Genomic DNA, 71,571 nt, shown 5'->3' with positions numbered 1-71,571 from the left:
TCACTCCGAAAGATTCTCAATCCAAAAGATAGTCATGATTCACTGGAAATATATTTACTATATGAATTGTTGGTGGCTACATCATCCACTCACTCCGAAAGATTCTCAATCCAAAAGATAGTCATGAAGACATCAGGGGGAGATATTAATCAGGGGGAGCATCCAGAAGTATGCTATACAGATTGTTGTACTCTTCTTTCCATCAGTTTTCTACCTTACTAGGTTTTCTCCAAGCAAGTCTTTAATGATACAACCGACATATCATTAGTGGTCTCCAAGGGGGAGTGTTGTAAAAGAATAAACATGTGGAGCCCACTAACTATTCATTACTGTTCATTACTGTTCATTTGGCGGCTTGATAGAGTTTTCATTACTGTTCATTACTGTTCATTTGGCGGCTTTGATAGAGTTTGTCTGTCACGGGTGAACAATGATGAATAGTGATGAATAGTGATTATTTCTGATTATTTCAGCCTATAAATAAGAAGAGAAACGGAAAGAAGAAGAGGAGAAAAAAGAGAAAGGAAGAGAAGCAGAGAGAAATTCTCCTAGAGAGAAAATTCAGTGAGCCACATATATTGTAAACACTAAACTTGTAGTCCTATTATTTTACATAGTGGAAAAGTTACTACTGCTGCTCTCCGAGGACGTAGGCATAGCCGAACCTCGTTAAATGCTGTGTCTCATCTACTTTACGTGCAGCTCTGAATTATCGCACATATTCTAGGTTATTTTATAACAAAAAGAATAATATTAAGTTTACTTGTAAATGATTTACTAGTGTAATGATTTGGAATAATTGCTTCCGCAGAATATTAATTCCATAGCAACCCTAACTAAGTCACCAAATGGAAAAACACTTGCTGGAGAAGAGTAAAAAAGTTCCGGCCGTAGAGATAAGGAAGCATGAGCAATCGTGTTTCCCAAGTGGCAAAGTTAGCTGGGAAGTTTCCGGATTGCGGCTGGAAAAAGTAACCACTTTAATTAACGTTCAAAACATGTGGGTTTAGTCACCATATAATCTATGTTCATATAATCCTAGTTTAACAAAAACAATTCATCTATATATATAAAGCAAAAGGCAGAGAATGGTGAAACATTCAAAATACCAGAAAATACCCTTTGTTAATTCAAACATTAAGAATTGAAATTATTAATTAAATGAGGATAATATCATAAATTCACATTTTTTAATATTAAAAAAATTAAAATTAAAAACAAAATAAGATAATAGGTCCTACTTTTATGGAACATAACTACCCTGTTATTTTTTCTTAATTCTAAAAATAAAAAAATAAAAAAAAAGAAAACCAATTGGCACATGCGTGAGCATGTGTCAAGGGGCTAGTATATTAGTATGAGAAAAGAAAGTGCGAAATGAAATAATTGAATTAAACTAATGATAACCAAAGTTAGCGTCTGAACAATGCATATTTATTTAATTAAGTATCAAGAATATTCTGCATGCTACGCTGATTTTGAGGTAAAACCTCAACTTTCTTCATAGTATCGAAGCGGGTTAGTTCATGTGTGCAAGCCCAACAACCACATGTACTGTATATCATCCAATATGTGTTGTCTATGTGTTAGACTTAAAAATTCGTCATATATGCAGAGTCGTGTACAGTGCCGACTCTGAGCATGGGTGCGGAGTGCGACGACTAGGGCCGCAGTTCAAAGGGGCCCCAAATTCTATATATATATATATATCCTGTACATACCTATAATTTATATATTTTATTGAGAGTTCCAAAGCTTTTTATTTTTAAAGGATCGATGAGTTCCAAAACTTGAGGCCTCAAACTTCTTGAACGGAAGGCCACATTCAAAATTAAAGGAGACAATTTTAAAAAAAAAATTACGGAAGAGATAAAAGTTGTCCCCTGTGTCTCCTCTCGTGGCTCCTCCTCTTCATTTTCTGATGTTCTATGTAGGCCTCATCATTTGGCCCGCAGGTTCATGGGCCGATGGGAGCCCGTTCGGTCCATTGAAAAAAAAGCCCGGCTTGACCCGTTATGGGCTTTGAGATGGCTTGGGCCGCCTTGGACTGGGCTAGGCTTGGACTTGAGTGTCTGAAGCCTGGGCCGGGCCTGCCCAAGAAAGCCCGGCCTGGCCCGCCCACAAAATCCCGGCCCGTTAGGCCCGCATACATATATAATTATGTATAAATAAGAGTTTAGGTTTAGGATTATATCACTTAAATCACATATATAATTTGTTTCATTTCATTTACTTTTCTTTACTCATTCCTAGTTTATAATTGGATGATTAGCACATTAATTTGTGTCAATTATTAATTCAATAACTATATATATATATATATATATATATATATAAGATGAACAACATATCACATCACCAAATATAATCATATCACGAAACATAATCGTACCACCAAATATAATCATGCTTTTCTTGAATACATCACCAAAAATTTGCATATTTATTCATACCATCCTTTAAAAAAAAAAATTTGATACTTATTATTTTTTAAAATGTATTAAGGTTTAATTATGTAATAACCTCAAAAATAATACTTGGTTTTATTATTTTTGTGAAAAATCTTATTAAGTTGTGTGATTTTATTGGGTATTTTATGAATTTGGTTTGATGTGAAAATATTGGAATTAAGTGAGTTTAATATCAAATTTGGACTAAAATGCCCTTATGATTAAGTTTATGATTGTTTTTGAATGAAGTAGGCCCATCTAAGCCTGGCCCGATTGGCATTCTAGTTGGGCTTGGGCTTTGAATTTTAAAAAAAAATCCGTCCCGGCTCGGCCCGATATTTTATCTCTCCTCTTTAAAGCTCAGCCCGACCCAGTCTAAGCCCATTAAATTTTGGCCAGGCTAGCCCAGCCTGGCCCATTGACGAGCCCTAGTTCTATGTCTCCTCCTCTTTTTTCTAAGTCTTCGTTGTTATTTTTTCTTCTTCTTCTTTTCTTGAACATCTCTCAGTATTTCTTCTTCTCTTTTGTGCTTCAATCTCTCACTAAAAAACTCATTTTTTTTTCTCTTCTAAAACTTCTCTTCTTCCGTCAATTAAAAAATGTATCTTCTTCAGAAATTACTCAAACCCTTTTGAAAAACCAATTTTTTTTTTTCAGTTCTTTTACATGGAACAAACCATTGATTTCTCAGTTCTTGTTCCCTCCAATCTATTAAAATGAACAAACCCTATCTATTTCTCCAGGATCTCTCCAAGGTGGAGAGTGTAGTTCCTTCCTATAAGTAAATCAGGTTTTATTCCTCTTTGTTTGCTATTTAAATTTAATTTTTATCTTTGTGGTACTTTTGGTTTATTTATTATCGATTGTGTTTTAAAAAAAAATTATGACAAAAAAATCAGATAAAAAAGCCTCATTTAATATATGGTAGTGGGCCACTAAAACCTCAAGGCCGACCCTAATCATGTGAGAATGTGAAGGTGAAAATGTCACACATTGGAAAGTTGAGAAAGCTAACAAGGGCTTATGGGATACACCAACCATCCGCTCCGAGCTGTGTACCTCCGTCTTGAGTTGCTTTGCCGAAGACTCCTCGCGTTTCTTAGTTAGAGAGTAAAGGGCGGTGTAAGTGGTTCCCCGTTTGCACCCCTCTTTCTCAGTTTGAGCTGATAGACTTCTTCTCCTATTCGCGAGAGTTTCACTTGCTTAGGCTTCCTCTTGGCTTTGCTTCATCCTCTCCATTTCTAGCCCTTGTAAGTTGAGTTGATCCAGAAAGGTATATATTTAAGGCACCTCTAGGAGGGGAAAACGCAGCTCCAACAGACTTGCTATATGGCACTCCAAATCATGTGGATCAAACATCAAACATAATTCTCACATATTATTGAATAAAAATGATATATACTATAAATAAATAAATAAAATAGTATAACCGCCCAGCAATACTCAGTTTTCCAATTAATTGCTTTTAAAAATCGTATAGCCGTGCAGCTATACTGTTTAAAAAAAAAAAAAACAGTTCTACTCGTTCGAAGCGTGGCGCGTAAGCGCTGGCTGGGTCCGTATACATACATATACAGTATAGCCACGCGGCTGTACTCATCTTCCTTTTTTTTGGGCCAAAAATAGTATAGCTTTACGCATTTGACACGTGGCACCTGGGCCCTGGGCGCTGTATAGCCGTGCGTCTATACTTTTAAAAATTAAAATTTAATCTGGGAAATTTTTTTTTGAAAAAAAAAAATAAAAATATAAAAATAGTTTCTTAACTTTTGTTTTTTGGCCCACTTCTTTAATTTAATATATGTAATTAAGTAATATGTTAGCCTTTTCTTATTACTTTCATTAGTAATTATATTTTAAACAGCAAATAGAAGAATGAAATTCAAAACATTATTTAAAAATAATTGATTAACAAATTGGGTTTAATTTAAATCACAGATCCCAAGAGCCCAAATGCCCAAGGCCAACCTTTTGATTAATTGAATATGTATTAATTAACCATTGAACACATAATTCTCACATATTATTGAATAAAAAATGATATATACTAAAAACAAAATAGTATAGCCGATCGGCTATATCCAGTTTTCCCCTTAATTGATTTTCAAAATCGTATAGCCGCGCGGCTATACGTTTTTAAAACCAAAAACCGGCTCTACTCCTTTCACACGTGGCGCATCAGCACTGGGCGGGTCTGTGTGCATGCATATACAGTATAGCCGCCCGGCTATACCAGATTCTGTTTGAAATTTTTTCAGAAATAGTACAGCCGCACGGCTGTACTCATCTTCCTTTTTTTTTTGGGCCAAAAATAGTATAGCTTTACGCATTTGACACGTGGCACCTGGGCCCTGGGCGCTGTATAGCCGTGCGGCTATACTTTTAAAAATTAAAATTTAATCTTTGAAATTTTTTTAAAAAAAACAAATTAAAAAAGATAAAATTAGTGCCTTAACTTTTGTTTTTTGGCCCACTTATTTAATTTAATATATGTAATTAAGTAGCATGTTAGCCTTTTCTTATTACTTTCATTAGTAATTATATTTTAAACAACAAATAGAAGGATGAAATTCAAAACATTATTTGAAAATAATTAATTAACTAATCGGGTTTAATTTAAATCACCGACCCCAAAAGCCCAAAGGCCCAAGGCCAACCTTTTGATTAATTGAATATGTATTAATTAACCATTGAACACATAATTCTCACATATTATTGAATAAAAAAAAATGATATACACTAAAAACAAAATAGTATAGCCGTCCGGCTATACCCAGTTTTCCCCTGAATTGATTTTCAAAATAGTATAGCCGCGCGGCTATACGTTTTTAAAACCAAAAACCGGCTCTACTCCTTTGACGCGTGGCGCATCAGCACTGGGCGGGTCTGTGTGCATGCATGTACAGTATAGCCGCCCGGCTATACCAGATTCTTTTTGAAATTTTTTCAGAAATAGTACAGCCGCGCGGCTGTACTCATCTTCCTTTTTTTTGCCAAAAATAGTATAGCCGCTCGGCTTTACTCATTGACACGTGGCACTGGGCCCTGGGCGTGTATAGCCGGGCGGCTATACTTTTAAAAATTAAAATTTAATCTTGAAATTTTTTTTAAAAAAACAAATTAAAAAAGATAAAATTAGTGTCTTAACTTTTGTTTTTTGGCCCACTTCTTTAATTTAATATATGTAATTAAGTAGTATGTTAGCCTTTTCTTGTTACTTTCATTAGTAATTATATTTTACACAACAAATAAAATGATGAAATTCAAAACATTATTTGAAAATAATTAATTAACTAATCGGGTTTAATTTAAATCACCGACCCCAAGAGCCCAAAGGCCCAAGGCCAACCTTTTGATTAATTGAATATGTATTAATTAACCATTGAACACTTAATTCTCACATATTATTGAATAAAAAAAAATGATATACACTAAAAACAAAATAGTATAGCCGTTCGGCTATACCCAGTTTTCCCCTGAATTGATTTTCAAAATAGTATAGCCGCGCGGCTATACTTTTTTCAAACCAAAAACCGGCTCTACTCCTTTGACGCGTGGCGCATCAGCACTGGGCGGGTCTGTGTGCATGCATATACAGTATAGCCGCCCGGCTATACCAGATTCTTTTTGAAATTTTTTCAGAAATAGTACAGCCGCGCGGCTGTACTCATCTTCCTTTTTTTGCCAAAAATAGTATAGCCGCTCGGCTTTACGCATTTGACACGTGGCACCTGGGCCCTGGGCGTTTTATAGCCGTGCGGCTATACTTTTAAAAATTAAAATTTAATCTTTGAAATTTTTTTTAAAAAAACAAATTAAAAAAGATAAAATTAGTGTCTTAACTTTTGTTTTTTGGCCCACTTCTTTAATTTAATATATGTAATTAAGTAGTATGTTAGCCTTTTCTTATTACTTTCATTAGTAATTATATTTTAAACAACAAATAGAAGGATGAAATTCAAAACATTATTTGAAAATAATTAATTAACTAATCGGGTTTAATTTAAATCACCGACCCCAAGAGCCCAAAGGCCCAAGGCCAACCTTTTGATTAATTGAATATGTATTAATTAACCATTGAACACATAATTCTCACATATTATTGAATAAAAAAAAAAATGATATACACTAAAAACAAAATAGTATAGCCGTTCGGCTATACCCAGTTTTCCCCTGAATTGATTTTCAAAATAGTATAGCCGCGCGGCTATACTTTTCTAAAACCAAAAACCGGCTCTACTCCTTTGACGCGTGGCGCATCAGCACTGGGCGGGTCTGTGTGCATGCATATACAGTATAGCCGCCCGGCTATACCAGATTCTTTTTGAAATTTTTTCAGAAATAGTACAGCCGCGCGGCTGTACTCATCTTCCTTTTTTTGCCAAAAATAGTATAGCCGCTCGGCTTTACTCATTTGACACGTGGCACCTGGGCCCTGGGCGTTTTATAGCCGTGCGGCTATACTTTTAAAAATTAAAATTTAATCTTTGAAATTTTTTTTAAAAAAACAAATTAAAAAAGATAAAATTAGTGTCTTAACTTTTGTTTTTTGGCCCACTTCTTTAATTTAATATATGTAATTAAGTAGTATGTTAGCCTTTTCTTATTACTTTCATTAGTAATTATATTTTAAACAACAAATAGAAGGATGAAATTCAAAACATTATTTGAAAATAATTAATTAACTAATCGGGTTTAATTTAAATCACCGACCCCAAGAGCCCAAAGGCCCAAGGCCAACCTTTTGATTAATTGAATATGTATTAATTAACCATTGAACACATAATTCTCACATATTATTGAATAAAAAAAAAATGATATACACTAAAAACAAAATAGTATAGCCGTTCGGCTATACCCAGTTTTCCCCTGAATTGATTTTCAAAATAGTATAGCCGCGCGGCTATACTTTTCTAAAAACCAAAAAACCGGCTCTACTCCTTTGACGCGTGGCGCATCAGCACTGGGCGGGTCTGTGTGCATGCATATACAGTATAGCCGCCCGGCTATACCAGATTCTTTTTGAAATTTTTTCAGAAATAGTACAGCCGCGCGGCTGTACTCATCTTCCTTTTTTTGCCAAAAATAGTATAGCCGCTCGGCTTTACGCATTTGACACGTGGCACCTGGGCCCTGGGCGTTGTATAGCCGTGCGGCTATACTTTTAAAAATTAAAATTTAATCTTTGAAATTTTTTTTAAAAAAACAAATTAAAAAAGATAAAATTAGTGTCTTAACTTTTGTTTTTTGGCCCACTTCTTCAATTTAATATATGTAATTAAGTAGTATGTTAGCCTTTTCTTATTACTTTCATTAGTAATTATATTTTAAACAACAAATAGAAGGATGAAATTCAAAACATTATTTGAAAATAATTAATTAACTAATCGGGTTTAATTTAAATCACCGACCCCAAGAGCCCAAAGGCCCAAGGCCAACCTTTTGATTAATTGAATATGTATTAATTAACCATTGAACACATAATTCTCACATATTATTGAATAAAAAAAAAATGATATACACTAAAAACAAAATAGTATAGCCGTTCGGCTATACCCAGTTTTCCCCTGAATTGATTTTCAAAATAGTATAGCCGCGCGGCTATACTTTTCTAAAACCAAAAACCGGCTCTACTCCTTTGACGCGTGGCGCATCAGCACTGGGCGGGTCTGTGTGCATGCATATACAGTATAGCCGCCCGGCTATACCAGATTCTTTTTGAAATTTTTTCAGAAATAGTACAGCCGCGCGGCTGTACTTATCTTCCTTTTTTTGCCAAAAATAGTATAGCCGCTCGGCTTTACTCATTTGACACGTGGCACCTGGGCCCTGGGCGTTGTATAGCCGTGCGGCTATACTTTTAAAAATTAAAATTTAATCTTTGAAATTTTTTTTAAAAAAACAAATTAAAAAAGATAAAATTAGTGTCTTAACTTTTGTTTTTTGGCCCACTTCTTTAATTTAATATATGTAATTAAGTAGTATGTTAGCCTTTTCTTATTACTTTCATTAGTAATTATATTTTAAACAACAAATAGAAGGATGAAATTCAAAACATTATTTGAAAATAATTAATTAACTAATCGGGTTTAATTTAAATCACCGACCCCAAGAGCCCAAAGGCCCAAGGCCAACCTTTTGATTAATTGAATATGTATTAATTAACCATTGAACACATAATTCTCACATATTATTGAATAAAAAAAAAATGATATACACTAAAAACAAAATAGTATAGCCGTTCGGCTATACCCAGTTTTCCCCTGAATTGATTTTCAAAATAGTATAGCCGCGCGGCTATACTTTTCTAAAACCAAAAACCGGCTCTACTCCTTTGACGCGTGGCGCATCAGCACTGGGCGGGTCTGTGTGCATGCATATACAGTATAGCCGCCCGGCTATACCAGATTCTTTTTGAAATTTTTTCAGAAATAGTACAGCCGCGCGGCTGTACTCATCTTCCTTTTTTTGCCAAAAATAGTATAGCCGCTCGGCTTTACTCATTTGACACGTGGCACCTGGGCCCTGGGCGTTGTATAGCCGTGCGGCTATACTTTTAAAAATTAAAATTTAATCTTTGAAATTTTTTTTAAAAAAACAAATTAAAAAAGATAAAATTAGTGTCTTAACTTTTGTTTTTTGGCCCACTTCTTTAATTTAATATATGTAATTAAGTAGTATGTTAGCCTTTTCTTATTACTTTCATTAGTAATTATATTTTAAACAACAAATAGAAGGATGAAATTCAAAACATTATTTGAAAATAATTAATTAACTAATCGGGTTTAATTTAAATCACCGACCCCAAGAGCCCAAAGGCCCAAGGCCAACCTTTTGATTAATTGAATATGTATTAATTAACCATTGAACACATAATTCTCACATATTATTGAATAAAAAAAAAATGATATACACTAAAAACAAAATAGTATAGCCGTTCGGCTATACCCAGTTTTCCCCTGAATTGATTTTCAAAATAGTATAGCCGCGCGGCTATACTTTTTTAAAACCAAAAACCGGCTCTACTCCTTGACGCGTGGTGTATAAACACTGGGCGGGTCTGTGTGCATGCATATACAGTATAGCCGCCCGGCTATACCAGATTCTTTTTGAAATTTTTTCAGAAATAGTACAGCCGCGCGGCTGTACTCATCTTCCTTTTTTTGCCAAAAATAGTATAGCCGCTCGGCTTTACTCATTTGACACGTGGCACCTGGGCCCTGGGCGTTTTATAGCCGTGCGGCTATACTTTTAAAAATTAAAATTTAATCTTTGAAATTTTTTTTAAAAAAACAAATTAAAAAAGATAAAATTAGTGTCTTAACTTTTGTTTTTTGGCCCACTTCTTTAATTTAATATATGTAATTAAGTAGTATGTTAGCCTTTTCTTATTACTTTCATTAGTAATTATATTTTAAACAACAAATAGAAGGATGAAATTCAAACATTATTTGAAATATTAATTACCTAATCGGGTTTAATTAAATCACCGACCCCAAGAGCCCAAAGGCCCAAGGCCAACCTTTTGATTAATTGAATATGTATTAATTAACCATTGAACACATAATTCTCACATATTATTGAATAAAAAAAAAATGATATACACTAAAAACAAAATAGTATAGCCGTTCGGCTATACCCAGTTTTCCCCTGAATTGATTTTCAAAATAGTATAGCCGCGCGGCTATACTTTTCTAAAACCAAAAACCGGCTCTACTCCTTTGACGCGTGGCGCATCAGCACTGGGCGGGTCTGTGTGCATGCATATACAGTATAGCCGCCCGGCTATACCAGATTCTTTTTGAAATTTTTTCAGAAATAGTACAGCCGCGCGGCTGTACTCATCTTCCTTTTTTTGCCAAAAATAGTATAGCCGCTCGGCTTTACTCATTTGACACGTGGCACCTGGGCCCTGGGCGTTGTATAGCCGTGCGGCTATACTTTTAAAAATTAAAATTTAATCTTTGAAATTTTTTTTAAAAAAACAAATTAAAAAAGATAAAATTAGTGTCTTAACTTTTGTTTTTTGGCCCACTTCTTTAATTTAATATATGTAATTAAGTAGTATGTTAGCCTTTTCTTATTACTTTCATTAGTAATTATATTTTAAACAACAAATAGAAGGATGAAATTCAAAACATTATTTGAAAATAATTAATTAACTAATCGGGTTTAATTTAAATCACCGACCCCAAGAGCCCAAAGGCCCAAGGCCAACCTTTTGATTAATTGAATATGTATTAATTAACCATTGAACACATAATTCTCACATATTATTGAATAAAAAAAAAATGATATACACTAAAAACAAAATAGTATAGCCGTTCGGCTATACCCAGTTTTCCCCTGAATTGATTTTCAAAATAGTATAGCCGCGCGGCTATACTTTTCTAAAACCAAAAACCGGCTCTACTCCTTTGACGCGTGGCGCATCAGCACTGGGCGGGTCTGTGTGCATGCATATACAGTATAGCCGCCCGGCTATACCAGATTCTTTTTGAAATTTTTTCAGAAATAGTACAGCCGCGCGGCTGTACTCATCTTCCTTTTTTTGCCAAAAATAGTATAGCCGCTCGGCTTTACTCATTTGACACGTGGCACCTGGGCCCTGGGCGTTGTATAGCCGTGCGGCTATACTTTTAAAAATTAAAATTTAATCTTTGAAATTTTTTTTAAAAAAACAAATTAAAAAAGATAAAATTAGTGTCTTAACTTTTGTTTTTTGGCCCACTTCTTTAATTTAATATATGTAATTAAGTAGTATGTTAGCCTTTTCTTATTACTTTCATTAGTAATTATATTTTAAACAACAAATAGAAGGATGAAATTCAAAACATTATTTGAAAATAATTAATTAACTAATCGGGTTTAATTTAAATCACCGACCCCAAGAGCCCCAAGGCCCAAGGCCAATCTTTTGATTAATTAAATATATTAATTAACCATTGGCCTAAAGGTCATATGACCACAGGCCACTCAATTGGGCCACTTGCCTGACCGGGCTGAACTACTCTGTTTGCAAGAGTAAGTCTTATAAAGACCTCCAAGGAATTCTAGTGTTCCAATGTGGGACTAATTTCAACTCAAACATGCGAGATTGTTGATAAGAGTTCACCGTACGAACGTGGTTTCTCTAATTGGGTATTGCGTTGATGGTTGCTGTGGCACTTGTTTATGGGTAAGTGGCAAATGGAAATTCGCAACACCATATATTAGCTGCAGGTACAATACTCTTATATATTAATATTAATATATTTTGGACTTAATTGTTGCAATGGTCTCTAAACTAGTACAGCCGAGTTGTATTTTCGTCCATGACATCCAAACCATAGACATAGACAAAACGTAGATAATCAGGAGAAATATATATTTCATCAGTCCTTAGTTATTAGTTAATCTATCGATCATGAACAGGGAGATTTTGCACTCACCTATGTAGTGTATAATTAAGTGCTGTTGGACCAGTGTGATACCGCACGGCAAGTGCCAAGGTATCTGTCGGCATTTGTGTTCCATAAGAAGCATTAGGCAAAGGCCTGAGGAGATGTTAGCTAAAAAGGAGTACAAGATAATTTATTAGTTTCACACCTTGTGCAGCATCTGTAGCTATTTGAAGTCTACCTTCCCAAGTGAAGACAACTGGAGTGCTGTCTGCACTGCATCCACAGAAAATAAAAAATAATGTGGAGATTAAGGAATGTTTCTGCAGAAGTTAGATTTCTAGTGCTAAAAAAAATCCAAGCCTCTGGTAATTTAACAAACGTGCCTCAGAATGAAATTGTTGAAGCCCTTGAACTGAAGACGGTGAAAGCATCTTGACAGCTACTTGAGTTTTGTCTATGCATCCATGATAAACTGTTCCAAATCCACCTTCGCCAAGAATCCTCTTTAAATTGTTGGTGATCTGGAGGATCTCACACTATGTAAACTGTCATTTTGTTGCCTCCACTGGTGCAATGATAGGATTTGCATCTGTGACACAAGTTTAATGAGCATATATTTATGAAGAACGTGCTTAGACTACTACCCCCATTGCCAATTGGTTTTGGGGTGAAACCTCAACTTCCTTCATGTTATAATTATTATTAGAAAATTAGATTCTCATTTTTTAATGATATCTAATTTTCATTAAGCACAATTATTTGACTGAATTGATTTTCTTCCTTCATGTTGGCATATTATTAATAGGGTATGAACATGTACATATGTACATTATTGGTTGTGGGCATATAAAGATTAAATTATGTAGCTCAAAAATTGTACTAACGTTATTCTTACTTTAATAATAATAATAGTAATGTACCTACGGATGCATCAATTTTACAGATGCTAAGCATAAAAATATAATCACATAATTCATTTGTTTTCTTCTTAAGATACAAATAGAAAATTAAACACTAATTAAAATTTAACTGAGCAAAATTTTGAAACAAATGCTCTCCTCACGAAAGGTTCTGGGCTCGAGTCCTAACATCTATGTAGTTTGTGACTGTTATCATCCTTATCAATAAGAGAGGTCCTAAAAAAAAACACTAAGCGAATACTGCTTAATATATTTTAAACCACCGCCGTCCAATTTTGAAACTTTTCCAAGTTGAGCTTTTGTGACAAAGTGAACGCCTGCATAGGATTCATAGGACACATAATTTCAAACTTAATTATAGTCCAAGGAGGATACACTACCAATTGCGAAGGACGCATCTCTTTGCTCTTTCAGTCTTTTGTTCTCTTCATTCTACCAACTGGCATCACGTCAAGGAGGATAACCGCGCGACTATACTATTTATAATATACTAAATGCAAAAAAATACATACTGTTTTATTCAGAAATTTTTTGGCAAATTACAACTTAAAAGTTCGGTCACTATATAATATTTTAATATAATTTATTTAAAATTTTAAGATATATTAATAAAACCGCCCGGCTATACTATTTTTTAAGGAACATTATAAAACTGAGTATTGCCATGCGGCTAAACTATTTATTAAATACTATACGGGAAAAAATATGTACGTGTTTTATTCGGAATTTTTTTACCAAATTAGAACTTAAAAGTTCGGCCACTATATACTTTACTTAAAATTTTAAAATATATTATATGTGAGAATTATTTGTATAATATATGAATTTTATGTATCGTATTGAAATTTTTTTAAAAAAATGTGTATTAAACATGAAAAATACATACGTACATATACAATACAAGTATTGTATGTTTGTTTTTAAAAAGCTTGAAATTTATCAAGTCTTGAAGATGTGTATAGAACACTGATGTATTATTGAAAAATACATACATATGTGTATAATAGACTATTTAATGTGAAAGTGATAAATTCTTTATATGGGTAATAACTTTGAAAAAGTAAAAAATAAAAAGGGGACAATAGAGACTCAGGTATTGACAAAATAGTAATGGATAATGCTCTAAACTACTCTTATCGATAAACGAAAATCAGGAAAAAATTTTAAGGAAAAAAAGGATCCTAAAAAATAAATATAAAGAGTATAACCGCTCGGCTATACTATTTTAAAAAATTTATAAAGAAATATAGTATAGCCGGGTGGCTATACTATTTATAAAAATACTAAACATGAAAAAATATGTATGTGTTTTATTCGAAATTTTTTTGGCAAATTACAACTTAAAAGTGAGAATTATTTGTATAATATGTTTTACAACTATATAATATTTTAGTATAATATATTTAAAATTTTAAGATATATTATGTTTTTTCAATAATATGTGAGAATTATTTGTATAATATGTGAATTTTGGGTATCTTATTAAAATATGTGTATTAAATATGAAAAATACATACATATATGTACAATACAAGTATTATACATTTGCTTTTTTAAAAGCTTGAATTTTTAACGAAGCTTTAAAACGTGTACAGAACACATGTATAATAGATTATTAAACGTGAAAGCGGTAAATTCTTTATACGAGTATTAACTCTGAAAAAGTAAAAAATGAAAATGGGATAATAGAGACTCGGGTACTGGCAAAATAGTAATGGATAATGCTATAAACTACTCTTATTGATAAATGAAAATTGGGGAAAAAATTGAAAAGAAAAAAAAGGATCCTCAAAAAATATATAACGCATATAGCCGATCGGCTATACTATTAAAAAACATTAGAAAATAATTGAGTATAGGCGCGCGGCGATACTGTTTTTAAGAAACATTAGTACAACCACGTATAGCCGACCGGCTATACTATTTTTAAGAAATATTAATAAAACCGAGTATAGCCTGGCAGCTATACTATTTTAAAGAAAAATAAAGAAGAGAAACCGCCTAGTGAATAGGCTGCCACATGTCAAACAAAAGTATAGCGGCGCGGCTATACTATTTTTATAATAATAAATAAAATTGAGTATAGCCTTTTGACTATACCATTTTTTAAAAAAATAAGGAAAAATCCGAGTATAGGCGCGGCTATACTATTTATATATAAAAAAGTCACCTTCCCTCGATTAGGTGGGCACGTGTCAAATTAAGTATAGCCGCGTGGCTATACTACCAGCTATACCTTTTTTTTGGTTGATCAAGAAGCAACCGGCCACGTGGCAAAAACTTTGTCACTCCCCAAGTACAAGCGCAAGATCCTGACCGTAGAAAACGGAATCTGAGGCGTAGAGTTCAAACAGTGAAATAAGGGTTAATATATTCCAACGGTCGAATTGGATTGACTGCATTTTAATAAGATACGCCTGAAAAGAGAGATGGAAGAAGCAGAAATCCCAGAAATCCTAATCACGGAGGAGGAAGATGCAGAAGAAGGACGATTCTTCGCATGCTGTTGAGCTCTCGCAGCCCCCGCTACAAAGGCCACACCTATATTTGGTACCTTCCATCTTCCCCTAATTCTTTTTATTTTATTTTTTCAAATTCCCAATCTGTTGAGAATAATAAGATCAATCTTGATTTGAACATTTTCGATCTGAACTTCTTTAAAGTTTGAGACTTTCTTGTAGAGCTTGGAGTAATAAGAGAGCCCACTTGAACTCTGTGCCTTTGTTTGTGCTTATTTGGGTGATTCTGATACAGATTCACAGTGAACCCACGGCGTCGTATAAGACAGCAAAATGGTGCAATAGCGCAAGGTGCTTGGAGATGGTCTTGTGCATCTATGTTTACCAGGTCTCTTAATTTCTTTCTTTTGTTCTCTTTACAATTAACTTGTCTATTGATTGCTCTGTATGATCTGTTTGTGTTTTTAATTTGATTGATTGGGACAAATTTCTTGAGAATTATATTCCGATAATTATTTGTCATTTGAGGATATTTCCAGCTTGATTGGGACCCGTCTTGAGTAGGCACCAATTCTAGGATCAATTTGGGCCTGATTAAGATTTGACTAAGTGGGATTGAAGGTTTTTTATTATTATTTTAGGATGTATATTAATTGGCCATTTGGGACCTTCTTTCTAATGTTCCCTTGGGAACTTTGCAGTTTGAATGGGCCTGGCAGCACCCAACTGTATCGAAGGCAGTTAGGCAGGCTGCTGCAAGCTTTAAATCACTGGGAGGGGTTGTCAGTAAGATCAAACTTGCATACACCATGCTCACTCTCCCTCCTTGGCAGAGGTATCATCTTATCTTGTCTTATTATCTTCCTTGTGAGTTGTCAATGGATGAATATACATATGCTTGAACATAACTGTAGACTTCTTTTCAAAGAAACATTAATAAAACCGAGTATAGCCATTCAACGATATTATTTTTTAAAAGTATCAGGAAAAACCGAATATAGCCGAGCTGCTATACTATTTATAAAATACTAGACATAAAAAAAATATATATATATACATGTTTTATTCGGCAAAATTTTGGCAAATTACAACTTAAAAAGTTCGGCCACTATATAATATTTTAAAATATATATTATTTTTATTCAATAATATGTGAGAATTATTTGTATAATATGTGAATTTTGTGTCTTATTGAAAATTTTGTAAAAAGTACGTGTATTCATAAAAAAATATGTACGAGTATTGTACGTTTGCTTTTTAAAAACCATGAATTTTACTGAGCATTTAAGCCTTGTATAGAACACGGATGTATTATTGAAAAATAGGTACGTACATGTATAATAGATTATTGAACGTGAAAGTGGTAAATTCTTTATACGGGTAATAACTCTGGAAAAGTAAAAAAATAAAAAAGCAAAATAGTAATGGATAATGCTCTAAACTACTCTTATCAAAAAAATTGAAAAGAAAAAAAGGATCCTCAAAATATATACAGTGGTGGATCCATGAAGTTTTCAAGGGAGGGGCAATAAGATTTTGATAGGACAGAATTAAGAAAAAATTAAAGAACATATTAAAATGATTATTATAATGAAATATATATTACAATAGCTATAATCAAGTAATTGAAGCTAAATAATCAATCTTAAAACTATTTTTATCTAGGCTGACTTGCTAAAGAAATAGGAATAAGCTAGGGAAGGTTTGTAGAAAAGCTGTGACAGGTTTTAATAGATTGGTCAAGACTCAACATTTCAGTTTTAACTAGTTGGGCAACATCCACAATGGACTTCCTAAATCACCTCCTTAGCTAAAATTTAGGGAGGAATACCCATCTTCAACCATACTCTCTATCCAGCTCCTAAAATAAGGAGACTTCTAGGAGCTCCTAAAATAAGGAGACTTCTAGGAGCTCCTAAATTTGAGGAGAGAGAAAGGACTCCTAGTGACTCCTTATAATTAAATACTTCTATATTTAATATTATTTTGAGGATTTATTTAATGCCAACTATTTTTATTATTACTTTGGTGTCTACACTTTATTTAAAAATTGAATTAAAAATTATTAAAAACATTTATGACTCTTTAAACTAGGGAGTATGGTTGGAGTTGAAATTTTATAGAGAGCTCCTAAAATAGCTTTCTAGTGTTTTTAGCTAAATTTTATTGTTTATTTATTAATTTTGTCAAAGTTGGGTAGGAAAAGGAATTTTATTTCACCAAAACGGTAGAGTTTGACTTTTAAAAAAACTTTCATTGAAACCTGCGTTTCATTAAACAAAACTAAAGGACGACGTCGTTTGTGAAAAAGAAAATTAGGGTATAGAGTTATCTTCTTCCTTCGTCAACCATCGCCTCAGCTTCCATCAGAGGCACCTCTGCAACACATCGTGCACCTTGCATTGCCTTGAACCATGCTAGTTTGTGTAACTTGCCAAATGATTGGCTCCTTGAGGTGATTTCCAGACCCCTTACATAACGCTTTAAAACCTTGGGCGCTAGCGCAGAGAGGCAAATATAGCACCTCCATGGCTTTTTTCCGACGAGAAGAGGTGCAGGTGCACCTCCTTGCGCCTCTGTAAGTCTACACTAAATATATATATATAGCCGCCTGACTATACTATTTTTAAGAAACATTAATAGAACCCAATATAGCAGTGGGGCTGTACTATTTTTTAAAAAAAATTCAGAAAAAAACTAAGTATAGCCGCGCGGCTATTCTATATATATTTTTTAAAGACAACCCGCCTAGCGAATAGGCAGCCACATGTCAAAATAAGTATAGCCGCGCGGCTTTTTAAAAAGCTAAAGTTTTACCGAGCCTTTAAGTCGTGTACAGAACACAGATGTATTATTAAAAAATAAGTACATACATGTATAATAGATTATTGAACGAGAAAGTGTTAAATTCTTTATACAAGTAATGACTCTAGAAAAGTGAAAAATAAAAAGGGGATAATAGAGACTGGGGCACTAACAAAATAGTAATGGATAATGCTATAAATTACTCTTATCGATAAACGAAAATCGGGGAAAATATTTAAAAGAAAAAAAGGATCCTATATATATATATATATAGGTATACTATTTTCACTACCTCTCAAATATTCAATCTCAAAATAAAAAACACTCAGAATGGCTTGCCATAGTGCAAAAATCTGTTTACTAGCTATATTTTTAACATCTTTTTCTAAAACATGCTTTGCAGATTTGCAATCAACTCTAACTAAAAAAATTTGATTTAAAAGATCATCTTGAAATTTACTGATGTATAATACTATAGATAAAATTTCTTTTTTAATAGTACTATAATTAATTTGAGATTGACTCCAAACTCCGGAACGAAATCGGACAATTTGCTCTGGTGACCCAAGGGAAACTCTTTGCTTTAGGATACCACCATAACCAGACTCAGAAGCATCTGTCTCGACAATTTTCAAAGAATTGGCTGAAGGAATACCAAGGCATGGAAGAGACTTGACATGAACTTTAATTTGTTTAACTATTTCTGTATGACCAGGAGTCCAAGCAGGAAGATTGCTCTGGAGACAATCAAACAGGGGCTTGCATAATTTTCTTAAATTTTTATAAAAATCAGAAATATAATTCAATGATCCTAAAAATCTCTGTAATTGATTCTTATCTAAAATTTGATCTGGGAACTTATCAGCAAAGTGGATAACTCGATCAATTGGGCTTATCTGAGATTGATTAATATTAAATCCTAAAAATCTAACATTGGTTTGAAATAACTTAATTTTCTTAGCTGAAAGAACTAAACCGTTTTGCTTGATTATCTGAAGGAATTTATTTAAATGCTTCCAATGTTGCTCAATTGACTCTGAAAAAATTAAGACATCATCAATGTAAACTATGGAAAATTGACTATATTGATTAAAAATTTCACTAGGAGCATTTTTTAATCCAAAGGGCATGACATTCCATTCATAATAACCAAAAGGGGTTACGAAGGCAGTCTTATATCTATCTGATTCTTTAATTTGAATTTGCCAGAAACCACTTTTCATATCGAATTTGCTAAAAATAACCGCTTTCTCTAACTAATTGACTAAATCTCTTTTATTTGGGATTGGATACCTAATCCATTCAAGTACTGCATTAAGGGGCTTATAATTGATTACTAAACGAGGGGCTCCTCTTTCTAACTCTGCATTTTTCTGAACATAAAAAGCTGGACATGACCAGGGTGATTTACTTTTTCTAACTATTCTTTTCTGGACTAACTCGGTGACTTCCTGTTTACATAATTCCATTAACTCTTGACTCATCTGGATTGGACGGGCTTTAGTGGGAATATTCTTTTCACTAAAAGTTTTAACGTAAGGTAAAGTAACGACATGTTGCTTTCAGTGCCAAAAAGCATTAGGTAAATCAGAACAAACTTCATTTTTTAATTTTTCTTCAAATTCAATTATTTGAGACTGTAAAGATTGATCTACTAACTGTTGTTCTACACGTTTAAACTTAATTTCTTGCTTGAGAAAATTAACTTGTTTTGTCTTATTTTGAATTAATCTAACTGATTTGGAAACTACTGACTTCTGTAAAAACCTAAGATTGTGTAATTCTGGTTTGGTTAAAAACTCAAATTTAACTCTTTCACCTAGGTGACTGGAAGTAACGCCATCATATTCTACTTGGAAAGGGTAAAGTAAAGAGATAAAGGGTAAACCTAAAATGACTTCATCCGTGATATTTTGAATTAAAACAAAAGACGTTTTAAAACATATGTTATTTTGGCATACATGGGCTTTGGGTAATTCATAATTTAATTTTAATGCTTTACCAGACGTTGTTCCTAAAACTTCTCTTGATTTCTTATAAAATTGGGTTGGAACTAGGCCTTCCTGAATACAATTTAAATCGGCTCCTGAATGTCGAAACGGTTTCCGATTTGTCTAATTTTTTGTAAGGATGATCTATAAATGAAGACCTAAAAAATAGATGGTTTGGATCATTGAGAAAAAAATGGTAGGGTGCCCTAAAGGGCGCCCCTCAAATAAAATTATTTGAGGGATCCCTCAATAGAAGGGGACTGTGTATATATATATATACACACATCGCTCGGCTATACCATTTTTTTTTTTTTTAAAAATTGAATATAGCTGCATAGCTATACTATTTTTAAGAAACATTAATAAAACCGGGCTATATTTGAATAGCTACAGTTGGACAAGAGCGGAGGTGCCTAAGGAGTACAGAGGTCATGTTGAGTCAGGCTGTTATTTGGAGATACAAATTCTGCACTTAGTGTTTAGTAAAACAACTTTTTTTTTAAAAAATTTATAAATCGATAATGAGAGGAGGGAATCGAAAACAATACATCGGTAGATGAATAAATGCGCTTAACCATTTGACATTATCACACGAAAAAAGCATTCAGCTTCATTTTTAAACTAATAACCTTTCAATCAATCAAAAACGTTTCCTACACTTCGTCAAGAAAATCTCAAACTTGGCATCTATAATATCATTTGGCCGGAGCAACATAATTCCCATACTCACAGCACCCTCTAAATTTGAGAAGAAATAAAAGAATGAGAATGTCTCAAATGAGAGACGTTATTTGGGTCTCATGCACTTGAGAAGAACGTCTACAAATCTCTTGTACATGTGGCGCTTTAAGTACATCCTCTCTACTTTCTCTCTTCCTTTCAATCCCATTTGCTTCCTTGCATTTGGGCTTTTAAGCAAAAACCGGATATTTTCAGCAAGGACACGAGTTCCGGGATGCCCAACAGGATGCAGCAGACCTGTTACATTGTGTTCAACAATCTCTGTTGTACCTCCAGCTTCTGTTCCAAGCACCTGCTCCATAAAATGACATCATTCATTTGATTCTATTCAAGGTCCGGTGCACAAAAAGATCTAAAGCAGCATGGAAATGAAGTTGCATTTGAGAGTCAAACTCGTAGAAAATAGGAATGATATTGTACGGACGACAGATAGTAATGCCATTTTGTTTCAAGCAGGTTTTAATTCTGTACTTCTACATGGTTCATGTTGTTTTAAGAGGAAAAAAACAGGGAAAGGCGTTACAATGCTAATCTGCACAAACAATCACTGGTTTTTCATCATTGCAGCCAATTCAAATTCTATTTCTAATGAAGGATACTTTCACTTAATCCTGATAACCATGTTTATGAAGATGAGCTCCCATCTCCCTATAAATACAGGTTTACTGATCTCAATAGGAGACTTGTTATGCGGTGTCTGTCTGACAGGCCATAACAATTTATACTGTTTGATGGGCCCTATTTCTTGGCTGCAGAAACTCCCCAGAATATACCTAAGGTCCAACTGGTTATCAACTAATTTAATTAAGCCTTATGTTCCCGTTTTTTTATTATAGTTTTTTTGGAGTTTGATCAACATTGTTGTTGATTGTAATGACTCATGCTACCGCAGAAGGTGGACAGAAATGAAAGATTATGCCACACAACAGTCATATAGCATGTCTTTGCATATGTAGGTTCAGTTAGCGAGACTAAATGTCATCAGTATAACTATCATCCTAGCGGGCCTTAAGATGAGGAATAAAATCAAGTCAGATGTCATACCGGAAGACCGAATGCCATGGCTTCAATTGTAACTCTCCCAAAAGTTTCTCCCAGTCCCTGTACACCATTTTACATATAGTGTTATTTCCAAATAAAATAGGATAATGAGTTAAATGAGTACAAGCATAAATCAAGATTATAAATTCAACTGAAATGAGAAGTGGGGTTACAAACACAAAATTAGATTTCCAAGAACGGAATCCATGCTTTAAACAGAACAATAGCATTTGGTGGTATGCATACATGCATTATACCAGATGAAATCTACTAGGGGGTTGAACCAATGATTTTGCAGTTGGATTACAAGAGCCTGGTATTATTATTATTATTATTATTATTTGTGTATTTTTTTTTCTTGACAAGATCATTGGATTGATATCTACAATAGAATTCATGAATTTGCGATACAGAAGAAAAGTCTGAATACTTGAGAGCAGTCCTCGCTAATACTACAAGGCATATCAAACTTGTGCACACAGTGGAGTGCACACAAGCTGCTCCCTGTTCAATATTTTTCTTTTTGCAATGACCTTATATTAAAAAAAAACAAAATCAATCTTCAGAGAGATCGGAAAATCAACCTTATTCTATCAACAATTGTTCGACATGATTCATGATCACCTGATTTGTTCTCAATTAATACTGCCAAAGATACCATCTTCTCATGTGGAAAAGGAAGTTCCACGTGTCTGTCCTCAGTCGTGGTACATCTTAAAAAATTAGACTGACAAAAGATTTTTATTCAAACAAGCAATACTACCATACACATTGTGCTTCTGTTATGACATGGGACTCCACCATTTAAATGCGTAAAATCACAGTTGAATTTTTTTCTTTCCCCTATTTGAGCATTATATATAATTAATTTAAAAAGCAAAAAACCATAGCTTTTCTCTATGCACTCATCATAAATAAGAGCACTTAAGACTAAGAAGATGGATCACCTGAGAGTTCATGACATAAACATCAGCTGCAGAGTATAATGCAGCTACACGTGTGGTTGCGGGAGTCCACAACACTGACTTTGACATGTTTGAATGCTGAGATAGGAATCCTAAAAGTTCTTTGACATAAAGCACCTTATTGCTCTTAGATCCAACAGAACCAATAAGAAATTTAACAGACTGTTCCAGTGTTCCTCCATTATCCGACAACACTTTCCTCTTATGAGTGACATTGAAGGTCAAATCACCTGTATCATCAAAAGAGGTATAGAGACTACGTAACCGCAATTTTTTTTTCTGGGGTTCATTCAACTGGACATCAGATTCGTTGGACAGTGGTAATTCATTTGATGATACACCATCATCATTCAACTCTTGAAACAAAGCTCTCAAGTGATGTTTTCTAGCCAAGGTAGAGCGGGCTTGGCGTTTACGTACTGGGTTTTTTATCTTAGAATTATATTTCAGAGGTTCTTCGATCACCAAGCGTGCTGATTCAAGAAGCAAGAGCTGCCCCTTTCCAGGGTTTATACTGCTCAGAGACATCACAAGCATATCATTGTCTGTTAACCCCATTTCCTTTCTGACTGAATCTCGCAATAACTGCCTTTTCTCGAGCATCTTCTCAGTACTAGAAGATGGAGTATTAAGTGAACAACCTATGCCAGCTACAAAGGCCAGCTCATCATTAATAGAGAGTGGTACAACTGCAGGCTGAGACCTCAGCTTAATCTTTTCTTCTTCGCACCAATCTAGCCATTGTTTAGACTGTGATTCTGATAGAAAAGCCAGCATTTTCACTCGGTTAAGCACAACCTTCGCCCGATCAAAGTATTCTCTCCGGTTTTCCATGATCCACCAAGCAATTTGACTTGCACCAGCTGGAAAATGATCCATGTATTGATCTGAAATAAAATGTTGATTGTCTATTAGTATTGTAGTATACCACATGATACATGCAAATGAAGCAAAGCAAATCAACTTCACACTTAAGAATGGCACTTTCTGTCAATTAATAAAATAGCTAAGATGATTGTCACTTAGTTTAACAGAAATTTTAATGACAAGAAAAAACCAACAGAAAATAAAGTGTTAAAAGAAGGAAACCATGTAGATACAAATTAGAAATTACAAATGGAATACTGACTGGAAATTTATATCTGATGCATCCCAGAGAAAAATGGAGGTAGAGTTGATTAGTTAATATTATGCACTTTAAACTTTTTGAGATCAGCAAATGCACTGAATTTAAATTTTATTAATTACATTAACGGATTTTTGGAAAATAGTTCTCACCAATCCATGATGCACACACTGCTGACCCGGCAATGACTAGATCTGCCTTCATGGCAGTTTTGAAGCTTTGTTCTACTTTGTCCTCAAGCACCTTGATTCTTCTCCTTGCTAGCTCTGGCATCAAGCCACCCTTCTTGCTAAGAACTACAGCAGAAACCGTGGCTCCACAGCTCAAAAGCTCTGTTGCCAGCTCCATCATAGAAAGTGGAGCCCCAGTCATCGAAAGTTCATGGAATATTAATAGAAATCTCCTAGACCAAACAAGACGTGCAAAGTCCCCCTTCCTGTCACAGGTTCCAGACCGCGTTTTAGGACTCCATTCCAACGTTCTATCTTCTACAAAGCCAAATGGACCAACAAGCATCCCATAAGAAGTATTTGTCTTAGGAATGTCCAGTTCCTGCTCCTCAGTCTCATGGCCTTCAACCTCCACTGTTTTCTTCTGCTTACCATGCACTTTACCACGTAGACTACGAGCTGATTTTTTACTCCTCTTCTTTGAACTTGCGCTTCGACGAGATGAAACTCCATTCTCCTTTTTCGTCAAAACCACATCTATGCTTTTACCAGCTTTTACTTGATTTTGGTTGGTCTCATTCTTAACTGCCATAGAACTGTCACTGGCAAGCAAATCTCTCCTCGCATTCTGTTCAGTGTCTGAGTTTCCATTGCTTGCTTTATTTCCAAACCCCAAGAAGTTCTCCTTGTTGTTATGAGCCCAACTGGACTGAAAATAAAATCCAAGATAAGCCCAAAGGGTAATCAATAACAACCAAAACAATAATCGATTGCTCCGAAACCACTGCACACCTCCGCTGCTTCTAGCTTCTCTCCGTGGAGTTCGGCTTGAATTCAATCTCCGAAATGAAGGAGAATTTCGCGGACTTGATCTTCCTGACAATGTAGACTTAAAACTTCCACTTCCCCTCGATGACTTATAATCTCCCCTACTGCTTTCCTCCATTGGTTTGTTTGACTATTCTATGTCACCAAAAAGCTCAAACCACATTGTTTGAAGAACATCTATCACTTAATTTGGTAGCAAGGCCTCTAAGAACACTGCAACTGGTTAACCTCTTACAGTGCTTTGAGTTGCTGCAAGAATTAAGAATAAATAAAATTCATTATCCATAAATAGAAGCAGAAAACCCTTGTTCAATCATTGAGAATACTTTTTTTTCTCTTTTCTTAAAATAGATTCCCGAGTCAAATCAGTTGTTGGAATCTTTCTTTATGATCTTAAATAGCTCAAAGATTCAACTTTTAATTTGTCTGAGCGTAATTTGGAGTTCTGAGCAATCAAACAGAATAACTGCATTCAGCATTCCATGTTACACCAAAATATAAAAACCACACAGATTCATCCATCGTTATTTTAGCATCCATAGCTATCTATGAAGATTGAACCATTGAAAAACTTGGTTTTCCCTACTAACAAATAACAAAGGAAAGAAAAAAAAAATCAAGACCCAAAATTTCATTTTTAATTTTTTTGTATTTTACCTTTCCAGCATTGTATTCGCAATGAAACACAGCCAAACAAAGAAAGAAACTACTCGGGCTTAAAACTTATTGAGAAAGATCAACTAACTTGGACTTCATTCATTTTCTTTCCCTCCATTTTCTCGGAAGCGACTCCAAGAACTGAACCAAACCACCCAAAGACTCGCAGATCAACACTTAACCAAGATATAATGCAATTTTTTTCAAAGCTCATTCATCATCAAACCTCACAAAGAAAATATCTCCAATAAAAGAAAATTAAAAAGATTTCAATCTTTTGCTGTTTTCTGTTGTTCTACAAGATTCACTGATTCAGTTATCAACTATGAACTTCATGGCTGAGAGATAACTTACATGGATTTATCGCATGCTCTGCCCTCTGAAGCTGAGACTTCAAGATCTCCAAGTTCTTGAGTGAAAAATATAGAAGTTGCAGAGAGAGAGCGAGAGAGAGAGAGAGTGACTGAGTGTAAATAGAGAGAGAGAGAGAGAGAGAGAGAGCGTTATTATGTCTGAACTCTAAATTTCAACAGATTTTGATGGCACGTGCGAGTCAACCCTTGTAAATGGATTCAGAAGCAAGTCTGGTGTGATTCCCTGCGGCAACAACTATTCTATAAACATGCGTTCGTGTTCAACAACTGCAAGATCGATCGCTTCGGGCCACGTGGACCAGCCTGCTTAGATAGATGTTCCGAGATTATTGCAGTTGACCTGCTTTGAAGAAAATTTGTAGGCTGGAGGTCCCATGGTGGCGTCGGTGGGTCTCACAACCAATCCTGGCCCTGCGATTTATATTGTCATTTCTGATTATTTAATTTCCTTTTGGACCCAACGCTCACCCCACAGGACTTAATTTTTTATTTTATCTTAGGGGTTAACAGTTTTATTAGTCCTTAAAATTTAATTCGATTTGCATTTGAGTACCTCAATTTTCAAAATGGTTCCTGTGGTCCTTCGACTTTAGTTTCATTTGGACAAATAGTCCTACCGTCAATTTTGTTAACTTTTCCTGTTAAATGCATGGACAAAATGGTAATTTTATGTTAAAACAAAATAAATAAATAATTATATCTTTAAAATAACAATAACAGAAAATCAAATAAAAAACCAACAAAAAACAGAAAAATCAAGTTTAAGGGGAGTAGAAATCGAGATAGAGGGGGAGGGAGAGAGTTTAATTTTGTTTTTTTTCATATTTTAATCAATTTTATACAAAAATACTATTTTACCCCTGCACTTAACAGAAAAGTTAACAAAATTGACGGTATGACTATTTGTCTTAACGAAACTAAAGTTAAAGAACCACAAAACCATTTTGGAAATTGAAATACTCAAATACAAATCGAGTCTAAATTCAAAAACTAATAAAACAGTTCACCCTTATCTTAGTGTTGTATTATTCTTTTTTCTTATTTTTAATAAATAAAATCTTGCGCGTGGCTAGCCTTCATGTTTTTGGCCTATGCAAGTTGTGTTTGATCCCAAACAATCCCGCAAATTTCTGTAGGTATTAGGGGTGGGCGCGGTCCGGTTCGGTCCGGTTCTCACCTCAAACCGGAACCGAAACCGGTATTATTTAACCGGTCCGATTTGGTCCGGTTTAGGCAAAAAAAATTTCAAAAACCGGCCGGTTCGGTTCTAACCGGTTCCAGTCCGGTTTTGAACCGGATTATTAATTTTTTAATTTTTTAATTTTTTTTAAAAAAAAAATTTTTTAAATTTTTTTTTATAAAAAAATTATAATAAATAACTTATTTTTTTAGCTTAAAAATGAACAAATAATCCAATTCATACATTTAGAAATTTTTTGAAGTTGAACTTGGAAAATTAGTGATTATAAAAGTTAAAATATGGCATTAGATTTTAAAATTTTGTAAAAATATAAATATAAAATATATGACCGGTCCGGTTTGGTCCGGTCCGGTGCGGAGAGATGTAAAACCGGAACCGGTTGGAACCGGTTCGGTCCGGTTCCGGTCCGGTTTGTTGACTTTTTTGGTCAACCGGTTTTTTTTCCGGTTTTTTTTCACCGGTTCGGTTCGGTGTTCCGGTTTTCCGGTCCCGATGCCCACCCCTAGTAGGTATATTGAACTTAGAATCTCGGATGCAGTTGGAAAATTCAACGTTAGATACAAATACCCATCAATTCGAAATTATTATCACTCCCCAGCATGCAAATTATGCTGTGCTGCATTGAACATCCTTTAACATGCAAAACAGAACTTCAAATTTCAAACTTCAGGTAAAAAACACAATACAATAAGAAGAAAAAAATACAAAGAAAACTGATTAATTAAACATATGATTAATTCACCCATCATAGCAACACTGAATACAGCATTGGTAGTTCAATGATCAAGAGAAAACTCTAGCTTTCAATATTCATGCAGGTTGCAATTCCTCAACTAAACAAAGGAAAGCCCAATACAAGAGGAAAGTACCCCTCAAAGCCAGGAAAAACTACCAAGGTCAACTTAACAATGTAAATATAAAAAATCCCATGTATAGCAATAAAAGAACACTTCTAAAAACCCCACCGAGAAACACTGCCGCTGCACAATAAGTCTTGTACTTTTTTTTTTTCAATTTTCTTTATCTAGTAGTTTATGAGGAAGCCCGTCTACGTTTCTCACAAGCTTTTCAATGAAGAAGCAAACCACAAGAAAACCTGAAAACAGCAAAGTTGCTACAACCGTCAATGCCAATTCGCAGGACAAAAAGATGTTAAAGTTTCTTTCTCTAAAACAAATTCCTACCGAACATTTAAACAAGGAACTGCCACCCGTCAAGCCACAATATTGATCTTAAAGTGAGTGCAGCATGAGCAGGTGTTTGTCATTCATAACTGCAAGAACAAAGAGAGGGGGAAAGGGAAACAGTGTAGAGAGAGAGATAAGCGTACAACTGAATTAATATTTGCAGTAAAAAATGACTAAAAGAAAAATAGGAATTTCAGTTTTCAGATTGTCCAAGTACAGATAAAAAAAAACACAATGGTGGTTGGATTGTCTGATTCTTCAACACTACACATACATAAAATCTAATTCTTCTTCTGCAGATGCAAATGATCACCTCAAAAATTGCCCAGATGAAAGGAAGGAGACAATCCGTTATGAAATCTCACATTTTTTTAAATAAATAAAATGTCATTATTTATGGAAGAAATTTGGGCATAATATACAGTTTGCTCATTTCAGATGCGAACACCGGTCAAAAAAATCAAGCATGGCAAACTCCTCTCCATATAAAATTATCAGTTTGATGTGCCAAACAGTAAAAACCATAGAAACCAAATTAACCAAATACCAAGACTGAGTACCTAAGATATCTTTGAACACATCGGCCCAAAGTGCTCCATAACATAGGCTGAAGATCACAAAGGGCTTAGACAAAGGCCTGCAGCACCATATGATCACAACTTATAACTCTGTCACACCCGAAATAGCAGAAAAGTTAAATTAGGGCAAAGATAGAACCTTTATCAACTTATTCAAACAAGCTCAGTATTATTTTGAAGTACTTCACTGGCCACGTTCATCTGTGAATACCTGCACGTATCGAAAGAAAAAAAATTCAAATCACAACAAAAGGCAGAAATACATAGCATGAACCCCACCACTCTAACCCAACCCTGGATCAGGAGGGAGCAATTCTGGAAAGGAAATAAATTTGTGCTTGATAACATCATAGTGACTTGCCTACGAGGCTTATTTTGTCGCTGCCCATACTCATCGCCCACAATTTCTGTAAAGGAAAAACCTTATGTTAGTCTACCACACTGTAAAAATAAATAGAGTGTTTAACAGCCAACCCAAGGGGCCAGGAGTAATAACAAAGGTGAGAAGCAAAACTAAAGATAAGGTAATGTCATACCAGGCTTTTGTGAAGGCTTCCATTCGTTATTGGTTTTAGTTGCGTTATTCTCTTTGCTGAAAAACAACACACAAAAATTTAGAAAGGTACGTAAGGATATTTTCTTTAAGAAATTTAAAAAAAAAAAAAGATCTCCCTCCCATGTGGAAGTAAAAAGAACCCCTTAAACAATTATTTCAACTTGAACAAGGGAAGTTTAAATGAATGAATAAATATATAAATACAAAAAAGACAATTCTTAAACAAAGCAAGAAAAAAGACAACACGTCATATTGAAAGAGAAAATTTTAACAAGCTAAGCTTAACGCTACAATAAGCAGGTTATGATACAGGATAGAACATTATCTCAGAATCATAAATAGTCAAAGAGACGACCATACTACCAACCTTAAGGAACCCACAGAAGACGTTTGTCCCGATGGGCGAGAATGATAAGAACCATCAACAGAGATATAGGGTGGACAATATGTTGCCCCCAATGCTCCTGCAGCACCCGCCAACACAGGCAACCTAAAAAGATCCAAGTAATTACCACCACAGTAATAGAAAGAATAAAAAAGAATCATTCCATTAGAAGAGAAAAGACATGGCATGGAACTCCATCCTCCTAACATTTTGGTAATAAAGAGCATGCAGATATTTTAGCAGGACGGATATGAGTAGTTCCTTTAAACAATGCAAATCCTTGCAGGATGAAATACAACAGGAAAGATATTTAATCTAATTCCCTTTACAGTAGACAATAATTCCTCATGAAAAGTTTCCAACCACCATGTGAGCTAGACATAGACTTCCCATAAACAACAAGATCTAATAGAAGACGATGCCAAATAAAGAACCTATAATGGCATATTAAAATAATTACCATACCATGTCATTTCAGGATTTCCTAAACCAAGTTGTGGCTGAGCAACGTATCCAGGGAATGCCATGCCAACAGCAGGAACTCCCATACCCCCAGGATGCTGGCCCCCAAATTGCATAACTGCACAATCATCCAACCAGATGCAATCTCAAATTATATTCTACTCAAAGCTTAAATATTAGAAAAAGAACCAAGCTAATATGCAATATCATGTAGTCTGCATATTCTAGCTAATGACAGTCCCCATCAATAAACAGTTCAGAGAAGCAGTGGTTGTCAAAACCTATAATTGCGGTGTAATACACCACGGGGAATAGATTAATGATTAGCTTAGCAATATGTTTTCCCCCCTAAAATTTACACTTACATTTCAACAATTAAGGGTCCATAAATATATGATTTCATAGAAATTGAGAACAGAAAAGGCAATGCAATAAAAATACCAGGCAAAAAGGCTGGAGTTGCAGGAAAATTCTGATCTCCATGAGTGGATCCCATAACCTGAGCTCCACCATAAGTAAGAGTGCCCCTTCCACTACCTTGAACACTGCCTTTTCCCTTTGCAATCAGGGCACCTTTAGATTTACTTGAATCTGAAGGTGATTCAACTTCTCCAGATTCAAAGGAGTTTGGTGACATAGTTGTTTTGGGTGGAGAGGAAGTTCCAGATCCACTTCCAGGACGCTGTCCCAACTGCTGAGCAGAAGCTTGTACAGCCAATTGAGATCGACTTTGAACAGGATTGTGATGAACTGCATGGTGATGCGTTGTTGACTGAGAAGCTCTAGTCATTTGATTTTGAGACATGGCAGGTTGATAGCTCATCTGTCCTGGAATAACACTCCTTCCTTGAACCCTGGACTGAGGAGCTTGAGTAGTATTGGCAAATGATGACCCAGAAGATGGCATTTGTAAGTTGGTCAACGTCTTCCCAGATGGATTGACGGAGTCATCAATATAAAGCTTGTCCACACCAACAGATTCAGCTATATTCTTCCCTCGCAGCAGCGGATTGGTTTGCGGAACATGGAAACTGTCCTGCACTACAGATGACCGAACATTCCTCTTACCACTCCCAGCCTGTACATCCCGTTTTTGGGTCAGAGTGATGTCTTTATTGGAACTGGAAGAGCCTGATGGGTAAAAAGGAGGAGAAAAGTAATTCAAGCTTGATGCAAAGACATTTTTCCTAGCAGGAACCGGGGCAGATTCTGCATTTGATGTGGAAGTAAATGTTCGTTCTGAATTTGTTTGCATGTTTTTCTCAACAGGCTTTCCAGATCTGACAATAAAAACAATGTGACAGATGATTACAAACAAATCATGAATTGGATGCAGACATGATTAGTGCCATGAAAACAACTTGTACTCACTGTTTGCTTTGTGTTGGGGGTGTCTGTCTGTTATTCTTCCTGAAAGTAGGTACATACCTTCTGGGCCCTCTCCCTCTCACACCCTCGGGTACCTGTCTCTGATTATTATTGTCAAATTCTTTAGACCTGTTGCCTCTGGTAAACCCACGATCAACACCTCGGTTTCTTCCACGACCTACATGAGGACCCTTAGAAGGTTTCTTTCCCTGAGGTGTACATCAGAAAGTCAGGTCAAAGATGGATAAAGATATTTCGTACAGAATATTATGCAGAATGACCATCTATACAACCATTACCTCTTCGTTGTGCCTTTCATGCAAAGTTATCTCCTCAAACTTATCATGCCCCCATTTCCTTTCATCTTTGGACTCCCACAACTTCCTTCCACCATGTGTTCGTCTATTAAGAGAAAAAAATATCAAATTATTGCATTGATACACACCATAACTAGACCCAAAAAAACAAAACAAAAAAGAATGGCAGGCAACTCAAAACTGGAAAATTTTAATTATAAAGGTTAAAACTAAAATACTATAGTTGGCATAGGTAGCTCGATGGGATACCACAAGGAAAAAGCAATTCTGTCCATCCAGATTTTCATTTCATTTTAATCTTACACAGATTAGAAACTAATGCACAAAAACTTCTTCAATTTTAATAATAATAGTATGTACAGTATGAAGTAAAAATGATAAACCAGTGTATGACAAAGCAGTGGTGGTGAGAAATTGCGGTATTTTTCTCTTTTGGTTATCCCAGTCTACGACCCGACTAATCTGGAGGGGCAAGTGTAGACAATCCAATTGCAATGGCTGGGCCAAACAAAGGGAGGTGGCCCCAAACAAGACCTACGCTTCTAGTGGCACTCATCTCGGCCGGTCCAACAGCAGGACTAACCACTCTAAGTTGTGAGCAATTGTGGAGTTAATATAATGTTGCCACGTGAGACAATATAACTAGGCATATCATGCATAGTAAAAGAATGGATAGACCAAGAGCAGATTCAAAGTGATTAACGCTAACTTGCAACAGACCAGCCACTGATTTTGAGCATCATATCTTATTGAAATGGGACAAAAACATTTTCTAGTTACAAAATTTACAGCCCAACAAGAGTAGGGATGAAACTCTGTTGCCCACATCCATCGAATGCAAGCACAGATGAAGTTTAAGGACAACTAAATCTGAGCAAATATTCTGCTAACCCGTCCCATAGTTCAATTTTTATATTAAGAAAAAAAAAACCAAAAATCATCAGAGTTAAAAACACACAACATATATGTGCGTAACTATCACTTTGGCCTGTCCAATACTACAGCTCGAATAAACTAACATTAATTAACATAAAACAATTCATATGAGCATAAGAAAAAGTAGCCAAACGGGTAAGTGGCATATAATGAATCCTGAGGGAAACCACTAGCACAGCTGCACAAGTTTACTTCCATATATTCCTACAACTCCCATCTGCCAAACTACACCTACATTCATATGGGCGGAAAATACGACCAAAAAACATAAACCATACCTGTGCCGACCAACAGCATTGTCCCTGAAGCGGTCATCATGCATATAAAAAGCCCCAGCTGTGGGCACTGCAAATGGCTCGTTCTCCTTCTTCTCCTCCTCTTCTGCCGCTTGATTTTCTGCATTCTCATCGATGGACTCTTCCACAGACCTCCGCCCATCACCGTCCGATTCCTTCACCGCCAAAACCTCAATCCTTCCACCCGTCTCACCTTCACGGCCTCTCTCCTGATCGCCTTCCAAGTCCTCCCGTTCCAAAACTTCATCTTCACCCTCTTCTTCTTCATCAATCTCTTCTTCCTCTTCTAGGCCTAATTCTTCTTCGTCATCATCGTACTCAGCAGCCCCACCCTGGTCGTCCGATTCATCGGAGTGAATCCCAGCCCTCGGATCCTCCCCCGGCTTCTCTCTCACCTCTCCTTCACCTTCCTCATCATCGCTCGCCGCTGCTCTCCTCCGCATCGCCAGAGATCGCTTTGCTTCCTCTGGATCACTCTCATAGTCCACATCTTCCTCACCCACCGAAGCCATCAATTCAACTCCAACACAACAAAAACCCTAAATCCCCAAGCTCCTGCAATCCAATAAAATCTCAAAAAGCCCTTAAAAAAAAAATTCAAACTTCACTCAGATAAAACCCAAACTTCCTCCAAAGCTAAACACGAATTCGACCAAATAAAGACAAAAGCCCTCAATCGAAACCCGTAAAACCCAAAAATTCGCGGGAATCAAACGCCAAATATGTACATTCTGGCAAAGCTGAAACCCTAGGAGCTCAAATTGAACATAAACTAGGGGCTTTTATTCGGGATAGGGATATTACTCGTGAAAACCCTAGAGAGAGATTTTGGGGATTTTGGATGATGCCGTCAGAAATTGAAAGAGGAAAGACTTGGGGAGGAGTTAAAGATTTCGATAAGCAAAATAATTACGGAAATATCTGAGACAATGAATTAGTTGCTCAGGGGTATTTTGGGAAATTCGAGAGTTTTCAAGAAGAGAAGTGAGAGGTCAGAGACTCAGACGTGAGGGGCAATTCCGAAACTAAACAGATTAGTGTGTAGTTAGATTCTGACACGTGAGATGCTTATTGTCACATGTGGATTCACTTACGTTTGGTAGGTACTCTCCACCAATCAGCTTCTGCCATTTTCATATCTGGATCCAAATTACACACATATATATTTTCTCTTTTAATTTTTTTAAACATTATATATATTTATATTTATATTTTAAATTAAATGATAATTTAAATTATTCTAGTATAGATAAAGAAAAACAAGACTGTGTAAACGGAAGTAATATCACTCTCGCCAACTGTGCTAACTCATATAAGAGCATCTATAATGGGCTCTTTAAACCACCTTCTTCTTAGTGGCTTCTTATATTTTTAAGGGAGCTTTAGTGATATACCCAAAATAGAGGCTGAAATTATAAAAAAACCCTACATGAAATACACTTTAGAAACATACCCAAAAATCATTTACTACATACAAAATGAGTGTTGAATTTCCTATAAATTACATGACTGCCACTAACTAACTTAAAAAAAGCCCAATACAAAAAACCCATAAAAACCCAAAACAAGCCCAACCTAGATTTTTTTTAAAATAAAAAATAAAATAAAAACAAAAACCAAGGGCATGCCCCTACGACCCTTCCTTCTCCATCGAACCTCTGGAAACCATGTCATAGAAGTACATTGTTAATACCATTTCATAGGAAAACATTGTTAATACCATTTCATACAAAAACATTGTTAATACAATTTCATACCCAAAAAAAAAAAAAAAATTTTAATACCATTTCTTACAAAAAGATATTGTTAATACCATTTCATACAAATAGAACATTGTTAATACCATTTCATACAAAAATATTTTTAATACCATTTCTTACAAAAAGATATTGTTAATACCATTTCATACAAATAGATTGTTAATACAATTTCATAAAAAACATTTTTACTACCATTTTATAGAAAACATTGTTAATACAATTTCATAAAAAACATTTTTACTACCATTTTATAGAAAACATTGTTAATACAATTTCATAAAAAACATTGTTACTACTATTTCAAGACATCCGATATCCTGTGTAGAAACCACCTCCAATTGTCCATAGTTTCATCAGAAATAATCGCAAAGGCAAAAGGAAAATACATCTACAAGAAAAAAAAAAAGTACACTGTTAATACTAAGTCATAGAAGTATACTGTTAATACTATGTCATAGAACTATTTGAAAGTGTTACCTTCATTACCTCAGTGATAGTCAATGGTATCATGATGTGAATGGCGGGGCAATGGCTATGGGCACCTTCTTTCACTTGAGATTAAAGTTGATCAATATCACAAATTTTTAATCACAGCTCAAACCAAAACACAAGATCAAATTCACAACCAAACCGAATCTAAAATCAAACCAAATTATAAACAACAAAAAATTAAAATCACAATTCAAAACTCAAATGAATATCAAATACAAATTACCTTAGTGACCTAAACTGAATCGTCATCGAGACGCTATCCCCACCGCCTTCACGATGATCGTCACCTTAGTAGCCAACGCCGTTAGATCCGTAGCCAACGCCACCATATCCTCCACAGCTTTAACCTCCATTACCACCACCACCATCGCCGCTTCCACCAGATTGGGCCTCATTGACGGTGATGTTACGACCGTCGATGTTCTAGCCGTTTATGCCTTCGATCGCGTCCCTTATGGCCTTCTCGTGGTTGAAAGTGACGAAGCCGAAGCCCCTAGACCTCTCGGTCTCACGGTCGTTGATGATCTTCGATTCGATGATCTCACCGAATAGAGAAAAGCCCTCTGCAACGCATCATTGTTGATGGAGGAAAGAGTCGGCCTCATGGATCAGGACCCGAGTCCACCTCCTGAGTTGTAAAAAAACCTTGCATATGACTAAGATGCCAGAGATTGAGCTATGAGATCTGGAAATAGCTGCAAGATCTGTGAGAAAGCAAGTGAGAGATCTAGAAAGCAATGAAAATTAGAGTTGCGGCTCCGACGGTGAGGTTAGTTAAATCGGCAGCTCATCGATTTCTCACAAACCAGCTCCGAGATTTTGAAGGAGCAATCGTCGATTATTTTAATTGAGCCTTGGAGCTGGGTTTATTTTGGGCAAAAGGGCAAAACAATAATTCAACATTGCTATTGAATTTAAAAAATCGACAGCTGTCAATTTTTGGGTTTATTTTGGGTGTGTTTCTATACTTTAAATAGTATAGGGTATATTTATAGTTTCATGTCTAGGAATGGGTATTTCACTAATTTTGTATATTTTTAATGATGTTTTATTTAATGAGTATTTCAAATATTTATATAATGCTAACTATTTTTTATTTTATTTTTTAATAGAAATGGACCAATCAAAAAAGAGTTATAGCATTTATGACTCTTCAAATTATGGAGTATGGTTGGAGTTGAAATTTTTTAAAGAGCTCCTAAAATAGCTTTCTTATATTCTTAACTAAATTTTAGCTAAGAAATAGAGAGCATTATTGTGAATGCTCTAAGCTATTCAAATCGTATGTAAGAGAAAAATATAAAAAGCTAATGGGATGATTCCATGGTTGAATTGGCATATAAAAATAAAAGTATTTTAAAAAAATGAAAAATGCCAAACATGGCTTTAAGGGAGGAGGCCATTTTTTGAAATTGTGATTTCTTTTTTATATTTTAAAGAAATAAAAGCAAAATGTCATGAAAGAGGGTAAATTTGGAAAGTTATTTCAGCATGAATTTTTCGTTTACACAGTCCAAATCCACAGGACAAACGGTTTCTTGTTCTTCTACCGTCTAGCCCAATTAGCTGGAGCCCAACCATTAAAAGCCATTATTGCCAAACATATACGGAGGGTTCGGTTGAGTCATGGACTATTGTCGCATTCCGTATTGGTGTATAGATGCTCGCCTAATTCTGTAGAACTTAGCTCAATTTTTGTATTTGTATAATTTCTATCCATCAATAAAATACTATCACTTTTGTATCAGAAAAAAATAATTTCTAATGTCATATTGGTTGGAATAAATGTCTATGTTTACCTTATTTTTTCGGCTTCTTCTCATAAGGGCTCAAAACTTTTGATTTTGGATGCTTCACATGAAGTGACATTGAACCCCATCCTTCTCACAATCTCTTTAATACATATAGAGCATGGGCATTGGCTGCAGAGGAAAATTCCAAATGTTTAAGCTTATTCTCTCTCCCCGAAGTTAAAAATTCGACCTCTATCACTGGTCACCAGTCACCCAAACAAACATCTCCGATCACCCGATAAGATGGATCAATTGTCCATGAGTATGATTACAAGTCCAACATTGATATATATATATACCTACCGAGCCTCACAACCATTTACCAACTTATGATCTTCTAAGGATATAGTTGCACTACAATGCCCCTAAGATAACCGAACATAGTGCCCTTGGATCAAGAGGAGCCCTTTTAGAATTAGGAGTAATAAGGGTGGACATTTGGGTCCCAAAAACCGAGTATCTCATACATATTATTGTAATTAAAGTTTTATTTTTAAAAGGTACTGTGGTCATTATCGTAACAACAACATTATAGTCGTCACTAAAAATTGCCCTTTTATTATTAAAAACCAAAAATATACATAACCATAATATATGAGGACATTACATATATATAGTGCTCTTTGGCCTGGCACAAAAGCTAGTAATGGACTAGTAATTAGTTTTGTTGCACAACTTCGAGCAGTTCATGACGCAGCCCTGCACTTTGTCAGGATCTGCGCAATATAGAGAAACCATTGCAGTAAGCATGTATTTCTGCATATATAATTTTGTATAACTAAGAGAGTTTAGAGAGTTAGGTCCCGTTTGGTTCACGGAATGAATTTGAGGGGAAATCACTAGATATTTTCACATTAAAAAAATTTATTTACAGCAGCAAAACCAGGCTAGATAACTTATAGGTCTCAACCCGCTGAAAAAGGAATTTTAACAAGTAAACAACATTATTATCCTTCTGTAATAGCAAAAGCAGTGGTAAGACTGAAACAAAAATTGCTAACTAATAGTAGCTTAGCATGTACATCATACAAACAGTAAATGTTTATGTAGATGTTCAACCATTCTACTAATAACTAGAAACACAATACCAACATTACAAATCATGTTAGAACTAACACAAATAAGCAAGCAAGTAATTTTCAGATTTTTTTTTTTAATCAATTGATTTATTGCAATTTGTAAACGAAATGCAAAACTAAGGGAAAGAACTATCGACATATTCAAATTAATCAAAAAATCGCAAAGAAATTGCTCAACGAGCTTCGAATTTCGGCGATAATCAAACCGGATCATACCAATATGATTCGGCTAACCTTGAAATGGTCTCTTCGTTCTTCTTAAGCTCATCCTTGTGAGCCTTCTCTCAGATCTGGTGCAGCATGTGGCCATGAGCGTCTGGATAAAATTATGGCACATAAGCTGTGGGCGTCCTGCTCGTGAATCAAACGAAAGCCTAAGAAAATGACGCCGTTGAGGATTGAAAATTTGAAACAGAGAAGAGAAATTGAAAGTGAAAGAAGCAACGAGGAAGAACGACAAACCTAAGTCTTGGAAGAAGAACAGATAAGAGCATTGCCTAGAGCTTCGAAAGGATTGGGGGAAGAAGATGAGCCTAGAGCACCACAAGCTGCTCCATGAGTCATGAGCGCATGCATTTCTTCTTCTTATTCCTCTTCAATATACAACATAATTCTTTTAAATAAAAGATTTTAAAAAAAAATTGAAGTCGATTGTTTCTCAAAATTGCAAAAGGGCAAAACCATAATCCAATATAACTGTTGAATTGAAAAAATCGACAGCTGTCGATTTTTGGGTTTATTTTGGATGTGTTTATATACATTAAATAGTATAGGGTTTATTTATAGTTTTATGTCTAGGAATGAGTATTTAACTAATTTTCTGTATATTTTATTTAAACGGTATAGCCGCACGGCTATACCCTTCATTATGAAAAAAAAGATGCTCTCCTAGTTGCATTAGTTTATACTTGATCGATAGTTCTAATATTCTAGTTTCGGAACGCACAATATTCTTGTACCAGTGGGCTATGGCAGTGACAACAGAATTCATACGACTGTTTAGAGTGGCCTATTAATTCTTGAGGTACATACAGTCCCTTCAATTACTTATGATACAATTAGCCTTCTTGACTAACATTGCCATACCCAAAAGAAAAGTTAAGAAATAAATAAAAAATACCATGCACTTGTGGTGCGGGAGTTGGAATAAATCTTCCGCAACCAACATATGCACTAAAACCTTTACTCAGTACTTTTGGCTATCAAATCAGGAGCACATCTAAGACTAAGCATTGGATTTGTTCGTATGTCGATCAATCTTGGGCAACCGACGATACTCTTTGCATGACCTAAAGGAGGAGAATGCGAAAACTGAATACAAATGTGCTGGAAGAGAGACTGAAACCAGGGTTCCACTAAACAATTTATTCATTTTGGGCTTTAGAGGAGTTGAGAGCTTGAGTTGAGGACTTTATTAACAGTCCATTGGACTTGTGGCAATTGGAGTAGAGGACTTGCGGGATACTCTTTTCATGACAGTGTCATCAATTTCTACTTTTGCAGATCCTCCCTCTTACTTAATTTCTTCCCTCAGAAAAGAAGCTCAGCTAACAGAGATTGGGTTTCGATTCGAATAAAATATTATGAGAGTTGAAAAATAAAACAATTAAGAAATATTGACACTAAGAACACAAACATATATATATACAGAGAGCTTCTATTGAGGAATCTCTCAAATAATTTGAGGGATACCCCTTGTAGGCCCCACTCAATTTGTATTTCGCTAATCCAAACCGTCTATTTTGTAGATACTCATTCAAAGATCATCTCTACAAAAAATCACTTGAATCAGATATCATTTGACCACTCAATTGAGTTATTGAAATTTTAGTATTTTCTTGAAGCACCGTGTTCATTGATTTTGTAAGACACAATTGGATGTCGAAACGGTTTCCAATTTGTCTAATTTTTTGTAAGGATGATCTATGAATGAAGATCTAAAAAATAGATAGTTTGGATCATTGAGAAAAAAATAGTAGGGTACCCTAAAGGGCGTCCCTCAAATAAAATTATTTGAGGGATCCCTCAATAAAAGGGGACTGTATATATATATATATATGTTGGATGTCCAATTCATATTTAGTGTTTTGGTGTAAATGTTACACAAGGATTGGTTAAAAGGGAGTCAAATTAAAGACAGCCTTTAATTTAGGGTTTAGTTTAAGGGAGAAGAGGTTTAGAGAATGGTTGGTAGTTTAGTGTTTAGGACAATAGCTTGATGTGGAATAGAAAACTTTTTGAAAGAGTAGCGAGGTAATTATATTTGAATGGAGGAAAGTTACAAAGCTTTAGAGACTTAGTTGGATACAGGGCAGCTGGTAGTTTTCAGCTTTTCTTGCTTGATTACATAAGTGGGCTGCTTGCATATTTATAGAGTTGCTAAACCAACCCTCTAAGTTGGCAAATAACTAGTCAAGTCGGTTGTTGCACAGTAACCGACTTTCGAGTGTTTTCAGCCACTAGTTGTCCTATAAATCTAGAATTATCTAGTTACAATACATTATATAATTAGTAGGATGTTTCTAGTGTAGAGCCGACTTTAACTTGTCAACTTCTCTCAATTTTTCTAGATTATTCTATATTATTCAAGACACAAGTGTGCATTAATTTTAACAATTTAGAGGATATACTTGAGTTCTAGGGGATATCCTGCTGCAGCTTTCTAAAATCATGACATGTTTCTGCCAAAACCACATAAAACCCTAAAAACTCGTACACGTTGAGGAGTCTAAACTTCCTAGCTAATAGATTTGTCCCGAAATTTAGATGCAACTGTCAAATTTAGATCTTGGTGATCATAATATAATTTTATGGAAAATAAAAATAAAAGAATCAGTATGTTGCTGCAAATAAATAATAGAACTATATATATATATATGTGTGTGTGTGTGTCCATCACATGAGTTGAATTCATGAATGCAGGCTCGAGTGTTTTCTCTAACAAAATCAACTTTTGTTAGGTCCATTTGGCTGGTCCTGAAAGCAATGAAAGTGACATTACCAAGTAGAAGAAAAAGATAGATTGAGAACATGCTCTGAATCTTCCTTCTTATATATTTAGAATGCTTCCCATATTTTCTTTTCAAGATTTTCAACAATGACTGGCTTATATTGTTTCACGTCCTAGCAAGCTAGTAAAACTGCATGTTTGTTAAACCACAGTGACTCATTAGTTGATGTAATTAAGCGAGAACCCGAGTCAACAACGAATTAGAGAATTAATTTCTCATTTATGGTACTGATTAGCACTGAGAAGTTGATTAATTACAGTCACATTTTTTTAAAATCAGCTTCATGAAGTAGTCTGTACAGCTAAAATTTTGTACCATGAAAAAGTGGGACGGGATTTATGGATAAAGGTGTACTTTTCAACACACAAACGAAAGCATTGTTCCTTAGGATCCTTAGGATATGCTTCCTCTGGGTTAGCATAAATAACGGTCTCTCCGGTGCATCTCTCTGCAACTTTCAACTTTGGTTGTGCAGTTAGATCAATTACAGGGCAAAGTCTCCTCTGGCATGTGGCCACTTACAATTATAAATGCTTCCGGCTGGGCCTCAGTGAGCAAAGCCTTGCATTATTCTTGTAGTGTGCTTTATGCCAAAGGAGATTTGCTCGGCAATTCTTCTGCACTGGTCTTTTGCTTGCTTAGGGAACAAGGCGGTGCCAGTGCAATCACAATTGGTCAATTTTAGTTAGTGTTTTTTTTTTTTCCTTCTTTTAAATCCATGAGAATTCTTGTGGTGTCAATATTTTTTCTTATTTTGGTTTTGGTTACTGGGAGGGCCCAAATGTCTCAACCATCTCATCATCACCGTCTAATTCCACATCTTGATGATCACAGTAGTGATTGCTGTGACGAGGTGTTTCTTGCAATGTCAAAAACGTGGAAGAATTTCGGTGACAGAATGGTGTCTTGTGGATTGTTTGGCTCACTGCCTCTACCATAGACATAGCCCTTTCTGCCCTCCGGTGTGATTGTGCTGTTGTTGTGTAGAGGCCAAACATGGCAGTAACATGTGTTTTTTTTTTTTTAGTTTTAAATTTTTATGAACACAAAGAAATTATAACGAAGATCTACGATGGATCTTACCACCATCCAAATCAAATTTAACATATATGTAATTGACGTTCTCACAACATGACAATAGGTTTTTAAATTTTTTATTATTTATATATCGGTATCTATAAATGATTTTTGTTGGACGTAGACTCTTGTTTATTTATTTATTTTAATAGACTATTGTTTTATGTATTTGTGGCTTTAAAATGAAGTAGCTGTGTTTTGAATTTTTTTTCTTTTTCACTTGAAAAGGATAAAAAGTGAAGGAAAATACATAAAAGCTAAAAGTGAGAAAATATTTAAATTTGTTTCTACTTTTTAGTTTTAGGCTTTTTGCTTATCTTTTAGGAATTAGTTGAGACCATTTTTGGGATATTTCTCGTATGTCCCTCACTGAGTGGTAGTTGTCTTCACTTAATTGAAGGAAGACTTTAAATTCAACTCACTTGAATACGAGGATGACACTTTCAACAGAATTGAGCCCATAATTCATATGACTGTTTTAGAGTGGCCTATTAATTCTTGAGGTACATACAATTCCTCCAATTACTTAGGATACAATTAGCCTTCTTGACTAACACTGCCATACCCAAAAGAAAAGAAAAGAAAAATAAAAAAATACCATGCACTTGTGGTGTGGGAGTTGGAATAAATCTTCCGCAACCAACATGTGCACCAAAACCTTTACTCAGTACTTTTGCCTATCAAATCAGGAGCACATCTAAGACATAGCATTGGATTCTTTTTCGTATGTCGATCAATCTTGGGCAACCCATGATACTCTTTGCATGACCTAAAGAAGGAGGAGAAGGCGAAAACTGAATACAAACCTGCAGGAAGAGAGACTGAAACCAGGGCTCCAAACTGAGTTATCCCAATCCTTGAAGATTCAAACATCTTAAGGTCATAACTCTTCTAACGTTTATTTAGATGATTCCATCTATTTTTCAAGTATTCATTCATAGATCATTTTTGCAAAAAATAAGACAAATTGAAAGTTGTTAAGACATCTAGTTGTGACCAACAAAATATAAGAACACAATGCTTCAAGAAAACAATATAAAATAACAACCATTTAATTGAGTGTAAGAGCATAACCAGGAATTTTTCGACAGGTGGGCTAGATAAACTTTTTAGCTTAAAATCTAATGATAATTTTTAATTTACAATTTCTATATATTTTCTAGAAATAAAAGTACACATTAAATTATGTAAACCCACGCTAGTTCATAGCCCTCTGAGCTAATTTCCAATATATTTAGCATATAACTAATACAAATTAAATGAAAAAAAAGGTTAACACAAAAGAAATGGAGAAAACCGCTAAGTAGACCACAAAACAGACTTAAGAAAAATAATATTTCCCTATTATTGAGTTTATTTACCTTTTTTTTTTTTTTTTTTTTTGGTGTCTAAAAAGATATCTTCATATAAATAGTGGGGAAACTGCCAAGAAGACCACAAAACGAGGTCCCCAACCACAAGTGGAAACTGCAAGTTAATGGGCTATATAAGTTTAATTTTATTTTTCTTCAAAAACCTTACATGAGCCAATAGGTTTTAAAAAATTTCTTCAAAAAGCTACCTAGGTTGTAGCCCAGTGTAGTCCCATGATTGAGTGGTCAAATGGAATTTAGTGATTTTTTGTATAGATGACCTTTGAAATGATACTTAAAAAAAGACGGTTCGAATGATCGAAATACAATACGAATGACCCTACAAGAGTGTCCCTCAAAATGAAAGGGACTATTTTTTTCAAGTCCATAAGAAATCAATAAAACTACCTTAATAGTCCTGAAATACTTCAACATACCGAGTCTTTATAAATAGGGACAGAAATTTTAGGTTTGATTGGTTGTGATATATCTTGTGTTGTGAGCCAGAGACAAAAAATGGATAAGAAGGAGGTGATGTCTTTAGCGATCATCGCTTTCTTGGTGTTGGGGCAGTCCAACAGTACCAGAGCTGTTGAGAATCCACTGTGTTACGCCCAATGCCTCACTTGTCTCTACGGTGGCCCGTTGGCGACCCTTATATGCAGCGGTTTTTGCGCCGCAAACTGCATGACGGCAAGTCCTTCATTACGCAGTGTCCCAAAAGACAATCACTACTTCTGCAAGCTTGGTTGTGCTTCTTCCTTGTGTGCCAGTTTCATCACTAGAGAAAACCCAGGTATATGGTACTTCTAGAGTTTCAAGCCCTCCACTAGTCTCTTTTGCACAGATTTATTCAACTTTCCTTCAATTAATCTGAGTTCTCTTTTGCGTGCAGAGATTGCGAAAGTGGGTGGCTGTGCCGATTCTTGCTCAGAGAAATGCACCATGATGAATACCTTACCACCTAATTAGAACAAGGACTAGGGGGTTTTGGTTAATTAATTATGATGTTATATATACTTTCACAAATGAGTGAAGTTTCTGCCAAGATATATGTAAGCTAATTTTAAAATAAAAATATATGGAAGATAAATATTACTCTCATATGGATTGTTAAAGTGTGTTTGCAATTTTATTGTCTTGAATTTTGTGTGGGTAAAAGAACAACGGATTCATAATAGAATCCTTGAACCAATTAAGCCCAATATTGTGGGGAAAAAAAATGTTTAGGTCCTTGTCATACCACCTCATCGTGCCAAAAAAAACTCTATGGCATACCACGTCATCATCTGGTTGTGAGAATGTGAAGGTAAATAGTCTTACATTGGAAAGTTGAGAAACCTAGCAAGGGCTTATAAGGAGTTGGGCTACTCCCCCCATTGCCAATTGGTTTTGGGGTGGAACTTCAACTTCCTTCTTGGTATTAGAGCAGGTTAGCCCACGTGTGAAAGCCCAACGGCCACACGTGCTCCACATTACCCAATATGTGTTGTCTACGTTTTAGGCTTGAAAATTTGCCACATGTGCGGGGCGTGTGAGAATGTGAAGGTAAAAAGTCCCACATTAAAAAGTTGAGAAACCTAGCAAGGGTTTATAAGGAGTTGGGCTACTCTCCCCATTGCCAATTGGTTTTTGGGTAGAACTTCAACTTTCTTCACTGGTATGACAAATCGTTGAAACAACAATAACAAATCGATAGGAAAAAAAAAAGAAAAAAGAGAAGAAGAATAACATGCATTAGAAAGAAACCCCTTTGATTGTAATTGAGAAACAGAATTTTGAATTTGTCCAAATGTTTTTCTTTGGATTGCTAGACCCACCACCCATCATAAAGAAATGGCAAGATTTTTAAGATAAAAAAAGGTATTTTTAAGTTGTAATTTGGATGATGTAGTCATTAAATAGTGCAACTAGTGCATTCCAAAGACAGGAGAATTGCATACCCAGGGGGCGCCCAAGGGTTTGAGGTTTCTCCTTCATGAGTAAGAGTTTCGAACGTTTAAGATCCGTATTTATTATTAATTAATTTTGAGTTGGATGCTCAAATTCTTCATTTTCAAACTTTTAATATGTGAATTAAACGAGTTCTCAAGTCTTTCTCCTCTCCACGTACGTCCTTGTAGTTTATCATGATCACTATTTGACTAAAACACACGCATGTAAGATTTTTTACGTACTTTTTCTGTCCCGTATTTATGTACACTAAATTAAAGCTTACTCAGTATTGCCCATCTAACTTGGGGAGGGGCACACACACCCATTGACTTACCATCATTCACTTATGTCTGAGTCACGGTTAATCTTCGACAATCCACATGTTACATGTACAGATCACTAGATGTATAACAATGCATGTGGGCTTACATACATATACGAAGGCTTACGCATTATTCAGCTAAAACTAAATTAAAAAAATGAAAAAACCAATCTCTATAAATAGAAGTTCTATAGCTAGCCAGAGCCTAGAGAGCTGCTATTTAGGTTTGAATTATATTATTTGTGACATCTTCTTCTTCTAATTACTAGCTTGATTTAAGCACAGAGATCTAGGGTTAAACTAAAAAAAATGGAGAAGAAGGGAGTGAATATGGGAGCAGCCATGGCTTCCTTGGTGTTGTTGGTCACGTTGACAGGGCGGTCCACTGCTGTCGACAATCCTGACTGCTACGCCAGCTGCCTCCCTAAGTGTGTCAAAGGTAGCATGTTTGGCGCTATCACGTGTGCCGGCACGTGCATAGCACAATGCTTGGCCATCAGCCCTTCTTTACTTAGTGTACCCAAAGACGATCACTACTTTTGTAAGCTTGGATGTGCTTCTTCCATGTGTGCCAGTTTGATCGATACAGAAAACCCAGGTATAGCTAGCTACTCTTTTTAAAAAATTATTTAGTATTTTTATTACTTTTATGGATTTAACTTCTTTTAACTTGAGTTCTCTTTCGCACGCAGAGATGGGGAAAGTGGGCGACTGTGTGGATTCTTGCTCAGAGAAATGCAGCATAAGTAGTACCTTACCACATAACTAAGAAGGATTTGGTTTCTTAATTATATATATACTTTCACAAATGTATGAAGTCTGCCCATATGATGTAAGGCTAAGTTGGAAATAAAAAAGAACAATCTTATGTGTTACTCGTGCAATTTGTGGTTGAGCGACTAAACTAACATCTTGATGGAGTGAATTGTAGAAAAAACTATAGGTAGAAATGATTGATATTTCACAGATTAAATAAATACATATACAATAATATAAATAAATTAATAATATCACATAGCGGTTTCACGACCAAACCAAAAAATTCTCCATTTGAACACGTTATAGTTCGGAAAATAATTTGCATTAATAACATTAATTCCCGTAAAAGTGATAAAATTAGGCATGACCGTATTAAAAAGTAAAAAAAAAAGAGATGAACTAAGAATATGCAATCGTACCTTATGCACAGATGAAAATGTATGGGATAGTTTGTCTTAAATCCTATAAGGTATTGAATTTTCTTGTGCTAGGGTTTCATTTTGTAATTTCAGTTTCCGCATTAAAAAAAAAAAAACTTGCGACGAGAGCATATGTTAATTGATGGAAATGCAATCTTGCATGTCACCGAAGATTGGTTAGACTGTTGAGCAGTCTTGTTAAGACTCAGTCTGCTATCTTAGGGCAGAAGTTAAATCTCAGTGTATATATAAGTGCATTTTGTTTTATCATCAAATATATATAAATAAGTACATTTGTAACAACACTTGTGCTACTCATTCAAACTAATAGAAAAAATAAAGACAAAAATTTTCTCAATCTTTCTTCTCTTTTTTCTTTCTATTCTTACAATGATAACCAGATGAGACATTAAAATTTTATACAAACACAAACCATATTTTCCATACACCGGTATGTGTCAGAATAGAGACAAAATTTTCGAATATGTACAAATATATTATTCATTGAATCATTGGCTAGACTTACACTAATTATTTTTGATTTAGTGATTTTTCTCTTTCTAATAAAAAAAAAAAAATCAATTTCAAATAACTCTTCTCTTATTAGTAAAATAAACAAAATTTGCTAAACTTACCGTGTTATCATATTTACATGGTATGACAATCCTGAGAAGTATTCTTTTCTTAGTCCTAATTAATTTATTTGATATTTTCTTTTTTCTCACTAAAATCACACGTATTATTGCCTTATCAAATCAAGCGCACGCATTGACTTATAAGCCAACATAACAAACCACATGTACACCATTCACTTATGCATTTATGATCCCATACATGTACACCAACACCATCCTCTTATGTTTGTGTTTAATTGAACCCCTCTACTACTTCTTCTTCTTCTTCTTCTTCTTCCTTTTCGGGAAAGAAGGCTTAAAGTCTAGAGAGAGGCAAGATGAGAGTTGAACTCTAACAACGCATGTGGAATTGTACTCTATATTAGCAAGACCTCGCAAATTGTATAAATAGGGGTAAAGAAGTGCAACCTCATGCTATCTAGGTTTTGAATAATTTTTCTGATAGATTTTATTGTGCAAAGCTAGAGAGAGAGAGAGAGGCTTAAGAAAACTTTGTTAGAAAATGGAGAATAGAGTTATGTGTTTAGTGATGGGTTGCTTGGTGTTAGGGTTTCTGGTGGCGCAGAGCAGTGCTGTTGACAATCCAGGATGCTACGGTAATTGCGTGGATAAATGTAGGAAAACCAAAGGCCTTTTTGGGGTTGCCGCATGTGGCGTTATATGCATAGCTGAATGTGCGTTCGACAGTCCTTCTTTACATAGTGTCCCCAAAAACAGTCACTACTTCTGCAAGGTTGGATGTGCTTCTTCCTTGTGTGCCAGTTTATTGGATCAAGAAAACCCAGGTACAAATAATTTTCAAACTTAAATCATCCTCCATTTAGGTCATAATCGAATAAAATGATTTTGTTATCAACCCTTAAATTTAGATTAGATTTTAATTTTGGTCTTTCATTAATTAAGTAGATTATACATTCACATATATGCATTCGTTTGCACGTTACATGTATCTACGTGCATAATTATAATCATATACCTATTAACGAAAATCAAAATCTAATCTAATATATGAGCTTAGCGAAAAAAAAAAACAAAACAAAACTATCGTATTAAAGAATGAGAATTCTAATGCCCCCTTTCTTTCATATAAGTTGGAAGAGTTTCCACTTTAGTTCAAACAATTACAACCACATCTCTAATGTTTTACATTAATTAGTCAGCAATAAGGCCAAATTCACATGTCTACCTATTCTTTGGACAGTTTGATGACGTGGCAACAACAAAAAAAAGACCAAACATACGTCATCAAACCATAAAACGAAGTTACCAATTTGACCTTAATTAAAAACAAAATAAATTGCATGGGTCAAAATTGTAATTTGACCTAATTTGTCTTGCTCCTTTTAACATGAGTTTTTTTTCTTTTTTTTGGCCAAATAACATGAGTTATCTTTCGCGTGCAGATATTGAGAAAGTGGGCGGCTGTGTAGATTCTTGCTCAGACAGATGCGCCTCGAATACCTTCTTACCACCAAATAAGAATTAGGGTTTAGCTAATCATATTATGTAAGGCCAATTTGAAACTAAAATAATGAATTATGAATGATATATTATTTTGGATTGGCTCTGCTTCCAAAACTAGTTCTTATCTAAATGTTCACGGGTTGGCACGCTTCATAGTTTAAGTCTTTAATTTAAATAGAAAGAAAGAAAAAAATAAGGAGAAATGATCTAAAACGCTCCTGTATTATTTGTAAGTGGTCGCATGGAAGGAATGGAAAGTTTGCACAATCCTGAAGGTAAGATGGATTAAAAGGGAGTCATGTCAGTTAGGCCGACCCTGGGCATGGCCCCCAAATTTGGGGGCCTCAAGATTCATATATGCTCTACATGGCCATGTTTGGTACGCCTTACTGAACTGGACTGTGTTAGATAACACTCGAAATTCATATTTGGTAATATACGAGACTAACTTAAATGAGGTTATGGGCTAGTTTGGCATTGCTGTGCTGTGAAAATAATCGCTGTCAGATTTGCTGTGAGAGAAATCAGCTGTGAGAAAAAACAGTTTGGCGTTTGGTAAAATTTTGTTAAAAGTATTGTTGGTATTGATTGTATGCATAATCAAAAAATGATTGCCGCATAATCATTAAACCCAGCGCCTCTTCGAAACTGATTCCTGCATAATCAAAAAATGAAAGCAACTAATTAGCTGCTTTCCCTTATAGCTTTCTCTCACAGCAATTTTTAACAATAAGTGATTTTCTCACAGTTTACCAAACGGGTTGGGCTTCTCAAAATTTTTAAAAAATCACTTATTACCCCAAATAAGCAATGCCAAACGGGCACTATATAGTCCAACAGTGAAGAAAACACCTCACTCGCTCGTCTAATATAGTGAGCCTAGAAAGTAGTTCACTAAATAGCATGTTCGCTAAATAGAACACAGGAGTCCAACGCCTCTTTTTGAAAAATATCATAATTTTATTTGTTATCTTTTTATTATTGCTTTAAATCTTTGAATTGGGGGTTTTTTTTGGCAGCATTTATTTATTTTTTAGGTCAAAATCCATAATTATATTTAAAATTTACAAGAATTATTTTGATATTGCATTTGAAAAATCAAACTATAATAATTTACAAATGTTTGATATTCTTTTGATATTGAAACAAGTTTAATATTTCATGATGTGCTGCTTTCTTTATCGAAAGCAATTTTTACCTTGTCAAATTATATTTTTCAGTTTGAAGTCAAAAAGTCAAATATACAAAAATTATACATATATATATTTTAATTATTGTTTTACTTGGTCCATGAAAAACCTAGAATTATATAAAGTGAGCTTAGCTCCTTAGCTCCATAAAAAAATATTTGTAGTAGTCTTGGGGCAAGGCTAGGAAGCAACTAGGATTAATCTTGAGAAGCCAAAAAAAATAAAAAATTCAGAATTTTATTCTTCATTAAAAAAAAATCAGAATTTTATTTGTTTTCTTTTTATTAGTGTTTCAAATCTTTGAATTTCTTTCCATTTATTTATTTTTAGGTCAAAATTGTTAATTAAATATTACAAAATTATTTTTTAGTATAAAATCGGAAGGCCTCATTTTAATTTATGTCCGAAGCCACCCAAAAGTCAAGACCGGCCATAGAGGACTCCAATCCGTAACTTATTGAAGTCCTAATGTGTGGTATTAATTAGAACATTCACGGATTTATATTTATTGTATAGTATTAATAAATAAAAATATATATGTGTTAATAATATGAGTGATTTGTTAGTGTCGCTGAAAAAATCACTCCCTTACTGGCCTTCTACTTGCCCTTGTTGCATATGTAAACTGAATTTCTTTAGAATTGTTCTGTTATCGTTCAGGTTAGGGTTGGATGTAAGGCCGGAGGCCTATTTTATAAACTGTGTGCTATTGTATTGTGCACGCTGTTGGTTGGGAAAAGTCCATTTTTCAGAAGAGACTTTGCCGAAATTTCAGCAGAAAGTCTCGAGCCTCTTTTTTTTTTTTTTTTTTTTCGAAAAGAAGAATATTGTTAATAAGTGGGCCTGATGTCGAAAGGAATTCGGAGCGGGTCGTTTCAAACAATTATGCCAACATAGTTACCTGGCTGCTGTCTCTACCGGTTCTATCCAGACTGTCCACATATAAACCAAGCCATTATAAATAGGGGTAGCGACATGTGCTCTGCCATTTAGCTATAAGTTTCATTTGTCATTTCTTGGTTCGGTCGGCAGAGAGAATGAGATCGATGGATAAGAAGGAATTGAGGTCACTGGCGGTCGCTTATTTGGTGCTGGGGATGATGCTTGTGGGTCAGTCCACTGCTTCTTTCGAAAGCTGCTATGGGAGCTGCTTCATCCTCTGTGTCATCATTCCTAACAACACGGTTGGCTCATGCACCCTTGAATGCTTGAAAGATTGCATCATTCCAAACCCTCCTTTAGGTCAGAGTAATATCCAAAACCACAATCAGTATGACTTCTGCAAGCTTGGATGTGCTTCTACCTTGTGTTCCAATTTCAGCACTAAACAAAACCCAGGTACGAAATCATTCTCCCTTATCACCGGTTGTATATGTAATCGTATGTTTATTAATGAAAGAGATAGACACATAATTATATACAACTGATGATTGTAGGTTAAAATGAAAATTCCACTTCCCTTGTCTATGGATTTAATTTATTTGTTCTTCATGTTTATTTGTTTTAATTTGGGTTCTTTTTCTGAGTGTAGAGGTAGAGAAAGTGAGCGGCTGCGTGGATTCTTGCTCAGGGAGATGTAAAATCAAGATTACCTCACCGCCTAAGAAGAATTTATGATTACTTTTATAAGTAAATGTTTATTATTCTTGATAAACTAATCATATTATGGGAGGCTAATTTAGTATTAAAAACCAAGCAATATATAAACATTAGTTTGTGGCCTTAGTTGTATGATATGATTTGCCTTGGACTTGGACTGGCTCTGTTCTATTTCGAAAGTGATAAGGTTCACGGGTTTGCTTTCTCGTGAGTGTGGGGCTTTGAATTATTGTTTTCTTTTGGCCCCCCAAAATACTGAATTTACCGACATCCTGAGGAAAAAAAAACACCCCCAAAATAGTGACAAAATGATAGCATGTGAGGATGCAGAGCTTCCAAAAGCTTCCAAATAGTGCTCAGATTGAATATTTGATTAAACCCAGCCAATTGCATTCTTAAATACAAGGGTGATAAATCCCCCCGTCCTTGCTGAGTAGGCCGTCTACGTGACACATCTCGATTGACGAGACATTGCTGAGTAGGCCGTCCACGTGACACGTTCGTCGATGCATGTTAAGAAACATTGATACCCTCTTTGTTTTTTTAATTGCTTACTCTAAAAGAGTCTAGACCGGTGAAAGGGCAAACCCTACTCAAATATTAATATTAAAATATTTAATCAACCTTGCCCTCATACTTATATACAAAAGACACACTCAGCCTCTTATATTATTAGTATGTTTTACTAATTCATAATTAGATTAAAAGAAATTGAATTGAAGATGAATTGAATTGAGGAGGAGTTGGATTGAGGAGAATTAGATTTTAGATTCTTACTGAAGTTGTTTACTAAACCAAATAGATTGAGAGGAGTTAGATTCCAGATTCTTATTGAAATTGTTTACTAAATCATATGGAATAGGGGTAAGAGTGGTACTAATTATTAAAATACCCTCGTTGTTAGGTTAAAGTAGATATCAAATTTAGAATTTTTAAAATTGTGTGAGGATATAATGGATAAAAAAGATGAATTCCTAATGAGTTAGTTCTTCAGGAATTAGAATTCAATTCCTAAGTTTGTATGGGCCCCACTTACTTTTCAATTCCTTGATATGAAGTAAACACATGAATTCTCCATAGGTGGAATTCAATTCTTGATGAGAATTCTAATTCCTGATTAGTAAACACATCATACATGTAATTAAGCTAGACTGTAATTATTTTGACTTTTCTTAATTCCCCATCTTCAATGGCGAACCCATTAAGGCGCAAGGAGGTGCAGCTGCACCTCCCCTCGTTGGAAAAACCATTGTAGGTGTTTCAAATTGCCCATTTGATCAATTGGTGTACATATTACCTTATTTTCATTTTCAACATTTAAGTAAATGTCTTTGTCCTTTTACTTTCATTTATTTTTATATTACTCCATTTACTTAAGTTTACAATGTACATAAGGAACCCTCCATTTGGATTCAAATAAAAATACTAGAAAGTCAAATTCCCACCAAATCAAAATATGAAAAATCGGTTTTAGTGCAAAATATGATTTAGGCTAAAAATGATGGCTCATTAAGTCAATATATACTTCATACTAAAATCTCATAAAATCAAGTTTTCTTATTTGATGTGTAAGGAATAAAAGCCGCCAAAAATTATCTTGAGAAACTGATTATTCCGAAAAACTATTTTTCGATACTTAGTCAATATCGCACCTCCGCTAAAAAAATTCTTGATCCGCCAGTGCCCATCTTGTGTACTAAATTAAAGCAATATTGAGATAATTAGGCTCATTATTATGGCGATGATTAGATTATGGAGTGTGTGGTAATTATTGGTGCTGTTTTAGCTGAAATTAGAACACAAGGTGATGATAAAATCTCCGCAAATCCATCGATGGTTCCCTTCATCTTATCTTGTGATCATGATAGTTTGATTCCTGCGAAAGAAAGCATGCTGCCATAAAATGTGCTTTCTTCAGTGTGAGAAATGTGGAATGACTGTGGATGCGGAGTCAACAGAGTGTTATGATACTTGTATGGCTAGTTGCTTGGATGGTGTTTTCAAATGCCCTCCTACAATACGATTTTGGTTGGGGCTACATAATTATATGATATAATGTTACGTTTTCTTTTCTTAAATGTAATAATCTGGTGATGAACTAGACAAAAGCTGATATGTGTTTCAATATGTCCCAAATACATAGATCTCATGACTTCGTTGTATTGATGTTTCTTTACTGATTTATTTTGTCCAGATTAAATTAGCATGGACTATCCGTTCCCAAATCTCTAATTCATGAGCCAAACATGTTGTTGTAGGAAAAAATAGGGTCTACTTGTTATATTTATTTGCATAGACAATTCAGAAACAATTGACGCATTTCCATGTTTAAATCTACCGCGTACTTACAATCATACACAATGATAAATTCACATGTTATTGGTTAGAAAAATCTGAAAAATTGGTCGACCAAATTAAGATGATGCCCAACTTTGCTTCTATTAAGCCCATATTCTATTTAGTGTTTAAAAGGTGTTGGTGCTTATAAACCATGAAAGGAAATCATTCTTTCCTATACAAACTCTAAAACAGATTTTAGGTGGGATTTATTGTAATATTAACAACCCAAAAGAGAGAGAAAAAAAAAAAAAAAAAACCTTGCAAAGCTTTCCCATGGATGTAGAGAAAGATTCATAAATACTATCAGCAGCAGCAGGGAAGGTCTTTGGGCATGGATAGCCATTACATAATGTAATTTATATCATAGGTTTTGATTATCTATCTATTCAGATAAACTTTGCTGGAAAACCGTCAGTACGTGAGTCTTTGAAATGCCATGAATTCGCATGTGTAGACAAAAGAATCATCGGAAATACCTTCTTTCTTTTGTTGCGTGCTGGAGGTCCAAATCTCGCTGGGAGGGCCTGTTGCCATGGCAGCTGGGCTGCGCTGGAGCCTCGTTTTCTTTTAGTAGCTTTGTCTAGGTGTCGTCACATCATTTGTCCGAACCACCAGCTGGCAAATGCCATGTGGTGCTACATTACTACTGTATACATGTAGGCATGTACCGCACACATAATGCTTTTCTTTTTCAGGGTATTTTTATCACTGTGCTGCTTGAAAGGAATGAAATGGAGGAAGTGATAGGTTGGGAAGATAAAATATATGATTAAATAACAAAATTACCATTAGAAATGGCTCACTCACATGCATTTCATGTGGCTATATTAAAATGGGAATAGTTTAGGAGACACAGCTAACTCATGACACCAACTTATTTATCAATTTTTAATTACCAACTAATGTGGCGAACACCATAACAATTCATATTATATGAATTACTGATTAAAATTACCCTATTAGATGGAAAGTTCATAGAGCTCAAAGTCAAATTGGAAATCTAAAAGTCAAATATAGAAAATCTAATGGGAAAACTAGAACACGGCAATAGTTTATGGAAAATTCATAGAGCTCAAAGTCAAATTGAAAATCTAAAAGTCAAATATAGAAAATCTAATGGGAAAACTACTGCTAAATTTTTTACTTGTCCAAAAATTCTAACATGGGATTGAAGCCTCCAAAAGGAAAGGAAAAATCGAAATTGAATTTTTATTAATGTATAGAAATCAAGTGGCTCGTATTTGAAGTCACATATGGTATTGATCAATCTAGCTATGAATATATATACATATACCATATTCAGTATACCCATCTAGCCTACATAAACCCTTTTAAGACAATACAAAGCTTGTCATTCAGCAAATTCAGAGCTTAGCTAGGTGTTTGCTAGAAGAGAGAGAATGGAAGGCAAACAAGTTAGGTGCGCAGTGCTGGTTTGTTTAGTGCTGGGATTGGTCATGGGGCAGTCCACAGCTCAACTATTCCAACTGTGCTATGGTGCTTGCTTTGGCATCTGCATTGTCAATGAACACAATCCTCTCAAATGTGGGATTCGCTGCTTGAAAAAGTGCATCCTAACTCCTGAACCTTCGGACGGCCACCAAACAAATTCTCTCCACTTCTGCAAGCTTGGTTGTGCCACCTCTTTGTGCACTAATATCAGCACCAAAGATAATCCAAGTAATTTCATTTCTCTCTCTATTTTGTGACCGCCCTGGTGGTAACAAGCTTATATTTTATGGCATAATATCAATAAATATACATATTTCATAACATAGGTGAACTAATAACACCACGTACGTACGTGATGATATTATACGTATAGTTGCTAAAATTTTACTCGTTTGTGTGTTTGTTTTGTGACGTATGTATTCGACTGACGCTTTGTCTTAATTTTTTTTTTTCTCAGATGAAGAAAAGGTGAAGAATTGTGTGGATTCTTGCTCGGGAACATGCACCAATGCTCAGGCTTCAACAAAGAACTAAAGAGTGATCACGTGAACAGAATTATGCAACATGTGGTTGTAGTAATTCTTAACAAATCTTATTATTCATAATGGAATTTGATTGCTTTTATGTAGTGATTTCAGCCAAAATGAATTGTGTGGCTGGGCAATGCAATAGAAAATATGCATGTTCTAGAGTTCTATGTTATTGGTTGTAAGGATGAGAATCTGAAATAAATTTGCCCTTAAGTTATGACAATCATAAGATCAATCTTTACTTTTTACTTTAATTATTTTTATTAAAAAAGAAAGTCATCAGATCATTCAATCCCCATGCAAGCCAACATTCCTTGAACTGCTTAGACAATTTTACATGTTTTTAAAATCAGATAAACACAACAATCATTTGTTTTCCGAAAGACCTTAGAGAGCGAGGATATGAACTTGAAAATTGGAGTGGGGAAACATGAAGTCTGACCCCGACTCATAGAATCTGTTGAAAAAAAAGAAAGTCCTCAATAAAATTAGGAGTACCTCAAACCACACTAACGATCATTTGTATTAGTTTATAATATGAGGTTTAATCTATATATATAGCAAAAAGCCGAGATTGGTGAAACATTCAAAATACCAAAAAAATGTAATTAGTTATGCAAACATTAAGAATTGAAATTATTAATTAAATGAGGATAATATGGTAAATTCACACTTTTTCATATTAAAACAAAATTAGATAATAGGTCTTATTTTTATGGAACACAACTACCCATTATTTTTTTAAATTCTAAAATAATTAAATTTTTTTTTTTAAAAAAACCTCTCACAATTGCAGAAGCGCGTGCGAATAGGCTAGTAGTTAATTAAGTAAATATAGATTGTTTGGGCAAAAGAAAAAAGCAACCCAGGTAAATAGTCCAACGGTTTACACAATTTTAGGCCCCAAAAATTTTAGCCATGTAATGATATGTGCCAAGCACAGTTGGTTTTACCAGGCCTAGTACGATTCTCTTAACAGAAAATGATAAAAAAAAATTCCTTCACACAAGACAAAATGTTAAAATGGTCCAGTCCTTCAGAAATTGGACAAATCAGTCCAGTTACTGTCGGATGGTGACCCGAGAGTTGTTCAATGTTACTCTGCATGAGTGACTTAAGAGTTTATTTCATCCCACTGTCGGACAATGATTCGACTGATTTGTACAATTTTTGAAAAACTGGACTATTTTATCTTGGTGCCCTCTTATTTATCCTTATATGGTAAAGCCCTTTCTCTGTAATGGTGTGATAGCCTTTTGGGCTTCTCTTACAAATTTATGAATATGATATTTGAGCTTTTGGTTTCTAACAAGCAAATTTTTCCTTTTATTTTTCTTTTTGCAAGTCTTAAATGGTTGAAAGTTATATACCCATCAATATAATCCAATGATTATCTTATTTAATATATTTTTGACTAAAAGTGATGCTATTTTCACCTACATGTCCTATTTCCTCACCCACCTTAAGAATAATGGTGAGTGAAAAGACAAGATTGTATTTTTTTTCAAATTACATGTTGGGTGGGAAAATAGGATATGCGGATGGAAATAGCAGCACTCTTAACTAAAGGTGCTTTTTATGCTTAAAAATATTAAGAAATTATTTCACTTTGTAAAAAGGAGTAAGTTATTCCAATAATTAGAAGTTCTTTATATATATGTAATGTCTTTATAATTATTGAAAAAAAAATTGTGTGAGTAGAATTGTATTTTTGCATAAAACCCTTAAAATCTCGAGACTGATTATAGTGACAAATTTCATTTCTCATTATTTCGACTTTCATTTTATCAATCTAAGTGGAAAGTGGAAAGTTTTAAAACCAAAAATTAACATTTAAATTGTATCGATATGAAGAGGGATAAGAATAATACTAGTCTTACCATATTTTTATACCACAATTTTATATTACATAATGTGACAGCTGATGTGTACATACTACATAAGCTAATTAAGAAAATTTGAAAAGAAAAAAAAAAGCAGTGGAAAATAGAACCACAGCCACCCATCAGAACCCACCACCCCCACACACCCTACCCGATGGCAAACCCACACACCCACCCCCTTCTCACACCACCAACTCTCTCTCCCTCTCCCCACCCTCTCTCTCCCACACACTCACTCTCTGCACTCTTTGGCATTTCAGAGAAGGTCATGTTTGGACCAATTAGTATAGCCGCGCGGCTATACCGTTGAAATATATTCAAATATTTAATTCGTATAGCTACAAGGCTATACTGTTCACTGTTGAAATATATTCAAATATTTAATCACCATTGTTAATGTATGAATTTTGAGTTATTTTTTTTTGGCTTCCCTTGACAAGTTATGTAATAGGATTTTTTGTATTTTATCAAGCTCAAGCTTAGTTTAAGAATAGCTACTCTAGGTGTTCTTAAACTAACATCTATCCTATGGAGGTTCAAGCAATTTGACAAAGGTAAGTATGCATTGCATATCATGGCATTAAAACTGTTTTCATAAAATGATGACTAGTCATCTGGATGACTAGTCATCCTTGCTCTGTAGGATTTCCAGCTGGATAACAAACTTTTTTTGTCTTATTCTATTTTCTCTGTCGGCTGCCAGGCAGGCATTATGACCTAAGGGAATTTCTGTCTCTATATGTTAGGGCTTTCCGAATTTGGTAGCCGTCTCTTTTGGGTGCAAGATTTGGGAAAGATTGCTTGGATGCTTTCTCTTCTTCTTGCTCAACAGAGAACCATATATGTGATTCATGAGTTTTTTTCCGAAATGAATTCTATCTCTTGAAAAACTGCATGTGTCTCTGAATCTCATCTAGCTGCATAAATCACTCTCATTTATATCTAGGTTTGATTCAAGACTAATTTCTTCAAGAGAATGGTTTCTTGAGGAAATTGGTCATTCTCCTTTGAATCCAAATTCTGGTTTCGATTTTGAGTTGGAAGCTTGGAAGCTAGTGCCATGGGATGAACGAGCTGAGAAGGAGCTGCCATTGCCATGATGAACTCAGCTTCAAGCTTTGCTAAGTTGGAGAAGAAGATTGCACGAAGGAGGTATTGCTCATCTACCTAAATAGACCTAGGTGTTTCTTGAGCTTGATTGTGTTTCCTTTGTAAGAATCTTTTTCTACTTAGTGGATTGCCTGGTCGGTTGATGACCCCCAGTTTTTTCCCAATGGTGGGTTTCTGGGTGAACAAATTCTGATTTGCTTATCTGTAATTTTTCTGGGTTTATGTTCTTGGTGGTTGATTAGTCATCTGTATCTGCTGTTTGTTGTTTACTTGATTAAGATGATTTCACACACTTTCACCATAGTTGTTGCTAGCACAAGGGACGCCTAGATTGACGGGTCCTTCTGAGTGCTTAGGTTGTCACTAGTAATCTTCTAGTGTTGCAGGTACCTTGTGGCATGATTTGTTTGCAATCTTGATTGTGATTGTTTCTGACTATCTGTTGACTAGTCATAAGTGTGCTTAGTCAAGTTTTAAAGTGTGTGAAGGTTATTGTGTTTTGGTAGTGTCATTAAATTTACCCCTCGTCACCTAAGTGCCAATTTCAATTGGTATCAGAGCTTCAGCTCTTAACACAAATAGAGAGATCCTAGGATTTGTTTTGGTGTTTAGGTGTGCTCACTATGGAAAGGGATCGAGTTGCTGGTTCTTGCAACTCCCCTCCTTTCTTTGACGGAAATAACTACGCTGCATGGAGAGAAAAGTTTGAGATATTCCTTGATGCTCTTGATGAGTGTGCAAGTGAGTATCTCACAAAAGAGTGGGTTGCTCCAGTTAAGACTGTTGAGAATGCTGTTGTGCCCAAGCCTAGGGCAGATTGGACTGAAGCTGAGGTGTATGCTGCATATTCAAACAAGAAGGCCAGAAATGCCTTAGTAACAGCCCTCTCTAGTACACAGTTTTCACATATACAACACATCCCAAATGCGAAGCAGGCTTGGGATAAACTAAGGGTGGTTCATGAAGGGGATGACCAAGTTAGAACCTTAAAACTTCAGATGGTGCTTGCACAATTTGAAGAACTTAGGATGTCTGAAACTGAGTCTATTTCTGAGTTCTATGGGAGAGTTGAGATGATCACAAATGAAGCCATGAGTCTTGGTCAACCTATTGAAGAGCTTATTGTTGTTCAGAAAATTCTTCGTGTTCTACCTTCTAGGTTTAGAGCTAAGAAAACTGCAATCATGGAGGTTCAAAACCTAAATGAAATCAAGCTTGGGAAACTTGTAGGAAAATTGAAAACCTATGAGATGGAGTTGAATATGGAAGAAAATGATACAAAAAAATCAAAAAATATTGCACTTCAAGGAGTGCATGTTGCCTCTCCGAAAGGTAGTGAAAAATCCTCTGTTTTTGAGGATGAGATGGCCTTGTTTGTCAAAAAATTTAGGAGAATTCTTAAGGATAAGGGTAAGTTTGCTAGAGAGGGCAGCTTTGGTAGTGAGAGTCATTTTAGACCATCAACTGATAGGTCTAATGAGAGGAACAAGGTTGTCAAACCTTTCACTAAAGATTTTAGAAAATCTGTCAAATGCTTCACATGTGGAGGCACTGGACACTATGCTGCCGACTGTGCAAACAATCAGAAAAAATACTCCAAGGGAAAGGACAAGGCCATGAAAGTGACCTGGAGTGAGAGTGAAAGTGAAGTGTCTCAAGAGGATTCATCTTCCTCTGATGATGATGACCAACAGGTTGCCTTTGTTGTCTCTGTACAGCCTGTGTCTGATGAATCTGACTCTGAGTCAGATGACCAGTCATATGAATCATTAGGTAGAAAATATGATTGCTTGTTCAAAGAGACTTTGTCTTTGAAAGAAGAGAGTCTCAATCTTGAAGGCAATAACCAAGATCTTCAACATGAAATTCTCATCCTAAAAGAAACCAAAAAGGAATTGAGCGACAAATTTGTGTCTCTAGAAAAAGAAATTGCTACTTTTGTGTCAATTAGGAGTAATCTTGAAAATCAAGTTAATGTGCTCAAGGCAAGTAACATTGTTTTTCAGAACTCAAACAAACAGCTCCTAGGAGAATTGAATGAAGCAAAAAGTAAGATTTTGTCTATGACCATTGGTGCCTCAAAAATTGACAGAATGTTGAATATGGGAAAACTTCATGGGGACAAAGGTGGTCTTGGATTTAATCATCTTGATTCTAGTTCGTCTAGTTTTACCACTAAGTTTGTCAAGTCAAAAACTCCAGTCACTGTTCCTCTTGATGTTCAGCAGGTTGTCAAGAAATCTAAGTTTGTCCCAACTTGTCACAGGTGTGGGTTGACTGGTCATATCCGACCAGACTGTCATAGGTACAGCAAAGATAAGACCAGAAATCTGCCTTCAAAATCTAAAAGGAATTCCAGATCTTTGCAAGATCAAGTTGATCATTTGCTAAATGAAGTAACTAAGATTGCCAAACTTGTCTCCCTTAAAATGAGTTCACCCATTGTTCCTAAGTCTACTTGGGTTGCAAAAGGTCAGACCAAATGTCTTGTTGTGCTCAATGCTTTTGCTGCTTCAAACACCAATTCTTGGTACTTTGATAGTGGCTGTTCCAAACATATGTCTGGTGATAAGAGTGTCTTCTCATCTCTCACTCCTTTTGATGGAGGCACTGTGACTTTTGGTGGTGGTCACAAGTCTCAAGTAGTTGGAAAAGGTACTGTGTGTATCCCTGGTTTACCCGAGCTTAAGAATGTTAGATTTGTTGAGGGTCTCACCTCCAATCTCATTAGTGTGAGTCAATTGTGTGATGATGGAATTGTAGAAGTTAGATTCTCCAAGCATGGTTGCAAAATCATTGGAAAAGGTGATAATGAGATTGTGAGCGTGACAAGGTCAAGGGACAATTGTTATTGCATTGATGGTGTCAATGACACAAAAGATGTTGTTTGCAACAAGGTTGTGAATGAAACGAGCGTCTTGTGGCATCAAAGACTTGGACATGTGAATTTTAGAGATTTGCATAAATTGTCCAAGAGAGAGTTAGTGAGTGGTCTACCAAAGCTTGACAAATCTGATCAACATGTTTGTGAAGGATGTCAATTAGGCAAGCAAGTTAGAGTGTCACATAAAAAGGTCAAACACATTCAAACAAATGTAAGTCTTGAACTTGTTCACATGGACCTTGTTGGTCCTATCCAAACCTTGTCCCTTGGTGGAAAGAAATATATTCTCGTCATGGTTGATGATTTCTCTAGGTTCACTTGGGTCTCATTCTTACGTGAGAAATCTGATACTTTTCAAAGGTTCAAATCTGTTTGTCATCTCTTGCAAAAAGAGAAGATGACTAGTCATCTGCCTCTTGTTAGAATTAGAACAGACCATGGTTCTGAGTTTGAGAATTCACAATTTCTGAAATTTTGTGATGAAATGGGAATTAAACATGAGTTCTCTGCTCCTATTACACCTCAGCAAAATGGTGTTGTGGAGAGGAAGAATAGAGTTCTTGTTGAGATGGCTAGGGTGATGCTAAATAGCAAAAATCTTGCTAAACATTTTTGGGCTGAAGCTGTAAGTACAGCCTGTTACATCTCAAACAGGGTATTTTTGAGATCTGGTACAAAACAATCACCTTATGAGATTTGGAAAGGGAAAAAGCCTAATGTGTCATATTTTAGAGTCTTTGGTAGCACATGCTATATCCTGAGAGATAGGGAACACCTTGCTAAGTTTGACTCTAAGTGTGATAAGGGAATATTTCTTGGGTATTCTACTTCAAGTCGAGCCTATAGAGTGTACAACTATAGGACCAAAACCATCATTGAATCCATAAATGTCAATATTGATGATTTTGCTGCCTCTACCGAGATGGCATTGGATGAGGATGATCTTCTTCCTCCTCCTCCTGTGCAAGAACCTCCAGGTCTGGATCTTGTGGTTGACCTGTCATCTTTTGGAAATCCTGTCCCAGTTGACCTGTCAACTTCACCAGCCTCTAGTTCCATCCCATCTGTCCAGGTTTCCAGCACTCATGCAGATCATAGTCCTCTCCCTCAAACTGAGAGTGTCATTATTGGTCCTCTTCATCAGGGAGTGAGAACTAGGAAACAAATAGCCCAAGAAATTAGCCATGTGTGTTATGTCTCAAAGGAAGAACCTCGGAATGTGAAAGAGGCTTTGAACCATGGTGAATGGTTCCTTGCCATGCAAGAGGAGCTGAATCAGTTTGTCAGAAATGATGTTTGGTACCTTGTCCCTAGACCAACCAATACCAATGTTATCGGTACTAAGTGGATTTTCAAAAATAAGACTGATGAGCAAGGTAATATTGTTAGAAACAAAGCTAGATTGGTTGCTCAAGGTTACACTCAAATGGAAGGCATTGACTTTGATGAAACTTTTGCCCCTGTTGCAAGATTAGAATCAGTTAGATTACTTCTTGCTATTGCTTGTCACCTGAAATTCAAACTTTATCAAATGGATGTCAAAACTGCTTTCTTGAATGGTATTTTGAATGAAGAGGTGTATGTTGAGCAACCAAAGGGTTTTGAGGATCCACATAATCCAAATGATGTGTTCCGGTTAAAAAAGGCTCTCTATGGTTTGAAACAAGCTCCTAGAGCATGGTATGAGAGGTTATCCTCTCATCTTCTAGGAAATGGCTATGTTAGAGGGTCGGTTGACAAAACCTTGTTTGTAAAAAGATTCAAAAAGGATGTCTTGATTGCTCAAGTGTATGTTGATGATATTGTTGTTGGCTCTACCTCTGATTTACATGTTCAAGATTTTATTCATGTCATGACTAGTGAGTTTGAGATGAGTCTTGTGGGTGAGCTTAACTATTTCTTAGGTCTTCAAATCAAACAAAACCATGATGGGATCTTTGTATCTCAATCGAAATATGCCAAAAATATTGTGAAAAAATTTGGTTTGGAGGGTGCAAAATCTGCAAGAACTCCAATGAGCACTAGTGCTAAAATTCATAGAGACTTACATGGCAAAAGTGTGGATCATACTCTCTATAGAAGCATGATAGGAAGTCTTCTCTACTTAACTGCAAGTAGACCGGATATTTCTTTTAGTGTTGGTGTGTGTGCTAGGTTTCAAAGTGATCCAAAGGAGTCTCACCTATTTGCTGTCAAGAGAATCATTAAATATGTGAGTGGAACTGTTGAGTTTGGTTTGTGGTATACCTATGACACGTGTGTCAACCTTGTTGGGTATAGTGATGCCGATTGGGCAGGCTGTAGTGATGAGAGAAAAAGCACTTCCGGGGGAGTCTTTTATGTTGGCAACAACCTTGTTGCTTGGCATAGCAAAAAATAGAACTCTGTCTCTCTATCCACTGCTGAAGCAGAGTATGTTGCTGCTGGGAGTTGCTGCACTCAACTCCTTTGGATGCGACAAATGTTGGAAGACTATGGTCTTGCTCAATCTTGTTTTCTAATCTACTGTGACAACATGAGTGCTATTGATATTTCTAAAAATCCTGTTCAGCATTCTAGAACTAAGCATATAGACATTAGGCATCACTTTATTAGAGATCTTGTGGAAGACAAAATTCTTTCTTTGGAATTTGTTCCCTCTGTGAAGCAGCTAGCAGATATACTCACCAAGGCCCTGGACTTTCAAAAACATGTCACTCTTCGACAGTCCATTGGCCTTTGCTCATGTGTTTGATTAGCCTGTCTATTCCTTGTCTTCAGCACGTTTCAAAACGGTTGCCTAGTCATCTTGCACGCAGTTGACTAGTCAATTCCAGGTTTTCATAATACAATCTTTACAATTCATATGCTCATGTTTCACTTCTCTCTTCTATGTTTGGTATGAAGACTGAATGTTTGTTTGTGCTTTGCCTGACTTGTGCATAACCCCCTTTCTTGTTTTGAGCTTTGTGTTGAGACTTGGTTGGTGCTATCTTATCCTCTTGGTGAGCTACGTGTCTTTGCTTCATTTTGGACTATCATTGTTATCATCTCTTAGCTTATCTCACTCTCTTAGTCACTCTATTCCATATTTTAACAGAAACAAAAAAAAAAAAAAAAAAAAAAAAAAGGGAAGTGTGACCAATGTAGTCACGGCTCTAGGAAGGTATAAGGTGATATCATTGAAGCATCTAGAGCAAAGAGCCGTAAAATTGGGCCACTATAGCACTTAAGTCTGGGATGTGCAGGTTTCACAAAATAAACCTTCGAATATTTTGTCACTAGAGAGTGCTGATAATTCTGCTTTGGGCCCTTACTATGGTCATGTCCTAAACATTGCATTGTATACGCATCTCTCCAGGAGGGATATGATATCATCTCTTGTGTCCCTTGGCTCAAATCCTCCTTTCTCCCGAATATGCCTTGTTCTTGAGCCTGACATGCTTTTCATTTTCTATCTCTCAGAGTTGATTGTCAATATACACGGCTTTTGGATTTATCCTCTTACTTCATTTCCTTTAATGTGCTTGAAGACTTGGTCTAGGCTGTAGTCCTAATGTATCCTTGATCACTTGAGATATTTGCTAGTTCATGCCTGTGTTTTAAAACAACAAACCATGTCTTTCATAGGGTCGATACTAAATTTGATGCGTGTCATGCTATTGTTTTTGTTGCCTAGTCATCTATGCTTATGGTTGACTAGTCATCATGTGTCCCTTTTGTTCCAGTTGACTAGTCATCATCCTTCCGGTTGCCTAGTCATCCGTTTTTGCCTGTTCCGATATTTCCTGAGTTGCCTAGTCATCTTCCTTATAGTCGACTAGTCATCTTCTTTTTTTTCTCTCCAGCCGATGCGACTTTTCGATTTTATTTGGGCGGTTAATTTTTTTTTTCTTCGGGTCTTTTCCCTCTTTAAGTTGTTTCTCCTTCTCCCTATCTTTCGCCACTTTCATCCTTCTCTCTCTCTCTCTCTCTCTCTCTTGTCTACTCAACCTCGAAACCAAGTTTCCCCATTCCTCCCTCTCTCTCTCTTCTCTCACCGCTGTCACCAATGTCGTCTTCCAACCCACCTCTCACTTACCGCCGCCGCTCCAAACCTAAATCTGGTGAGAAGATGGAGTTCATCCCTACCATACCTAGGGCTCCTAGAACCCGGTCCTCTTCCTCTGTTCCTGTTGGAGATTCCTCTCCATTTGTGTCCCCTGAGGCAGCCTCCTTCTTTGCTGATGTTGTCTCTAAGAGGAAGTTTGTGCCTGAGAGATCTTACCACATTGATGCTCTCCCCTTGGCGGCCCAGGGTTCTGCAACTCTGATTGTGATTGTTTCTGACTATCTGTTGACTAGTCATAAGTGTGCTTAGTCAAGTTTTAAAGTGTGTGAAGGTTATTGTGTTTTGGTAGTGTCATTAAATTTACCCCTCGTCACCTAAGTGCCAATTTCAACCATCAATACCCAAAATCCACAGACGGTGTTTCACTCCACACAAATCACCAAAAAGGCCAAGTCTGTAACTTTAGAGCATCCACAATGGGCTCCCTAAACCACTTCCTTAGATAAATTTCAGGGAGGAATCGTAAAAATGCAACTCCAACCATACTCCCTATCCACCTCCTCAAATAAGGAGTCCTCTAAGAACTCTTAAATCTGAGGAGAGAGAAAGGACTCACATTGGCTCCCTATAATTTAATGTTGCTTTATTTAATGAGTATTTCAAACCTTTATTTAATGCTAATTATTTTTTATGTTATTTTTAATAGAGATGGACCAATCAAAAAAGAGTTATAGCATTTATGACTCTCCAAATTAGGGAGTATGGTTGGAATTGAAATTTTTTAGAGAGCTCCTAAAATAACTTTATTATATTTTTAGCTAAATTTTTGACTTTGGACCCAATGCGAGGGAAACACTTCAACACTTGCCTGCAAGCGGAGAAACAGGCAAACTTTACCGCCAACAAGTCTCAAGGGCTCTCTCTCTCTCTCTCGTCTAATTTTCGTATATTTAAAAGGTATATCCGCACGGCTATACGTTTTAAAATTATTTGAATATTTTAATAAGGCTATATATTTGAATATTTAAATAGTATAGCCGGGCGGCTATACCTTTGAAATATATTCGAATATTACACTTGCTGCCATCGCCTCTCACTCTGTTGGGCAACTCCAGTCTCTCCAGTCCAGTAAGCACAAGACACTCACCTCACTCTCTGCCCACTGCCCAAGGTAATAATAACCCTACATTTAGTTGCTCAGTTCGTTCGTTGATAACCCAATTAAGCCAAGTGATCTGATCTCTGGTTTTGCAATTCAAGTTTTGTTGTTTTGTTTGAAGGTGTGTGTTTGGTTGGTTTAGGGTTGATAAGGTGGAAGAGAACCCACAATTGACACAGGCGATTGGAGGAGTCAAATTCACGACAAGAAATTGTGAACAAAATGTAAGTATGTTTAAGAAAGAAAAGCTAGAAGAATTGATGGGCCTTCTAAAATTAAAAAATGAGTTGAGATTCCATGGCGGTATACTTCAGTTAAATTAAAAAATGTAAGTATGTTTTTCTTACATTCCATGGCTGTCATCCTCAATCAATCTTTTAAAAGCACCCATCATTTAATTTTGTTTCACTCAAAAACTTCTTGTTTTACCACCAATTCCCATAGAATAGAACCACCCCATCCGCACGGTGCACCACCCGTGGAATGAGTGTGGTTTGGCGACGGAGGTTATGGTGGTTTGATGGCTGCAGCTGGGTGGGATTGTTGGTTTTTTTTATTTATATTTTTTATTTATTTATAATTATGGTAGATTGGATTGCTCAAAACAACTACCTTATTAGAGCATCTCCAAGGGTCAAATGTTAAATTCGAATTTCACAGCTTATGTGACAAACACCCTCAATATTTCCAGGGGCCTGATTTGTCTGGGCTTTCCCCTTGTTACATGAGGTATTTTTCCTGTTTGTGGCTGGATTGCTCAGACCCAAGCCATATGAATGGGGCACCTTGACTTTTTTTTCTCCGCTGCCAACGACCAAGCTTGCCTCCTCACTCACGTCTGTGGGTACTGCCATGAGAGGAGGTTACATTCACTTCTTGAGATGTAGCATTCACTTTTGGGAAATTTCGAGGGGTAAGGCCCCCTCAACCAAATGAAAATTACATTTTGATGATCAAACCCGTAATTGGTGCATTACTAAAAAAAATCGCTGCATTGAGAAGTTATAAAATTTTTAGTTATTAGATGGAGTTTTGAATTTAAGATATCTTCCATCACTCATTTCATGTTGTTTGAGTTAAGGCTCCGTTTGGGATTGCTTTTTTTGGCCAAAAATTTACTTCACTTTAAAGTTAAGCATTTTAAGGTGTTTGGTAAAAATAAAATATCCCGATTATTTTAAAAGCAGTGGCCTTTTGACAGCAGCTTTTAAAAGCAGGCTCTAGGTTGCTTTTCAAATCTGCTTTTAAAAAAAGCAGAGATGAGCCTTTAATGCATATTTTTAATTCTCAAAATATCATAATTAATTTTTAAAAATAACACCACCTCTACCTCCTTATCCAACTCCACCATCTTCACTACCACCACCACCACCGCCACCACCACATCCTCCTCCTCCGCCACCTCCACCACCACCACCACCACCTCCATCACCACCACCTCCACCTCCACTTCCACAACCACCATCATCACCACCACCACCTTCACTTCCATCTCTTTCACCACGACCTTCACCACCTTCACCACCATCATTATCACCATATGATTAGCGCATAACGCTTCAACATCATGTCTATTTTAGTCATTATTCACAATTACAATAGTTTTATATTAAATTTGATACATGGCTCCAGGTTTCTTTTATATTAGGTAAAAATGTGGTACCTGGCTCCAGGTTTCTTTTATATTAGGTAAAAATTTGGTGCATGTACCCTTCACCTTACATAAGACCTTCTAGGAGCAAGGGAGGTTTGCCACTCAGCATTCAATGATAGCTAGCTAGGTCTTTGATGAGAGAGAAATGGAGACCAAAATCGTTAGGTTTGCAATGATGGCTTGTTTGGTGCCGGGATTGCTGGCTGGCCAGCAATTATAGACTCATAGGTATGGACTTCCCATATATGAGGAAAGCATTTATTAATGCAAATATTTATGACCAACTTACCCCAATTCTATTTTTAAAGTAACAAAAAAACACTTCTTATTTTTTCCCTTATAATAATAATAAAATAAAAAAAGGTTAAGGGTATTGTTGAAAAACTGAATAATTTTTCATTCCTAATACTGTACAAATCAAACATAGGAATGAGATAAAATGACATTTCTTGATCACCATTTTCCAACGTTTCCAAACATGAAAATGAAAAAGAAATACTTTTATTACTACCCATCGGGGACGGGCTTTTCACTATACACGGGTCCAGAGGCGTGACAGTCTCCAAGGCTCATTTATTGCAAATGTCCAATATCACTCATATTTCTAGAATTCGTTCTTATATTACAGCAATTATATAAGGAAGATGTATTGAAGACAGAGTCATTATGGAATACAATCTTATCATCAATATTAAATTGAAATTTAAGCATATTCTAATGTGTGGCATATACCAAGTTTCATAAATGGTATTTTCAACATTTTCTACTTGATGTTCCCACCAACACTATATAAACCCTTCTAGGAGCATGGGAGCTTTACCATTCAGAATTGAGTCAATTATAGATTAATAACTAAGTGCTTGATATAAGAGAAATGGAGAGCAAAATGCTTAGGTCTGCTGTGGTCGTTTGTTTCTTGTTGGGGCTGCTCATAGGCCAGTCCCAAGCAACTTTCCAAGAATGTTATGCTGGTTGCATGCTTGTATGTTTTATAAAACAACACAAGATTGGCTGCTTTGCAAAATGTCTGAAATCCTGCTTCGTAATTCCTACGGACATCCAAGCAAAACCCGAACACTACTGCAAGCTTGGTTGTGCTGCATCTTTGTGTTCCAATATTAGCACAAAAGATAATATTAGTACGTAATTGATCTCTCTCTCTCTCATTAAACTTGGATCACACTCTCTTTGCTCTACATTTTGATCCTACATCTTTAATAACGGTGATACATAAATATATAGCTCGCTCTAATCACATTCGTATTAGATATGTGGTGAATCATATGATACAAAATGTGGGATTTTACTCATTTGACTTTTTTTTTTCTTCAGATGAAGACAAAGTAAACGCTTGCGTGGATTCTTGCTCCGGGCCTTGCTCCAAGTCTTACGTGTCAGCAAAGAACTAAGCTTGGTTTAGTATTATTGAGATGGCATACCCCTCATTTTGTAATTCCAAATAAGAACAAATAAAAATGAGATGTTGTGAGATAGGCCCTATATATTCTAGACATAAACTCACCTATTTATTAACTTTTATGAAAAACCCAAATTTGAATGTAGGTTAATAATTGTCCTATTGTTATAATTTATTTACACACTATGGCATCAAATTTAAGTCCTAAATGACGTAGCATGTGTCACATCATTATATGTTAATTAAAATTGAAACATGTATTTAACAGTTATTAATAATTTATTTAACACAAATTAGAAAAATTAGGTTAACCTAAAAGTCACCACTGCGCAACACCATGTTTTACCACCACCAATCCTCCCTCCCCCTCACAACCGCACTGCTCCTAACCATAAGACCACCTATGTGGCTCTCCAACCCAGACGCACCTTACTGCCACTGCATCCAATATAATGTGAATAACAAAGAGTTTTATATATTTAATATCAATATCAATTGTAGAAAGGAATTCTCTCATTTATGGATTATTCCATCCCAACTCTTGGTTTTGGGTTCCTAGCTTTCATACTTGAACACCCAACTGTGCGCCAAAAAAGAAAGAAAAAAGAACTAGTTTTGGTGATGCATTATATGAGCAATTGGATATCTTATAGTCTCTAGTGGTGAAGGCAGTGCGGCTGGGTTTGGGAGCCAGCCACAGTGGTGGTCTAGTAGTGGAGAAAGATTTTCATGCAATAGGGATAGTACTTTTTGCTATTTTTGAACAACAATGCAATGACACGTGAGATAATTTTTTCATGTATTATTGTGTTATTAATTGGAGATAGCAAAACAGTGCTATATCCGTTACAAGTAAGTTTTTCTTCTAATACTGAGGGGCAATGAGGTTGTGCGGCAAGTAGCACAACTGGGGGAGGGTTGGCGGTGGTAAAGCCATGGTGTTGTGCGGTGGACTTTTAAGTTAACTAAAAAAGTATTTTTCCTAATTTGTGTTAAAATAAAATGTTAATTACTATTAAGTACATGTGT

The 71,571-nt window shown here is 35.5% G+C and overlaps 6 protein-coding genes and 1 long non-coding RNA gene across 10 annotated transcripts; 5 read left to right on the top strand and 2 right to left on the bottom strand.

The window, feature by feature from the left end:
• On the top strand, window positions 15,178-18,854 carry LOC18783656 (structure-specific endonuclease subunit SLX1). Of its 3 annotated transcripts, none has more exons than XM_020560217.1 (4): window positions 15,178-15,303; window positions 15,508-15,600; window positions 15,914-16,047; window positions 18,733-18,854. In XM_020560217.1, exons 1-4 carry the CDS (start codon window positions 15,229-15,231, stop codon window positions 18,782-18,784), a joined length of 354 nt encoding a protein of 117 aa, XP_020415806.1. In that variant the 5' UTR covers window positions 15,178-15,228; the 3' UTR covers window positions 18,785-18,854. The 3 variants fall into 3 exon arrangements, with proteins under 3 accessions (XP_020415806.1, XP_020415807.1, XP_007217574.2); XM_020560218.1 differs by having other exon boundaries at window positions 18,587-18,768; XM_007217512.2 differs by lacking the exon at window positions 18,733-18,854 and having other exon boundaries at window positions 15,914-16,245.
• LOC18783644 lies at window positions 20,566-26,046 on the bottom strand. The gene is made up of 5 exons (XM_007216952.2): window positions 25,891-26,046; window positions 24,034-25,128; window positions 22,738-23,642; window positions 21,794-21,850; window positions 20,566-21,041 (listed from the first exon to the last, which is right to left on the bottom strand). Exons 2-5 carry the CDS (start codon window positions 24,995-24,997, stop codon window positions 20,796-20,798), a joined length of 2,172 nt encoding a protein of 723 aa, XP_007217014.1. The 5' UTR covers window positions 24,998-25,128; window positions 25,891-26,046; the 3' UTR covers window positions 20,566-20,795.
• LOC109947903 lies at window positions 26,904-28,207 on the top strand. Its single transcript, XR_002270677.1, has 2 exons — window positions 26,904-27,046; window positions 27,621-28,207. It is a non-coding gene; the product is annotated as an uncharacterized LOC109947903 (long non-coding RNA).
• Window positions 27,804-34,142, bottom strand: LOC18782756 (protein CASC3). Of its 2 annotated transcripts, XM_020559370.1 has the most exons (12): window positions 33,179-34,142; window positions 31,947-32,049; window positions 31,651-31,856; window positions 30,721-31,559; window positions 30,283-30,397; window positions 29,800-29,922; window positions 29,413-29,468; window positions 29,238-29,283; window positions 29,016-29,087; window positions 28,859-28,935; window positions 28,296-28,384; window positions 27,804-28,207 (listed from the first exon to the last, which is right to left on the bottom strand). In XM_020559370.1, exons 1-9 carry the CDS (start codon window positions 33,706-33,708, stop codon window positions 29,030-29,032), a joined length of 2,076 nt encoding a protein of 691 aa, XP_020414959.1. In that variant the 5' UTR covers window positions 33,709-34,142; the 3' UTR covers window positions 27,804-28,207; window positions 28,296-28,384; window positions 28,859-28,935; window positions 29,016-29,029. The 2 variants fall into 2 exon arrangements, with proteins under 2 accessions (XP_020414959.1, XP_007217001.1); XM_007216939.2 differs by lacking the exon at window positions 28,296-28,384 and having other exon boundaries at window positions 27,814-28,207.
• Window positions 44,277-44,897, top strand: LOC18784007 (thionin-like protein 2). Its single transcript, XM_007216047.2, has 2 exons — window positions 44,277-44,556; window positions 44,656-44,897. The coding sequence occupies exons 1-2, from the start codon at window positions 44,277-44,279 to the stop codon at window positions 44,730-44,732; spliced, it is 357 nt and encodes a 118-aa protein (XP_007216109.2). The 3' UTR covers window positions 44,733-44,897.
• LOC18784433 (thionin-like protein 2) lies at window positions 48,269-49,393 on the top strand. The gene is made up of 2 exons (XM_020560785.1): window positions 48,269-48,615; window positions 49,234-49,393. The coding sequence occupies exons 1-2, from the start codon at window positions 48,333-48,335 to the stop codon at window positions 49,314-49,316; spliced, it is 366 nt and encodes a 121-aa protein (XP_020416374.1). The 5' UTR covers window positions 48,269-48,332; the 3' UTR covers window positions 49,317-49,393.
• Window positions 51,292-52,258, top strand: LOC18784416 (thionin-like protein 2). The gene is made up of 2 exons (XM_007217744.2): window positions 51,292-51,822; window positions 52,016-52,258. Exons 1-2 carry the CDS (start codon window positions 51,522-51,524, stop codon window positions 52,099-52,101), a joined length of 387 nt encoding a protein of 128 aa, XP_007217806.2. The 5' UTR covers window positions 51,292-51,521; the 3' UTR covers window positions 52,102-52,258.

This window comes from Prunus persica, chromosome G3, assembly GCF_000346465.2.
Source record: "Prunus persica cultivar Lovell chromosome G3, Prunus_persica_NCBIv2, whole genome shotgun sequence".
NCBI lineage: Eukaryota > Viridiplantae > Streptophyta > Magnoliopsida > Rosales > Rosaceae > Prunus > Prunus persica.
This window is presented reverse-complemented; position numbering and strand designations above follow the sequence as displayed.

Coding starts and splice junctions, on each gene's coding strand:
- LOC18783656 (XM_007217512.2), top strand. CDS start 15,229: ATGCAGAAGAAGGACGATTCTTCGCATGCTGTTGAGCTCTCGCAGCCC. Junction 15,304..15,507: donor AAAGGCCACACCTATATTTG/GTACCTTCCATC, acceptor ATTCTGATACAG/ATTCACAGTGAACCCACGGC. Junction 15,601..15,913: donor TGTGCATCTATGTTTACCAG/GTCTCTTAATTT, acceptor GGAACTTTGCAG/TTTGAATGGGCCTGGCAGCA.
- LOC18783644 (XM_007216952.2), bottom strand. CDS start 24,997: ATGGAGGAAAGCAGTAGGGGAGATTATAAGTCATCGAGGGGAAGTGGA. Junction 21,851..22,737: donor TTTATGTCATGAACTCTCAG/GTGATCCATCTT, acceptor AATGGTGTACAG/GGACTGGGAGAAACTTTTGG. Junction 21,042..21,793: donor CCATGGCATTCGGTCTTCCG/GTATGACATCTG, acceptor TTTATGGAGCAG/GTGCTTGGAACAGAAGCTGG.
- LOC18782756 (XM_020559370.1), bottom strand. CDS start 33,708: ATGGCTTCGGTGGGTGAGGAAGATGTGGACTATGAGAGTGATCCAGAG. Junction 32,050..33,178: donor AATGCTGTTGGTCGGCACAG/GTATGGTTTATG, acceptor TTCTCTTAATAG/ACGAACACATGGTGGAAGGA. Junction 29,088..29,237: donor CGACAAAATAAGCCTCGTAG/GCAAGTCACTAT, acceptor CGATACGTGCAG/GTATTCACAGATGAACGTGG.
- LOC18784007 (XM_007216047.2), top strand. CDS start 44,277: ATGGATAAGAAGGAGGTGATGTCTTTAGCGATCATCGCTTTCTTGGTG. Junction 44,557..44,655: donor CATCACTAGAGAAAACCCAG/GTATATGGTACT, acceptor TTTTGCGTGCAG/AGATTGCGAAAGTGGGTGGC.
- LOC18784433 (XM_020560785.1), top strand. CDS start 48,333: ATGGAGAATAGAGTTATGTGTTTAGTGATGGGTTGCTTGGTGTTAGGG. Junction 48,616..49,233: donor ATTGGATCAAGAAAACCCAG/GTACAAATAATT, acceptor TTTCGCGTGCAG/ATATTGAGAAAGTGGGCGGC.
- LOC18784416 (XM_007217744.2), top strand. CDS start 51,522: ATGAGATCGATGGATAAGAAGGAATTGAGGTCACTGGCGGTCGCTTAT. Junction 51,823..52,015: donor CAGCACTAAACAAAACCCAG/GTACGAAATCAT, acceptor TTCTGAGTGTAG/AGGTAGAGAAAGTGAGCGGC.